We start from the raw sequence: 72,089 nt of genomic DNA on the forward strand, positions 1-72,089 counted from the left end.
ATTTATTTTTAAAGGCGGCCGAGACTAGAGATCGGTGGTGGACAGCAAATTCACATTTAAATGTAAGTATTATGTTTTCATTTACTCAAAAAGCTAGCAAAACCAGAGTTAAAGTTTCTTATAAACTTAACTCCTTCGTCACCATTGCGTGGCTACATTTATCAGGTAGTTTTTAGGCAAAACTTGTGGTAATAACGTTATTAGTTTAACGACCTATTTGTAATATTTGCACTTGTGTATTATAAAAAATATCACTCACCCAATAAAGCCCAAAACAATAAGAAAAGCAGTAGATAAGGCAATGGGGTTTCACTTTTATGTGTTTTTGTAGTGCTGTCATGCAAGCTATGTGGTTTTAACCAAATTTTAGTGTACAGAAATATGATTTCTTAAGTATTTTGTATGCGTGTCTTGATGTGTCATATTTTTCAGTGTTAACAATGCATTTAAGATTGCTCCTCTGTGTTAAGTACCCTTTTCTGCTTTTTTTTTTTAGAACAATTCAGGAAAAAATGGGTGTATATACAATATATATATATATATATATATGAAAAGTAATACACACATCTTTGCTAAAAATTTATTGTCCTGTTGTTGTTAACAAGCCATGGTTCATTTGCTCTGCCCTTAGGATTGCAAGTGTCCTGGGACAGGTGAGGGTGTGAGTGGGAAACCCACTGCTGAAACTTGGCCCTGGTTTGTCCTCATGGATGAGGTGTTGGGACAGAGGCATTGCACCAACCCCCCTGTCCTCATCGCCTCAATCCCTGAGGACAAACCAGTACTGAGTTCAGTAGTGGGTACCCACGGTGAGGAGGAGCCGGGGCAGCAGCACCATCCCCACCAGTAGCACCAGCAGGAGCGACAGCACCAGCACGAAGGCGGCGAGACAGGACGGGTTTTTGGACTTGATCGGAGAAGAAATGCAACTACAGAGGGAGGCAGAGGCGAGGAGAGCACAGGAAAGAAGGGAGAGGATGGACAGGCTGTTTTCTCTTCTTGAGAGAATGATTGAAAAATATATTTCCTACATATTCTTGTTTAACTTTTTTCACTTTTATTTTTTAAAATAAAAATTATGTACATTTATTTTTATGCAACTTTAATTGTGTAAATAAAAGAGAATGAATTGTTCTGGACATTGTTTATTTTTGTAATGACAGTAATACTTTCTGCATGAAACAAATTCTATACCTTTTTATTTTTTCAAATAAAATTGGTAAATGAAAGTCATTTGTTCTATAGGCTACATTAAAGTACTTTTTCCAACTATTTACAAAAATACATTAAACATATCAAAGTCAACATAAACATTTAATTTTACAATACATAAAATAAGAAAAAAATGATGTAGACTCTATTGAGCTGAGCTGCTGGACCGGGATGGGCTGCCCCTGGTAAGGCCTCCTGCTGGTGGGACATCATCTGGGATGGTCTCCAGAGTGTTTGAGTGCATATTTCCACTATCCACTAAGTTGTCTACCAACAGGTTTGCAGGGCTGATTCAATCGACGGCTTTCTGAAAAAAGTACTTTTAATAACTACTGCATTTATATTAGGCTACTACTGCATTACTGCGTAGGCTATGCTGCATTTTACTTCTGTATATTTTCAATATACAGTAATATCTGGTTGTTACATTATATACTTTTGTGTACATTATATACTTTTGTGTAGTTTAATCATATTGTGATGTGAGGGAAAAAAGTACTTCAGTAGGTTACTTGTTACTTCACATTTGTAAGTGAATACTTAACGAAATATGCAGTTCCGAAAATTAAAGTAACAAAATGTAGGCTTATTGTCACAATATTAACAAATTGTTACTAACTACAGCAGCGTCCCATATCAAAGGGTGGATCTGACGCGCTCGGACCCGTCTAGCTTACGAAGGATTGTTCTTGTCGCCTGGCAACTGTGACAGCTGCAGATGACGAGCGCGAGAAATACTGGACTTTTTATATTCAATTGGGTTTTGTATTCAAACAGGGCTAAACTGAAAATACATGATCCGGCAGCGCCGGGGCTAAAAAATCCTCACCATGTCCTCCAGTAAAATATAAACCATAAAAATGACAATAGCCAATTCTGGCTCCATTGCTGTTTACTCAGTTATCAAAATGAATGATCAGGATGGCAGCTGTCCTCTCGCACCGTTGCTTGGCGCCAGGAGCGGTGATCAGGAACACCTGGTTGCACAATTAGGAAATCCTAGGAAGGCTACATGGTGCGTCCTTCAGAGGACGCATAGGCTGCATCCTTGAAGTCTGCGTCCTTCAAAGGATGCAGCCTTCAACATTGGGACACAGCTTAAGTGTTAAGAATAGGACTTGCATTCTTCTTGGAGATTTCAACATTGATCTTTTGAAACATGAATCTTATTCCTCCATTGAGTTCTTAACCTGTTAACTGTCACGGGCCCACCGGTGGGCCCAAATTCATTACATATTTAAAACAGTAAAATCATATACTAAACCTAAACTAATCTTGACATACTATATATCATTTGAAAGCTTACAATCTCTAGTTTTCATATTTGGTGACTGATTTTCAAAATAAATTACAGAGGAGCCGTAATTTATCAATTTGCAACAAGACAATTTTCATATTCCTAAGGCGTGTTCAGACCTTTATTTTGAAATAGCAATGAACATTTTTATGTGATTCTTAGAGGTTGAATTCATATCAAAATCTGCCAAACTTCCCATATTACTTCTGAATAGAATGTCTACTTCATAAATTGTATGAAAATTGTGGAAATAATGGTTCAGATGATCACTCAAACCACATATGGAAATAGAGGCGTCCTTATATGGGCAGTAATGGAGTCTAGTTGTCACCTAGTGAAAATGTTTGGTACTGCGCCCAAACAAAATCTTACTGAAAGCTCATTTTTTGAGATATCAACCTAAATTTTGAAACACAACTTGTTCAGATTTTTGACTTTGATTTTTTTGCAGTTTTAGAGTCACCCAGATTTTAAAAATATATATTTTATATAAAATATGAATAATTAATTTTTTTACATTTTACATTTCCATAAACTCAAACTGCTATAACTTTTTTTCTGTTTCACTTTCTTAATTTATTTCACTTCTACAAAAATCTGCCAAATGTCTTCTTTAAAACAAGACCAATTGTATATCTATACTCCAAAGCATTCTTTAATTACAACCATTTAAGTTCGAAATGTGCATTTTCATGTCTTCTCAAAAAAAGGGGGGTTTCTATCCACTTATTGATAAACCAACAAGGATAACATGTTCATCGGCAACCTTAATTGACTATACTAACTAATCATTTTGTAAATTCAATCACATCAGGTGTAATGCTCACTGATATTTCAGATCATCTCCCTGTATTTCTGCTTTTTACAAATTCTCAGCAAAAAAAAAGCCAACCTATAGTATGAAACATCGTAGACTTATTTCTAAATATGTTGAGTCTTTTGAAGGCTCACTGGCTGAGATATCATGGAATCATGTCTTCGGACATCAGGATGCCGAAACAGCTTATCAGACATTTATGAATATATTTTCAGCTTTGTTTAATAAATGTTTTCCATTGGTACAAAGTAGAAGTAAAAACAGGAATATTTCTAAGCCATGGTTTACACCTGCATTAAGAAAATCTTCCATTACTAAAAATAAGTTGTATAAAAAATCCCTCATTAGCCCCACACCGTTAAATACTGCGTACTATAAAAAATATAAAAACAAATTCAGCAAAGCTCTAAAAGATGCCAAGAAAAAATATTTTTCTGAAAAGTTAGGAAATTCATGTGAAAATATAAAAAAGGCCTGGAATGTTATAAATGAATTATAAAAAAAAAAAAAAAAAAAAACTTGAGGAATTCTATCTCAGTTATCCGATGGTATCGAGAATTATCAAAACTCCATCGATATAGCAAACGGTTTCAATGATTTCTTTGTGAATGTTGGTCCTTCACTGGCAAAAAAACATTGTGAATACAGGAAAATTTACTTCACAAATTTTTTATTTGCCTCATCCTTGCTTAAATTAATTTGATCCTCCAACTCCTAATGAAGTGCTTGAAATCATAATATAGATGAAGGACACAGCTCCAGGACATGATGAAATTATTACTCTATTATTGAGCCTGTAACTTATGTTCTCTCTTTGTCACTCAAAACAGGCGTTGTACCTCTCAAATTAGCTAAAGTAACTCCCTTGTTTAAGTCTGGGAATTCACATTTATTTAACAATTATCGACCTATTTCTGTTCTACCTTTGTTTTCTAAAATACTGGAAAAATTAGTTTATAAAAGGATATTAAAACACTTGACAGAAAATTTGATCTTATATGATCACCAGTATGGCTTCAGAGAGAACATGTCTACAGAAATGGCTCTTTTACAGTTTGTCGATAAAATCACAAAAAATCTGCATGAGAAAAATAACACTATTGGTATATTTTTAGACTTGTCGAAAGCATTCGACAAGAAAGAACAATTTGTTTATGTTAACAATCTGAGCTCAAGTAGGGGAAAACTTTTATGTGGGGTACCGCAGGGGTCCATTTTGGGACCTCTATTATTTCTAATTTATATCAATGATTTAAGAGTTGTTTGTAAAAATGTTATGCCACTCATGTTTGCAGACGATACATGTCTTCTATTATCTCATTCTAACATTGACACATTGATAAGAGAAGCAAATGAAGAATTACAAAATATTTCTAAATGGTTTAAAGTAAATCAACTCTCTCTTAAAATAGAAAAAACTAACTTTATGATTTTTTGCACAAAAAACAAAGGAGACTGTCAGGACATAGAGGTATCAATTGATGGTTTAAAAATTAGCCAAGTGAACCAAATAATATTTTTAGGTGTTATTGTCGACCAAAAACTAACCTGGAAATATCATATTCAACATGTTTGTAGAAAAATAATGAAATCTGTTGGTATACTGAGTAGAGTTCGCTCTTTAATTGATATTTCATGTTTGAAAACATTATATTACAGTTTAATCTATCCCCATATTCTGTACTGTAATATTGTTTGGGGTGCAACATGCCAAACATATCTAAATAAGATTTTATTAATACAAAAGAAAGTCTTAAGAATTATGAGTAATTCAAATAGATCGTCATCATCTGCTCCGCTTTTCATAAAATATAACATTTTGACAATATTTAATGTTAACATCTATTGCATAAATATCTTTATGTACAAGTATGTAAATATGATAAATATTATGCCCAGAGCTTTTAAGAACTTTTTCATGTATTCTTCGGATGTTCATGCCTACTCCACAAGGCACTGTAAAGATTTTTATCTTCCTTTTTGTAGAACTACAGCCAATCAATCTACACTGAAATACAGAGGGCCCTCCCCCTGGAATCATTTAGACCCCATTTTAAAGACTAAAACCACTCTAAACTCTTTCAAAAGAGAGCTGAAAATAATGTTAACATGTAAATAAGTTTATCTTGTTAATTTGTTATATTGAAATGATTGATGTATTGATTGTATTGTCTTGTTTGATCATGTAATTTTATGTCCATTAAATGTGATTTTGGGGAGGTGGTTTTATAAGACCTCATGGTCTTCTCACTCTCTCCCGCACAGTATTTTTGTTTTCTTCTTTTATGGATTTGTAAAGTTGTATTTTAAATGTTATATGTGCAAAATAAACTTTCAACTTTCAACTTTCAACCTCACCAAATGGGTGTGAACTGATAGGACCTTTAAGAGTGTCTGACTAGTTCAGATCTTGGTGAATATATATGATTCCATATAAATGGAAACCAATAGAAACAGATTAGGGTTAAAAGAGTCTATCATGTGGACAAAATGAACCTGTTCATGTGTGGTCAGGGTTATATCACTGATTTTAATGCTCTTAACAACACATCTGAAAGTTTTTTCAGATGTCCACTTGACCGGACAGTCTATGTTTTTGGTTTTAACTGAAGAGATACAGTAATAACACAGCAATACTGTGTGTATTGAACAAATCAATGAATAAAATGATATAAAATCATGTGAAAACTATAAAATACATACAAAAAATATATAATACAGCTACAATTATTGCAAAAGCAATTGAGTTTGTTCCTGTTCGACCAGCAGACGGAGAAGAACTTCATATACAGTGAGTTGAACGTTGCATGTCCGCTCAAGGTTTATTGATTGGTGAATGGATCCTCTTCCCGAAATCTCTATCATGTCTCGAGTAATCACTTAATCAGAGGAAAGACCTCAATGAAACAGCTTGTGAACAATGTCACGGAATGTTTTAGTTAGCTAGAAAAATTAACATTTTGCTAAATTATACCATATTATACATCATATTACATAATCATTATAATTTGTACTCTTCTTCGATATTAAAGGTGTTATTGGAATAAATCTGTAAAGTAATGTCTCTATATTAATGATCGTGAGCCAGCAGTGAGATTAAAGCGTGTGATGCTCTGTGGGTTGTAGGAAAAAGTCAAACATGAATACACTTCTTCAACCCTTTAGTGAACGAGACACACACACACAACTAAAGCTCTTCCTTTGACCCTTCCTCTTCTTGTGAGTCACAAATGTAAATATTATCAGTAAAATAATAATGTTTTCTGGTTGAGATTTGCACATGGCACTTGTTATTCTCTCACTGACAGAAGCTTTTACTTAGTATCGACCCAATCTGCTTATAAAGTCATTACGCCAGCACTGATGCAGTAAATTAAATCAGAATATTAGATCAAATGCTTTTCCTGAAACCTGATAATATATCGAGTGGATTGTAATGTATCTCAAGTGTTCACTGTAAACAGAATGAGAATATGAATGCACATTGACAATAAATATCACAATATAATCCAGTGTTTGAATGTATTCAATATCATTTTATATATAATATGGAAAAAAAAAATAGCAAAAAAGTAACTCACTTGATTAAAAATCATACATTTATAAAAAAAAAATGTATACATGACATGATGCATGAATTATTGTCACAAATATGTACACTTATTTGCAACATGGAGATAACATTTTAAGATTGAATCTTTATGCATTTTGAAAATATATATATATTTTAAAAATATATTTCAATCTTTGAAAAACTGTTTTTCATATATAGTTGAATACATTGCATTTGTGTATGGGGAATAACTTCCCAAACACTCAAATGTATTCTTATTTTTATTTTTTATTGCAAATGAAAGGATACAGACATAAAAAAAGAATAATAATAATAAAAAACAAGGGCGGACCAGACAGAAGTTGTCGGCGATTCTTCCTCCTGAAAGTCATGCAGTGTGAAACCTCCTGTCGCCGATGCATCGTGCAGTGTGAACACACCAGCAACTGAATGTTACCCTGGATAGTCATGCAGTGTGAAAAGAACAGTGACCCGACTACTCTGAAAATCGTGCAGTCTGAACTCGGCATAAGGTTACGATTGTAACCTCTTTCCAATCTAGGGCTGTAACGGAGATTTTCACGGTATGATAATCGTCTCAGAAAATATCACGGTTTCATATGGTGTTAAACAATCATTATGATTATAATCATCAGCTACAATGGCCCTTAAATGAATGAAAACAGATTAGGGTTTTTGGGATGAACATATGGTTTATTATAACAAACTTTTTTAATGAAAAAACAAAACAAAAAAACATAAATAAATAAGGCAAGTTATGAGTAAGATGAGTAGATTGTCTTCATCTTGCTCAGAGAGGATTTCACTGCTAATGTGCTCCAGTACCGGTGTGAGTGAGGACAGTGCGACCCGTTTCTCTGATGCCAGGGATCATCTCATAAGTTGATCCCCACCTTGTTACCACTATCATTGTTAACTTTCTGTATAAAACATATTTTGTGTCACTTATACACGACGCTGAACCTCTGGCCCTGTCTCTGATCCTCGAACCAGGTGAACACATCCCTCCATCTGGGAACCCCATGATCCGAGTCTAGCGCCTCAGCACGAGCCGGACCCGAACCACTGGGCCCAGATGCCTGTCCCTCGAGAAGAGGGCCCGACGAGAGCAGAGTTTTCTCAGAGGAAAACTCTCACATTCTGCACAATCAGGTCTCTCAAGAGCTCTTCGCCCACACAGTAAACGCACAAGTTGTGTGTGTCACCTGGTGTCAGAAACCTGAGACACGGACCCCCACACTTGAAACGCTTGCCACTTGCCATAATTCTTACCTTTTTCAGGTGATTGCAAATCAGACAAAACAGTCCCTGAAGACGAAAAGAGAATGATATGTACTCTAGGCGCCAATTTTATACTTCCGGGTCGAACTAGTAGTGACGTCATAGGCTATTGCCGGTCAAATTCGCTTGGCATGATTGTATAGTTTTTCAGACACCGGTTCACGGTTCCCCAAAAGCGGCATCGACGCAGTTCGAGTTCCCTATATAGGCTACTGGCTCCGATAATCATAGCATATAAATAATTATGACATAAACTGTAAATCAGTGTTTGGAAAACTCTGGGGGGTTTAATGATTTAACATCACCTAATACATTAACTCCCTTTCTCAGGATAGTGCATTTCAAAGACAATTGAGTAAATTCCAGATAAGCTTTACAGATCTTTATTGGAAAGGTATTTCATGCTTCAGTAATTGCACATGCACCTGTGGGACAATCCTTAAGACACAAACAGTTTACAGGCGCTAGACAACTAAAGGAAAATAATTCATTCAAATTAAGTTTTGAATAGACATTTTTAACTAAACACCTTTAAATTGACTGCAGCAACACTTTGTCAGAATCTCTAGTAAATCACTCATTTTGTTTAGTCGTCTGTTCAGAATCATGGGAAAATCGTGATTCTAAATTTATCCAGAATTTTTTTTTCTCTCTCTCTCTTTATTATTATTCTTATATTTATGGCGAGGAGTCACTTATCCACAGAATCACAGCAGTATCTATATGATAAAATGCATAGTCAAGGTTCCTCAACATCACTCGTTTACATATTTCTGAACAGCTGTCCCAAAGTCAAGCTTAGAAAAAAAAGAAAACTACAAAGGTACATGTATTAGTTCCTCATTTATTCCATCTGCACTTCTCATGCTCATTAGTTATGCAATGGCCGTATATTACTAGGTGAGTTTTGGTACAAAAAAACAAACCAAACCATTTTTTGAGGGAAAATTAAACAATTAAAAAAGAAGAATGTCACGACCCATTCATTCATACACATTGTGTTATTGAGAAATATTTATCAGTGCATGTTATTTCAGAGAAAACGAAGAGTCTGCTAATAAAACAGGAGGAGTTGCATCACAAATCTGACCCGTTGTACCTGCTGTACTTTATCATTTGTTGAATGGCTGAGCACAACACCATGAGTTATGTGGGCTGCACTTTATGTTACAGTATGTGTACTTACAGTGTACTTGCCAAGAAAGCGCTGAATAATATAAGCTAACTACATGGGTTCAGATTGGGTTTAGGGATTGGTTCAGGGTTAGTACCTAGTTTTTACCCAATTATTGTAACTACTACATAATATACAGGTATAAGTATAATAAGCATATAGGGTTACACTTTTTTTTAAGGTGTCATTGTTACAGTGTAATTATATATTTAACTCATCCTTCCCTTGGGTCATTTTGACAAGGAATTTTCTTTTTTTTTTGTTCATCAGAGGGGTCCAAGACCCCAAGACATTAGTCACAGTTGAACCATGAATACACAATTTTTTTTTAATGGATTCAAGGTTTTGTGGGTTTCCGAGGGTCAATTTGACTCCATTAAGAATGAATAGAAATCGAGGAATGCTTCAGTACACACAGAAAAAACTAAAAATGCTCAAAATTTTGCACACTGAATGAACTGACCGTAGGACCCAGAGGAACAGCTCATTTGCTCCATATAGAGCTATAAGGACATCTAGTGGCAAGAGGCATAAAATATCATCTTATATATATTTTTTTCCACAAGAGGTCGGCAAAGACACCCAATGTTAGATATTTTGAGCTGAATTAAAAGGGTTATGCATTAAATTGTGCTATTTTGAATTTAAGTTGAAAGAATGTGAGAAATGTGCTTAAATTACTAAATTAATATTATTATTTATTGATCAAATCTAGTAATTTAATCTTTCACTCGCGGGTCAAAATGACCCAGAGCCCCTAAATTATTTTTTTTGTTTTGTTTTGTTTGTTTTTTTGGTCCAGAAAGCTTATTTTATTTAATTTTCATAATATTTTTTCTATTTTTTAATGCATTTTTTGGGGGGAGATTTTTATTTTTTATTTACCTTTAAATTACTAGATTTGATCAGTAAATAATACATACAAAGTAATTTAGTAATTTAAGGGTAAATAATATAATCAATCTCCCAAAAACATTGCATTAAAAAATAGAAAAAATATTATCAAAATTAAATAAAATAAGCTTTCTGGACACAAAAAAAAAAAAAAAAAAAAGTATAATTTAAGGGCTTCAGGTCATTTTGACCCGCGAGTGAAAGATTTGTTACAGGACACGAGGGAAGGATGAGGGTTAAGAAATGAGTAATATTAATTAACAACATTAGGATTTGGTTGAGGGTTAGTTGCATGTGATTATGCATAATTTACTATTATTACTATGATAAGTACATGTTACATATGCAACAAGGACACTGTAAAATAAAGTGCTGCCATTACGTCTGTAAGTGGAAACCAGGGTAATATGACCTTAAATAACACGGGTGAAGCGTATGGTTTTCTCTCTGGCTAGGGCGTCGTGAAGGAGTTCAGCCATGGCAGGAAGCGGGACACTTTCTGTAGGACGTATCCGCTCCGGCAGTCGGCTCCCGGGGGCTGGCTGATGATGCCGGTGAGGAACAGCACCTCTCGGTACCGGGTGAGCACAGGACTGCCGGATCCAAACACACAATCCGCTTTAGATCGAGGCAGCGTACAGGCCATCTTATTGGTGACCTAGAGACAAAATAAAACAAGTCAGTCATTTACACTATAACAACTTTTATAAATTTCATCCCCCTGTACTGTACATTTCAGTCTTCTCTTACACAGTTAGCCCTTACAAATACAAGACTTTGTTCATAATTATTTTCCCAAACGTCCCTCACAATCCAGCCCTTTCTCTCTGCTTGCTGTTGATCTTTGTTCTAAAGGTCTAATCTCTGAGATATTCATTATAATTCTCTCTCTGACAGTTTTGTCCACCGGCTGTATTGATATAGCCAAGGAGAGCTGAAAACTCTTTATCTACTGTAGTAACTGATTGCATCATGTTATCTGGATTTTAAGTACTAAGATTATATAACGTTTTAAAATACTCGTAATCAGACTACAGTTACTTTTTTATTATTGATTACATGTTGTAATGTTTTGTCTGAAGCCCCTTGACTTCACCACTAGATGGCGTTATTTCAACCCAGATTAATTCTCTATTGTGTACATAAAGATATGGTGGAATGAATTCGGCTTGTCCCGTAGATGTTCTGCTTGTGCACGAGCAGATCCGTTTGCGCTCTGGAGACGCGTTCGGTCTTTCCACTATCAAATTCCGTCATGTAAATAGCGAATCTGCCTTGGCGCGAGCGCAACTGGCATTTAAAGGGAATGGGAGATGAGACTCTGATTGGTTTAACGCACGTAAATCACAAAACACACCCATTACTCATTAAGAAAATAGGGACAACCCTTTTAGACCATGCGCCGGGAGCACCGACCATTTTTCCAATTGTTAAACTAGCAAAAGTGGATTTGGACACACCCTAAGTGAACTTGTGGCGTGCGCTTTTAGACCATGCACTTAGATCGTTAAAATAGAGTCCCTAATGTCAAACCCTATTAAGTAGGGGTGTAACGATACACGTATTCGTACTGAACCGTTCGGTACAAGGCTTTCGGTTCGGTACGCAATACGCATTACAAACCGAACAATACGCTGGACCATTTTTCCTGCCGACCAAAATTTAGATAGCAGTCGCGCTGGCGCGAACACCAGAACGTTGCCCAACTTCAAATGGCTAACTCAATCATGCGCTAATCATTTGTGCTTCTGCTTTACTGACCGTTTATCAGTTTGGACCAATGTCAGTGCAGCGCGAGCCGATCTTGATCAAGCGACACTGTTACTACACAGCGCTAAGAGATCCAGTAAAGAAAGCTTTTGAGTTCGCCACAGAAATAATAACATCGCTGCGAGATCTAGTGAGAAGCATTCACATTTCTCTGTTATTAACCATAGATCTAAAGATTACCCCCATTTATAAAACTAAAAGTTTCTAGATGTAGGAAAAAATACACTTATTTAAAAATAAAAAAGACCATTGTAACCAGTAGGTGGCTGCCATTTCCACTCTCAAATATTAATTTTTTAATCGTTTTGCTTTTGAATTATTTCGACATTATGAATAAAATTGCTGCCCTCAAATGTGCCTTGCAAACTTAAAATAAAACTAAAATAAAATAAACCTGTTTATAACTACTACAAAAATACATTACATTTTTTTATAAGGAGCTGTTTTTGTTTTATATGCTGCTAAGAAGACACCCCAGAAGATGGGTCAAGTATAGCTCCATCATTGTTCAAAGTAAAAAAAAGATCATACTTTATGATGTTAGTTTTAATAAATAATAATAAATAAAAAAAAAAATCAAGGGAATTTCTCTGGCATTTCTTTCTTTTTGCTGTATCGAAAGCGTACCGAACCGTGTCACCACTGTATCGTATTGAACCGAACCGTGAATTTTGTGAACCGTTACACCCCTACAATTAAGGCCTTTTGTTCTTGTTCAGGCCTGATGTTGGTCTAAGGGTTGTCATTGTCAAGGATTTTTGGGTTGAATCCACTTGGATCGAATGTTTTTTGTTACCTTTTTGTGGACTGTGGTGGATAGATGTTTAAGAAGATCTCTTCTGTTTTGGATTGCCTCCCGAGGGGAGTTGTTTGAGTTAGCATGTGTGACACACTCATCTAAAGCGCTGCCTAAGACTGTTGCTCATGCTTTGTTTTTCTCTCTGAAGTAAAAAGCCAAAGGTAAAACTCAGTGGTCTCATTGTTTTCATATTCATATTCCTCTGCACTCAGTGGTGGAGTGGTCAGCATCAAGGACACACACACACACCGGAGACCGGAGTTTGATCCCCAGCTGGATCAGAACAACATGTTATTCTCACAATGGCAGTAAATTAATTATAATTCATTGATTCTCCCTACTTCTTATCTTTCAAATGTTCCTTTCTAGACAAGCTTCCTGCTTATACGGTCCTGTCTATCCGTTCAGAAGCTCTTCCAGGTCTGTGGGGTTTGTTTTGAGTCGTTTAACCGTGAATTACTGTCTCTGGGAGGCTTTTGTCTTTCAAAAACTTTAAAAAGCACAAATTCACATCATTTCATATTTTCATGCAATGCAGGGGCTCCGCAATATTTTATAGTTAGGTCAATAATAAAATTAAGTCAGTAATAATAATAAAAACAATTAATTTCACTGTTCTCTGATTTCAGTTAATGGTCACATGACATGCAGGTAAACAAATAAAATATCTATATTTTTAATCTTCTTTAGTAAGTGTGTTTTTTTTATTTTTATGATTTGATTAATAGCTTTTCATTAAACGTAATGTGATATTTAATACACCTCATGTTGTTGATAACAAAGAATAGAATATATTTTCTTTCTCATTGTATTTTTCTATTAATATTGTACAACATTATCCTATTCAATTCAGTGTGATAAACGAGTTAGGACAAAAGTAATCAAAAAGTAATCAAAAAGTAGTCAGATTACCTTAAATGTGTAATGTAATGGATTGCCGCGAATGTACTGCGAAAGTGTTGGGTAAGTTCCTCTAAAAAAATTATTAATTACTAGCCATTAATTACATCTTCAACTGTGTAATTAGGTTACTCTATTCACTTTTTCTAATCACTTATTACTAATTACTTCTTAAATCCCATATCAACCTCGACCAGTTGAACAAAACATAGACATAGACATGAAACCGCTCTTTTAATTCTTTAAATAAATAATATAAAATTGCATAAATTGTTCTTGAACTGACCAAAGTATTTAAAGGGAGAAAGTTGCATTAAAAACATACGTTTTAACATTAGAAGTTAAATTTTAATGTTAAATCCACTATTGTATATATTTTTTGTTTATTTGTTTATGTATTTGGATCCCCGTTAGCTATGCCCAAGAGCACAGCTAGTCTTCCTGGGGTCCACACAACACATACAAACATACATTATTTATTATCACATACACAAAAGACATTAAAATACTGTCAATAACAAATCAGGGTCCAACATCAAATAATGTCTATGGTCTAACACTTATAACAACTAACGTCTATGCATAACCTAATGTCTGTTATTCTGAATGACAATGGTAGAGAACTCCATGTTTTCATTGTCCTATATACTACTGTACGTTTGAGGACATTAGTGTTTGCCTTGAGGAGTGAAGATCTGCCTTCTGTTGCCTGTCTAGTGGCATATGTGTACGACTCTAAAATGCATTTTAATTGATTGTACGATCCAATGGAGTTTATACTGTAAAACCTTCCATGTTGCTAATGAAATTGCCTCAGTCAATATTTGTGCCATATGGACATTGTAGACAGGGATTAAAGTGAAAAAAATTCTTCTGACTGAAATTTTTTTTTTAGGCCAAGTCATATTCCTTTAACTTTTTAAATAGTCGAGACCAATAGCGTTTTAAGGGGAGACGTTTTAAACCGCTTTAATATTGCCAGTAGGCGTATTTTAAAAGCTATATTTTAATCTATGAAAACCAGGCATGGAACATACTAATATAATTAATAATTTGCATATATATATATATATATATATATGCAAATTATAACACGTTTACACAAAATTTGTTAACACACAAGTAAGTTACTTTTCCCCTTTACTTAACATAAATTGCAAGAATATGACTAATAGTAAAGACTAGTACTAATAAATACAGTGCTATGCATAAGTTTAGACACCCATGCTAAAGTTGACTAAAAAGAGGAATAAAAAATCATCTTTTGGAAATTGAACTTAAAGGTATAGCGGAGGATCTTTCCGAATTTTAGATAAGTCCCGCCCTCTCCACTTTTTGAAAAGTTTGATTGATTCACCAGAATGATTGACAATTAGGAGGACCAATAGTATAGGGTATCCACCCGGAAGTAAAAAGATCCTCCGCTATACCTTTAATGCCTTAATTTAAAAAATTAGGAAAAATCCAACCTTTAAGGACACCAATTTTCTTTGTGAATGAATAATGTATCGTAAATAAATAAATGTTCTTCACCCCTATGTTAAATTCCCATAGAGGCAGGCAGATTTTTATTTTTAAGTATTTTTTTTATTTATTTTTTAGGATACTATGAATCCTGATAAAGTTCCCTTGGCCTTTGGAATTAAAATAGCCCCACATCATCACATAGCCTTCACCATACCTAGAGATACTTTCCATAAGATCATCTCTCAATGCAAATCAAACTAGCTATTAGGCTAACTGAAATACAACCATGCCAATCTCTAGGTATGGTGAAGGCTATGTGATGATGTGGGGCTATTTTAATTCCAAAGGCCAAGGGAACTTTATCAGGATGCATAGTATCCTGGATCCATGAAGTAACTGGCCTTTAAAAATAAAAATCTGCCTGCCTCTATGGGAATTTAACATAGGGGTGTCCAAACTTATGCACCCTGTATTTTAAGGAAGAACATTTATTTATTTACGATACATTATTTATTCACAAAGAAAATTGGTGTCCTTTAAGGTTGGATTTTTCCTAATTTTTCAAATTAAGGCATTAAGTTCAGTTTCCAAAAGATGATTTTTTTATTCCTCTTTTTAGTCAACTTTAGTATGGGTGTCTAAACTTATGCATAGCACTGTAAACATTAGGCCTAGGCTAAAGCTATTAAATAGCAGTCCCAAACTAGTTTTTGTTAATACAATGTTGGTATGAGCCACTACAGTCATTTAAAAATATAAAAAATAACACAAAGAAAAATAGTGGCATTTTGGGGTTATATGGAAACGACAGTTACCATGGTGAATACACAATATTAACAATAACTGTTAATGAAACATGGAAATGGTGAATAGAATGAGAATCATACCTGCATTACTTTTATTTCGTGTAATTTACAACGTAACGGCGTTGCATGCTCGTAGTTCCCTTATCGAGTCGGTCTCTCGACATTACGTATGGGGAAATCCATTTTCCTCGAATTATGAAGTCTGATTTGAATAACTCTTTTGCTTGCAAATAGCCAATGGCGATCCCGCCTTCACCTGATTGGCTGACAACTCCCAATATAGGTGACGGCGGGCGCCAAAAACCTCAGAATCTTTTTCTTCACTCGAAGTCTGGTTTCACCGTTGATGTACGCATTAGAGCGGAATATAGTAAGGAATAATATCCCCTCTCGCGTTCCGGTGGATTATCATCATGTCTCTTTGCCGCATGTGTGGTGGACCCATCGAATTCCCAGACGCACACGAGCAGTGTGTGCAGTGCCTGGGTCGGGCCCACGCGGAGGCGGCATTCGGAGAATCGGGATGTCCTGCCTGTGAGGAGCTTCCCGTTAAGATCCTTCGTGCAAGGCTGGCCGTTACACGTAACGACGGTCTTGTTTCTCCTGCCTCTCCCCAGTCTGCCGCCCCCGAGCCGCGGACCGGGAGACGGCAGAGAACTCCATCTGTGGATTCTGTCGAGGCGCTGGCGTCGGCCCAACACCCACGCCATCCTCACGTGACAGAGCCCTTATCTTACTCTGAGGCCAGTTTCCGCCCTCCCGAAGAAGCGCGGGAGATGGTCTCGTTTGGATACGACAGTGACGACGCCATGTCTACCAGTGCCTCCGACCCGGGAGCGTGGTCTGAGTCTCCATCTGAAGGCGCCCCCGCCTCGTTGGACGCAGAGCTTATGGCCATTCTCACAGAGGCTGTGGCGGATTTGGAGCTGGAGTGGACAGCTCCCAAGGAGCTGCCGTCTAAGAGATGGATGGACGGTTCCTTCCTCGGCGCGGGCCGTCAGGCTGAAAGCCCGCGGAGACCCGCGCCCTTTTTCGCGGAGGTCCACGAGGAGCTCACCAGGTCATGGCGCTCCCCTTTTTCAGCCCGAGCCCATGCACAAAGTACCCAACTGCTCACGACAGTAGAAGGAGCGGAGAAATTGGGGTACGCGCGACTGCCTCCCGTTGAGGATGCCATCGCGGCCCATCTGGCGTCTGCTCCCGGCTGGAAGACCGCCCAGCTGCCTTCTAGGCCATGTCGGGCTACTGCCCACATCGCCGAGAAAGCGTACACCTCAGCTGGACATGCAGCATCTGCCCTCCACACGATGGCGATCTTGCAAGTTTTCCAAACAAGACTCCTAGGGTCCCTGGATGAGGGAAGCCCGGACCCGGAGCTGCTCAGGAAACTGCGCACGGCGGCGGATCTCTCTCTGGCGGCGTCTAAAAAGATCGCCCAGGGAATCGGCCGCAATATGGGCAGTCTGGTGGCCCTACATCGCCATCTGTGGCTGACGCTGTCAGGGATGCGCGACGCGGATAAAAGGCAGTTCCTGGACGCGCCGGTGAGCCCTACGGGTCTTTTCGGTGTTGCGGTGGAGTCACTATCTGACAAGTACGCCGAGACCGTCAAGCAATCTAAGATGATGCCTCATCTCCTGCCGAAACGGTCTCAAGCCCCCCCCCGCAGCGAGGTCCAGGTCTTCATCAGCACAGCGCCCGGCGGGACACACCAGGCGCGCGTCCCCGAGTGCGGCAGAGCGTCGCGAGCCGGAGCCTCCCTTCCGCCAGAGGCAGTTTAGAAAGCCCCGTTTTGGTGCGAAGCCGGCCTCTAGCAGCCAAGGGCGCCCGACGGGCAAGAAGGGGCAGCGTTCCTGATGTGCGTGTCGGGGGGAAGAGAGCACGGGACGTGTTCGTCGGACCCGTTGCAAAGAGGGCGTGTTCCCGCCCAGAGTTCGAAGTGAATGTCTTGATTTTGAAACCGCTGTGTTCTGTTTCAATAAACAAAGTGCATTACATGTCTCAGCAAAAGAGCTTTCTTCCTCCCTACACTATTACCCGCGTCATAAGCGAAACCTCTCCCCCAGGGGACGTTTCGCAGAGCGGAAGCTCGGGGGAACCCGAGGAGGTGGCTGTTTATGTCCCCGTGCGAAAAGCCGCGGACGAGTCACCTGTCATTCATGTAGCGGTCAATGCTTCCCCGGTGGCTGGCGCTCAGCCCCCGCCGCAGCATGCATTAAAACCCCCCTTATCGAGCCACCTGGGCGCGTGGTCGACGCTCCCGACGGCATCATATTGGGTGTTAAACACAATAAAACGCGGCTATACACTCCAATTCGCTCGCAGACCACCCCGCTTTGGCGGTGTGATTATGACAGAGGTGTCGGAACAGAGCGCCCCGCTACTTCGGGCAGAAATCTCTTCTCTCCTGGCCAAACAAGCAGTAGAGATAGTACCCGAAGAGCGGAGAAATTCCGGTTTCTACAGCCGTTATTTTCTAGTACCGAAGAAGGACGGAGGTATGCGCCCCATCTTAGATCTGAGATTACTGAACAAAGCGCTCGCGAAACGCGCGTTCAAAATGATAACTGTGAAGCAGATCCTCGCGCACATTCAGCCCGACGATTACTTCATTGCAGTGGATCTGAAGGATGCATACTTCCACATTCAGATAGCCCCGCATCACAGGCGCTTCCTCCGTTTTGCATTCGAAGGTGTGGCATACCAGTTCAAAGTGTTGCCGTTCGGGCTGGCTCTCGCCCCCCGTGTATTTACAATGTGCATGAATGCAGCGCTTGCTCCCCTGAAGCTCAGTGGAATGCGCATTCTGAACTATCTCGACGACTGGTTAGTCATCGCGCGGTCGGAGTGTGTTCTCGAGGAACACAAACGCAGACTCCTCGCCCACCTAACGGGTTTGGGACTGTCTGTGAACATGCAGAAGAGCGCCCTTCAACCGTGCCAGTCTATCACATTCCTCGGTATGGTGCTGGACTCGCGCGCTATGATCGCGAAGCTGTCAGAGTCGAGAATCCAGTCGATTCGCAATGCATTAGCCCTATTCGTTCAAGGCAGAGCCATTCCCCTAAAAACGTTTCAGAGGCTACTCGGTCTGATGGCAGCTGCAGCCTCCGTCTGCAGACTGGGCTTGTTGCACATGAGACCGCTTCAACACTGGTTACAGAGCCGAGTACAGCCGCGGGCGTGGAGAGCAGGAACGGAACGCCTTGTTATAACGCGTTCATGTCTGGAGACTCTAGCGCCTTGGTTCGATTCGACCATGTTAGAGCAGGGTACTGCTTTGGGCAGAGTGGTCAGACGAGTAGTGGTCACTACGGATGCGTCACTGTCAGGCTGGGGAGCCCTCTGCGATGGCAGACCGGCATTCGGTACGTGGACAGGGGACCAGACGCGCTGGCATATAAACTGCTTGGAGATGGAAGCGGTTCATCTAGCGCTGCGGGGTTTCCTCCCGTTTGTGAAAGACCGTCATGTTCTCATCAGAACGGACAACACGGCAGTGGTGGCGTACATCAATCGCCACGGAGGTTTACGTTCGCGATCCCTGCAGGGGCTAGCAAGACGGCTGCTATTATGGACGGACAGAGTTCTCCTGTCGATTCGAGCAGTGCACGTGCCGGGCAGTTTGAATTGCGGCGCGGACATGCTGTCCAGGGACGGCATTGTGCACGGAGAGTGGAGGCTTCACCCGCAGACGATAAACATGATCTGGAATCTGTTTGGCAAAGCGGAGATCGACCTCTTTGCATCGCAGGAGAACGCACACTGCCCGCTGTACTTCGCATTGACAACAGCCCCCCTAGAGGGAGACGCACTGTCGAGCCACTGGCCGAAGGGACAGAAGTATGCTTTCCCTCCGATCAAGTTAATGCTGCTGGTGCTGCAAAAGATCAGAGAGGAGAGATGTGCGTTAATTTTGGTAGCGCCCAAATGGCCCAACCAGCCGTGGTTCCCGGAGCTGGTGAACATGTCGCGGTTTCCCCCGTGGCGGATACCACCGAGAAGGGACCTCCTATCTCAGGCGAAGGGCACCATATGGCACCCCAACCCGGAGCTATGGGACCTGCATGTGTGGCAGGTCAGCGCGGAGTATCACAGCGAGTGCTGCAGACAATAGCAGAGTCTAGAGCCCCTTCGACGAGGCGCTTATACACTCTGAAGTGGAAAGTTTTTGCTAACTGGTGTGTTGTCAAAAAGGAGGACCCCAGGAATTGCGATATTTCCGTTATTCTGACCTTCCTACAGGAACGTCTGGATATTGGTAGTGCGCCATCTACACTGAAAGTCTACGTGGCCGCTATTGCCGTTTTTCGTGATACGCTAGATGGCCATTCAGTGGGGAAACACCCCTTGATAACAAGTTTTCTGCGAGGGGCTAGGCGGCTTAATCCCCCCCGCCTTCGTCAGATGCCGGTCTGGGACCTGTCGTTAGTACTTAGTGCACTGTCCGACCCACCTTTTGAACCAGCTGAGTCTAGCGACATTAAAGTGCTCTCATTTAAGACGGCGCTTCTGCTCGTGCTAGCCTGCGGGAAACGGGTGGGGGACTTACATGCCCTGTCAGTAAACAGCGCATGTATGCAGTTTGGACCGGACGATTGCATGGTCAGACTTTTACCCAAGCGAGGTTATTCGCCTAAGGTGCTCTCAACGCCGTTCAGAGCACAGGTGGTTACAATTCGAGCTTTTTCCGATGACGACAGTGATTCAGTGTCTCAGAAGTACGCTTTGTGCCCCGTGCGTGCCCTACGTGCTTATGTGAACAGAACTAGCCATTTTCGAACTTCAGAGCAGCTCTTCGTCTGCTACGCGGGTGCCAAGAAAGGCGGCGCGCTGTCGAAACAGAGGTTAGCGCACTGGATAGTGGAGGCTGTGCGACTGGCTTATGCTGCCCGGGGAGCCGCTTGCCCTATAGGGGTGCACGCCCACTCCACGAGGAGTTTGGCGTCATCGTGGGCATGGGCGAAGGGCATGTCTATTCAGGACATTTGTTTCGCAGCAGGCTGGTCCTCTCGCAACACGTTTGCGAGATTCTATAACTTGGATATTCCTTCGTTCGCACCACATGTACTGTCAGTGCAGGGAGAGGGAGCTGAGTTCTCATTGGATTAGACTACAGACACGCCCCGTCGGCGCGCGCTCTAGTCATGGTTTCGACCAGGTCGTGTAAGCAGTGCGAGCCATTTGCAATAGTTGCATTATGTTCACTATATCTATGTCCCCTTATTATGCCCGCATTTTTGCCGGCAGTGTATTCCTAAGCACCAATCACATTGCTGCAATCCCCCATTCACTTCAGTTCAGTGTTGCTTAACTAGGTGAGCGGGGCTACGTTGGTGCGGGCGCCGACTTGGCTCTGTGCCAGTAGGTGTTTCAACCAGGTCCGGTGCCTGAACCTGAGCTGTGTGAGGTAGGGATTATGCTTGTGCTCTACTTGAGCTCGTGCGAGCTGGGCCGTGCTTTTCCCACACAGCGGGGGTTTTATTGTTCCCCATACGTAATGTCGAGAGACCGACTCGATAAGGGAACGTCTCTGGTTACTCACGTAACCTTAGTTCCCTGAGAGGAGGGAACGAGACATTACGTAACATGCCGTGTGGGAAAGACTTCTGTCTCCTTACTCTCGTTCAGCTAAGATTCTGAGGTTTTTGGCGCCCGCCGTCACCTATATTGGGAGTTGTCAGCCAATCAGGTGAAGGCGGGATCGCCATTGGCTATTTGCAAGCAAAAGAGTTATTCAAATCAGACTTCATAATTCGAGGAAAATGGATTTCCCCATACGTAATGTCTCGTTCCCTCCTCTCAGGGAACTAAGGTTACGTGAGTAACCAGAGACGTTTCTTTTGCACTTGATCAGTGAAGCAATACAGCGCGCGCCGCTGAATTTGCGCGTGCAATTGAGTGTGCGCTACGAGAACAGGATAACGACTGACAGGACAAGAAAGTCCGTTTTTCTGAGGAGAAAAACTTTATTTCAGCGTACACTTATGTCACTGCCTGCCTGGTAGTTCCTATTGTGCTGGGTTTTCTGAAGTAGTCATGATTCGCCTCTCATAACATAACATGCTCTAAACACGCACGCAGTGTGGAAAAGGAGGAGCGGATGCGCGGGGAGCAAGGATCACAGCGCAAATTTGAACTATATCGATGTGATATGGTCTAATTCCATATCGCATTTAAAAAATATATCGATATATTTTTTATATCGATATCGCCCAGCCCTACCTGCATTATAAGTGTGTCACTGAAATATAGTTCTACCTCAGCGCTCAGCTGTAGCCTGACATGCACTTTCCGTGAGCGGTAATTGAAAACCCGGAGTGGACTATGAGCGGAGTGATTACAGAGTGCTTAGAGTGGAGAGAGGATCACATCCCCCTCAGCAGGGTGAATACACCTCGTCTTTCCTTAATTTAAGACCTATTCAAACTAAAATTAAGATATTTATTACACTATTTGAGAAATGAAAGCCTATTTACGGCCTTAAAATTATGAAAAGTGAATTTAAGACTTTAAGGACAGACTGGAACCCGCAATGACGGAAATCCGTCATGGACTTGCTGCAATTAACGGAAATCCGTCGTAGCGACGGAGAACTTTAATCCCTGCATTGTAGAGCAAGTCTTGTTCTGTACTAGCTGGAGTTTACTTAAATCTGTTTTGGTGACGTTAGCCCAAATTATCTGGCAATAGTCCAGCTGTGAAAGAAGAGAGTACCTAATACCAGTTTCATTATATCCAATGTAAAATATGTTCTGCATCGCCTTACTACAGCTAACACCTTACCCATTTTATTAACCGTGTTGTCAATATGTTTTGACCAAGACGAGGGTGATACCCAATAACTTTATTTATGTATAGTCTAAGCTCTGGTTCAAACCTTAAAGAATGATTTGAACCAAATACTATACTCTTTGGTTTAGATGTATTAAGTATCAGTTTATTTTCTTAAGTCCACTTTCCTATAGTATCAAACTCCTCTTTCAAGATGGCAGATGCTGGTGCAGACGCACATACTGTAATATCATCTGCATACACTGTTAATTTAGCACTAAAACAAGAGGCAAATCGTTAGCAAAACTGGACACATGAGTGGTCCTAGACAGCTCCCTTGAGGAACTCCACATTACACTCCTATTCTCTCTGAATAGCTTCCATTAAAAAATACTATTCGCGATCTATTTACTGAATAACTTTCCATCCAAGCAACTGCTGAAGGTCCACTCCAACGTTTCCAGAAGAAGCTTGTGATCAATAAGATCAAATGCTGCTGTAAAATCTAATAAGACTGCTCCACATATCATTTTATTATCCAAATCCCTCTACCAGTCATTCGTCATTTGCACTAAAGCTGTGCATGTGGAGTGTCTCTTTCTGTAAGCATGCTGACCATTTGTTGTCAGATTATTTTATTTGATCGAATACTGCCATCTCTAAGATCTTACTTAGCGCTGGTAACAAACGTACTGGATGGCTATTAGGGCCACTGAATGGTATTTTCCTATCTTTGGGCAATGCAATGATTTTTGCTTCTTTCCAAGCCTGTGGAAATGTTAGTCGTGTAAGGCTTTGCATTGGAGCCGCAACATAATCTCTGGCAATTCAGATGAATTTATCATCTATATTATCTATCCCTGATTGTTTATCTTTACATACAGACTTTATTAACTTAGTATCCGTTTCTACTTCTAACTCACTGAACTCAAAATGACAATGTTTAACCCTCATATCATTTTTTATGTTAAGAAATGGTCAAGTTATTGTCTGTTCCATATGATAATTCTTTCCTCAATTTATACACCTTGGTACCAAAATAATTATTCAAATAATTAGCAATTTCTTTGGGTTTTGTAATAAAAATACCATCACAGTCCATCGAAGTAGGTTGTGTAACAGTATGTCTCCCATTATACTATTTACTGTGTGTGCGCCAAAGCTTTTTCCCATCATTCATTTTCCTATTTAACTGTAGTACATAGTATTGTTTATTTTTCTTTTGATTAAGTTTTGTCATATAATTCCTCAGTTTACAATATTTCTGTCTATCTGTGTTCTTAGCCTCATCTATCTTATAAGTCATATAATCTTTTAATTCATTATCAATCCAGGATGCTCTACAATTCATAATCATCAATTTCTTAATGTGGGCGTGATTATCAATGACTGGCTGGAATTTTTTGAGAAATAATTTAAGTACTCGATCTGGTTCTTCATCAGAAATATCTGACCATACTGATATCGTGACGACCGTAACATGAGGCTTCTCCTGCTTACATTGTGATCTGAAAACCCTCGCTTTCAAATTAATCGTTTTAGGTACCATATTTATTTTAAAATATTTTATATATCCCTCCATAAGTACCACTTGAATGCTCCTCGACGAGAGGTGGTCCTTCTGTATCCAAAATTTGTCAAAAACCTTGGGACAAGGTTCACACTGACAGCTGTCATTGTAAGACAGTTAGCAACGCTGTTTGTTTGTCCGAGATAGCAACAGTAACTAAGGGGGCAGGGCTTACCAATAGGTCAATTGTACTAATGTATGATTATAAGAGAACAATTTGTGAAATGGGAAACCCTGCAACTCCATAAAACCCTGATGTATCCTGATAGTACAAACCTGTCCGGAGTGGCGCTGGGAACAAACCGGCAGCTTGTCGTAGGACAGGTGGTTTAGCATGAGGTTCCCCTGAAACCCGGTTTCCCCGGGGACTTCCCTCCAGCCGGTGACGACCCCCATGAAGTCTCCGGCCATGAGCACGCTATCGGAGAAGTCCCGCTCCGGGAGACACGCCGGGAGAACCAGCTTCTTGAAGACGATCCTTTCCCTCAGCTCCACCACGGCCAGGTCGTTGTCCGGCCGGCCCTCGGCGTACAGCGGGTGGATGTGCACCTCCTTCACGTGGAGCGTCTGCTCTCCGGCCTCAAACGAGCTCAGCCTCTTCCCTGCAGAGATTACAAAACTCACATTAAACCTGCGATCTGTACAGAATAGGTACTGCAGTCTAATTCAAAATATGGGAGATTGTTGTTTCTCCGCACATTTTTAAGTAAAATAACTGACTAGAAGTGTTTTTCTGAGACACGAGTGTGTGAACTTAGCATGTTTCCCCAATATATGCAGACATATTATGGTACTTTTATGCTTTAGTAGAGTGGAAAAGTTACATACAGCACCTTTAAAGGGGTGGTTGATTATGATTTGACTTTTCTAACTTTAGTTAGTGTGTAATGTTGCTGTTTGAGCATAAACAACATCTGCAAAGTTACAACACTCAAAGTTCAAAGCAAAGGGAGATATTTGCTTTTAAAGAAATCACTTTTTAAGGACTACAACAAACGGCTGGTAGAGACTACACCACATTCCTCCCGGGTTAGTGACATTACTAACCTAAATAACCTATACCTAAAATTTACATAAACCCCGCCCCCTGAACACGATTTAGATTATCAAGACAGAATATGCTAATCAATGACTAGAAGATAACTACACATCAGCTTCATAAATTCATCAACTAACCATTCAGAAATGTCCTGTTGCTTCTACATGTTGTCTCTTCTTCTTGAGTCTCTCCATCTTTGTCTGACTCCGGTTTGAACATAAAAGACTAAACGTTTTTGAAATGTGCATGTCTGAGTGAGTGCAAGCTGTTGAAGCTCCGCCCCCTGTGCCAGGAGCAGCAGCTCATTTGCATTTAAAGGAACATACACAAAACAGTGTGTTTTTGCTCAGCCTCAAAAAGTGACAATTTTAACATGATATATAAAAATATCTGTGGGGTATTTTGAGCTAAAACTTCACACACACACTCTGGGGACATCAGAGACTTACAGTGCTATGCATAAGTTTAGACACCCATACTAAAGTTGACTAAAAAGAGGAATAAAAAAATCATCTTTTGGAAACTGAACTTAATGCCTTAATTTAAAAAATTAGGAAAAATCCAACCTTTAAGGACACCAATTTTCTTTGTGAATGAATAATGTATCGTAAATAAATAAATGTTCTTCCTTAAAATACAGGGTGCATAAGTTTGGACACCCCTATGTTAAATTCCCATAGAGGCAGGCAGATTTTTATTTTTAAGTATTCTTTTTCATTTTTTTATTTAGGATACTATGCATCCTGATAAAGTTCCCTTGGCCTTTGGAATTAAAATAGCCCCACATTATCACATAGCCTTCACCATACCTAGAGATTGGCATGGTTTTATTTCAGTTAGCCTAATAGCTAGTTTGATTTGCATTGAGAGATGATCTTATGGAAAGTACCCCATGCCAATCTCTAGGTATGGTGAAAGCTATGTGATGATGTGGGGCTATTTTAATTCCAAAGGCCAAGGGAACTTTATCAGGATGCATAGTATCCTAAAAAAATAATAAAAAAAAATACTTAGAAATAAAAATCTGCCTGCCTCTATGGGAATTTAACATAGGGGTGTCCAAACTTATGCACCTTGTATTTTAAGGAAGAACATTTATTTATTTACGATACATTATTCATTCACAAAGAAAATTGGTGTCCTTAAAGGTTGGATTTTTCCTAATTTTTTAAATTAAGGCATTAAGTTCAATTTCCAAAGGATGATTTTTTATTCCTCTTTTTAGTCAACTTTAGCATGGGTGTCTAAACTTATGCATAGCACTGTATTTTACATCTTGTGAAAAGGGCATTATACCACCCCTTTAAGGCCTTGTAAGAATCACACACAGGTAAGATAATTTTTTTTTTACTTCATTGGAATGGTACTAAACTTGGTAAAGGTTTTGGCACTTGCTGTGTGAACACACACAAAAAAACATGGACATGTTTCAAACCGGTTCTGAATAAAATAGTCACACTTGTGCTCCTCGCGGTCAAAAAGAGAGCATTAGAAATGAATGTGAGATGAATTTCATCTAGTGGAAGCGTTTGGTACTGCAGCCAAACAACATCTCACTGAAAGCTCATTTTTTGAGATATCAAGCTCAAATTTGGAACTTGTTTAGATTGCTTTGATTTTCTTGCAGTTTTAGAGTAAAACTTTTTTTTTTTTGAAATATAAATTTTCAAGAATTGCACAATAAGGGCCTGCTCACATATCGCGTCTTTTGCGCGCGCAAGTTCGTTATTTCAAATGTAGCCGCGCGGTATGCGCGCTCATAATGGAAGCGACGCGGTGCGACGCGCTCATTTTTTTCCAAGCGTGTCCGCGCCGCATCGAGATAAAAACATCTCAACTTTTCAGAATGCCGCAAGCGCACCGCAAGTCACGTGACAAGAACCAAGCTTAGCAACGACAGACGCCTCCGGAGCGCAACCACCCGAGCGCTTTGGAAAAAGGAGAACGCGGCGCGCCTAGCGTTTTTGACGCGTTTTTATGCGTGATATGTGAGCGTGGCCTAACTATGTATTTTTCTCAGTAATCTCTGTATGGAGAATTTAGTGTTTTCAGGCATTTTCCAAAAGTTTCTCATCCACACTAAAACGTCAGAAAACGCCAGTATGGACGTATTTAAACGAAAACGCCGTTTTCAAATGTATCCGGATTAATCTAAACGTAGCCTTAGTGTGTTTGAATGGAAACTCACCCACGGCCACCTGGAAGTCGGTGTACTTCCTCACACACTGGGCTGAGGTGAGGACCAGGTTCTCCCTGAACACGACCCCACTGCAGAAACCAGTCGACCCCTGACGCAGCATCGCCTTCACAAACACACAGCATCTTATGAGTGACAACCGCGTGTAAATGTGTGCGTACAGAATATGGATGAATAATATAGTGATAAAGAGACTTTTCTGTAAAGGGCTCCTAACTCTGGAACATGTTGCCAAATGAGTTTAAAGCAGTACGTGAAATAAAGTCTTTTACATCGAAGGTAAAGTGGTGGTTTAAAATAAACCAGAACTGCATGCATATTTAAATATATAAAATAATTGTTTTAATTAGTTATTCATGCCAGGGTTGGAAGCATCCTTAAAATAGGTACAGCTCAAATGACCTGAAATAGGTAGGTATGTATTTGTACGTGTTTAAATGACATGCTGTATTAGTTTTATTCTGTGATTAGTAGTTTTCTTTTTAGAAAAGCCTTTCTAGGGATCCGAGACGCAAATTAGCTTAATATGCTATACTCTCAATGTGCAATATGTTCCAGTTTTCCACTAGAGGGAGCCACAGGGTAATTATTATTTTTTTTACTTCATTGGAATGGTACGAAACTTGGTAAAGGTCTTAGCACTTGCTGCGTGAACACACACACACACACACACACACACACATACAAAATAAAACATCATGGACATGATTCGAACAGGTTAAATGGTCCTGAATAAAATAGTCGCACTTGTGCTCCTCGTGGCCAAAAATGAGCGCATTGGAAATGAATGGGAGAATAATTTCCTCTAGTAGAAGCGTTTGGTACTGCCGCCAAACACACTCTCACTGAAAGCTCATTTTTTGAGATATCAAGCTCAAATTCGGAGCACAACTTGTTTAGATTTATGTCTTTGATTTTCTCAGTTTTAAGAGTAAAACGTGATTTTGAAAATATAGATTTCATATAAAAAATTTAAATAGTATTTTTGTGCATTTTTCATAACAACAAATGTAAAATTCTGTAACTTTTTTTAAGTTCACTTTTTTTCACTTCAACAATAATCTGCCAAGTGTCGTCTTTGAAAAGAGATCCAACTTAAGTCTGCTTTAAAGCATTCAAGATTTACCACAGTTTAAGTTGGAAATTAGATTTTCAGATCAATGCTCAAAACGTGAATAAATGGATTATAAATACAGCGTAAATATAATGTAGTACCATAAAATTCCCTAAAAATACAAAATATTGAATAAAAAAACATTATCAAACTAAAAAATAGTCATTTATTTAATTGAAATAAATAAAACATTCCGACACCCGAATAGCACCAGAGGGTTAATCCTAATTAACCTAATTTTTCAATAATTTGAATAACTTGAACACTGGACTGTGACGCTATTTTCTTCTGGAAACAAACTTTGTTGCATTATTTTCCTGTTATCTCTATAAAGCTGCTTTGAAACAATCTGTATTGTAAAAAGCACTAAATAAATAAAGGTGACTAATATTTTTATAACGGTTTCCATCCCTTTGAACAGATATAAATGCCTAGATCTAGTTCATTTGTGTAACTATGGTGTACTGACAGTATAGTTTTATATAATTAGTGTAAATAGAAATCTGTGAAATGCCTATAGATCATTAAATGTTTAATTAACTTAATTAAACCCAATAAAACATTTTTCTCAAGTTGCCGGACACAATTAAATATGATGCTGTCCATTTGAAAATGAAGAGACAATTTTATTTATTTTTAACTGTAATATATTATAAAATTTCGATAAAAGACATTTACCGTTATGGTATGAATAATAAAACAAACACTTATGCGTTAAACTTGCAGGCACATTTAGAAATAAATTATAAAAATGAGAACGGCCTTACGATAAATGCTTCAGATAAATAAAAGTCGAGCTGCAAATTATCTTCACATTCATTTGAAATTGTCCTGTGACATCCTATAACATGCGATTCATCTCAGTTTAAATGATGAATATGAGTCCATGCATGTTATAATCAAACCCTAATGTTCAGTGAAGATTCAATATGGATTTTTCTGTAAAAACCACATCATAATATACATTTCAGTTGGGTCTCTAATCCTCCACATGTGCAGCTTAGGGCTATATCTGATTTATTGTATTTATTTGTGCTATTGCTTGTAATTTTACTATTTGTTCTTATTTTATTACTGACTATTTGTTTTTAATAATGTTTTAAATCAATATTAGTTAGGTTAGTGTGTTTTTGCTGTAGTACAGAAATTTGAACAGAGGATTGTGATATTTCATGGGCAGTGTTGAGGGAAACACATGACTAAAACACTGAGGATGAAGAGTAGTGGAGGATGAAGAGTAGTCTCACTACTTAGTGTGTGATGAAGAGTGTGATGAAGAGTAGGGGAGGATGAAGAGTAGTGATGAAGAGTAGTGTGTTCACCTGCCAGGGACACTCCTCCGGGCCACAGGCGATTCCCTCATATTCTGACTGTATGTTGGCGGACTGACGTCTGTCCCACTGGCTCAAGCTGCTCAACTTTCCACACGGGAATGACACTGAAGACAGAAGTACACATTTACTCAGACCATCTGGTATTGCTTGTCATTTTTAGTGCATGGTTTTTTTGGAGTAAATATGGAGTGGAATTACTGAAATTACTTCCAGATGAAAAGGAATAAAAGCACATGGTCTCTTCACATGTGTGAGACAGGATACTCATGTGTAAGATGCTGTGAGCAGGAGCACTTCCGAGTCAAGAGTTGACTATTTCTACTAATACTCTAATGAGAGTTAGTTGACATGTAGTTGCAAAGTTACTTATAGTTAGTAGAATGTCTAAAGTGGACCCAGTTATTTCCGTGTTTTTAAAATAATACCAATGTCTAGGCATGTAGTAAATGAAAAATAAATACACAATGCTAATAAAACATGCTATATTGAAACTATATAAAGTTATGGCTATATATATATATTTCTATGCTATATGCCACTATCAGGAGTCGTCATCAGTTTTGTAAGCTGCTTGTGTGTGTTTGTGAGGTATAACCTGAGACTGAGACTCACCCGCTGGCTCGCACTTCTCCTTCTGCTTGAGTTTCCAGCCGTACGCACACGAGCACTCGTACGACTGATAGCCTGGCTTGCAAAACTGACTGCAGCCTTTGCTCTTATCGATCACACACACCGTCTGATCTGTAGATGAGACAACACTCCATGAGTTACGAGAGGATCCAGTCATGACAGCGAGAGAAAGACATCATTTAATAAAGACCAATCAGAAATATTACAGAAATAAAGTAGTCACATCTTAAGAGTTTTAAGGTAAAACTGTTTTGTGCAGTATTTTGTTAAAGAGGTCATGAAATGCATGTTCGTTTCTGGACGTTATAAACACAGCTTTTGTGTCTTTATCATCTTTTCCGCATATACTAATCATTTTCATTTTATGAATGAATGGCTTGCTCTAACAGTTGCTGGTCTTCGTCAACAACACGTGCTTTTGCTCCACCTGCTGGTGAGATTGACTAACAGCAGATGGATAGTATGCTCGATAATCTATTGGTTTTCCTGCAGTTCCGTTGAATTTACTGTCGAATTTGAACCACTGAATTTGTGGAAGCGAATTTGTGGAAGCGAAATAAAATGGACCGAAAATTGCCTGTTGAATATTATAGGTTGTATTTTTAAACAGTTTGAATATTTTGGAAGTGAAATATGAAAGGTGAATATGGATTATTGAATTTTTAATAATGAAAATGTGTTTGAAATGTTTTTAATTGAAATATTCACAGCTTAAACATTCAACCATGTTGAATTTCAGCCCATAAAAATGCAAGCCCTAAAAATACAATGCATTAAAATGCAAGCATGGTTAATGCAATGCCTATTATTTTTCAAGTAGTGCAATTCAACAGGCTTTTTGTTTCAAAAACATTTGAGACTATTTTACTTCCATAGAATTCAGTTAGATTGAAACAAAAGGTGTGCATGTAAACAATGAATGGCGACTGCAGAAAGCAAAAGCCGAATCCTGGACATTTTGGACGATCTCGACGGCCGGACATGTCCGGGAAAAAGAGGATGGTAACCACTACTACTCAGCTTTCTCCACAGAACAAGAACCCGTTAGCTTAGCTTCCAAAGAAAGATGGCTGACACTATGTGTACATTCTGTGAGTGAGATCCCCCTATGGCCGTTGAGAACATGCGGGACAGCTCCTACTACTGGCTGTAGTCTTTAGCCTCTGGCCAAAAAAAGCCTCTGATGACGCAAAATGATAATTTTTGCGTCATCAGTGGATTTTTTCCAGACAAAAAATACATAAATATCTCGTCTCAGTAATTCGAAAATACTACAGGTTTTCTACTGATACAAAGCTTAATGCTAAATCCTGAAGTATCCCTTTAACAAACAAGTATTCATTACATCAATGAGCTCATTGTATCTGCATTAAATTACTACATTTCTTAAAATTAATACATTTTTATCTAACTGTGATTTTATTATATGTACTTTTCTGAAATACATAACTTAGTTTCCTCTGATAACAGATCACTCTAAATTGTAATGTAGAAACATGCATTTTCTGTAAAGCTGCTTACATTGTGAAAAGCTTTATACAATAAACGTGAATTGAATTGTTAGTGTGGAGAGCTCTTACTGCATGACGTGCCGGCGCGATCTCTGGCATTTAAATTAAAATACTCCGTCATTTCTGGCCATACAGATAAGAGTAATGCAAACTGTAAAGGGTCTACTTTTATTTCTGTAAACTCACTATAACAACAAAACGTTGTGCTTTTGTAAAATAATGAAAACAATCAGGACGTGCTTTCTGTTGTCTCGGTTTCTGTGAACTGGAGCACGTATATTCACAATAATGAACCGAAACTCAGCGTATACTCGCCTCACAGACATGAGACATATATCTATAGAAAGCTTGACATGTCTACCTTTAAATGAACCGACTCAAATGAAAAAATAATATTCTCAGATCATGTAATCCATATGAATCACGCATATAGGCAAATAGGAAATTACATCCTGAAAATGCATCCTGAGAGTGTTTATTTGGTCCAGAAACACTATAAATTATATCTAAATGACACCTTAAATGATGTTGAAAATATGTCCACATTTGACCTAGTTTTTGACCTAGACACTTGACCACATTTGACCTAGACACGCAGAACACGTCAAAAACAAAGACGTCATAAAAACTTTCATTCTGGCTCCTCAGTGGACGTCTTTTCAACGTACGCTTTCTGTGACAAAGACGTTGAAAAGACGTATTTTCGACATCACTTTGTTTAGTGGGATGTATGTATGCACAATCTTCCGCTGATTAGGATTTCTAAAGGCAATTTTGTGTGCAGGTTCTGGCATACGTGGCGTACTTTTCATGACCCCTTTAATGTGTACTTCTAAAAAGAGCTCAACGTGCTCAAAAGCATCTCTTGAAAATATGCAGTACAGTGAACAATTATTTAGGTTAATGCAGAGATGCATTGTTTGTTTATTAGATTTTTGTGGAAAGCAGTCAGAAGCATGAAAGAAGTCTTCGTAAGACATCACGGGTTGAGTTACCGGTCTCGCAGTGGATTCCTGAAAAGCCTGATTTGCAAATGCAGTCATAACCGCCCACACTATCTGCACACATGGCTCCATTTTTGCACGGTTTGGGCGCACACTGGTCACCATCTAGTGTGCAAGACATCATGAGGGATAACACATATGATACACAGGAAACATTATATATATCTCCTTTAATGTATACAAACGGATACTGATTTTTGCATACTGACACCAGACTTCCTCACATGACCATCATTCATCTTTACACAAGTTTCTGTTTCTGTAGCGTTCACAACTTACCGATGTAGACAGACCAGAAGATATCCTTTAAAGAAACAAACACAATCCATTTAAGCCTGTATATAATTACCAGTGGAACTGTGAATATTAGCAATAATGCTAAACATGTAGAATAGGGGTGTGCGATTTTCACATAAAAACTATTTTCTGGGATTTTGCCTATAATGATGATTAAACTGTGTTGTCCTGGTGCCTTGGTTTGAACAGCTGATTCCTGAAGCTTCTCATATTCTTCTACTGATTTACTGGGTCACTGAATCACTGATCTGTTTAAAACATGGATTGTTTCAGTGATAAAGCACAGAACAGCTCTGCTGTGCTTGACTACAGCTTTTGTTTAACAGAATAAAGCAAAAGCAGAACATATTGACAATATTGGATCTAAAAACAGTAACTCAAAACAATCAATTATTGTTTATTATATATCACAATCATGCTGATATTGGTGTGATGTTGCTTGACAATATACAGTCAAACCAAAAATTGTCCAGACACCAGATATAATTTTCTATATTTTCAGGACACTATAGTTCATTTATGTAAGTGAGGAGAGCAAAATAAAGTAAACTGACATATTATTCCCAAAAATGTTCTTCATACAGAGACTACCAGTGACATTTATACAAATGATTCGGACACTTTGACCTGATCATGTTTTGCTGAAGTGTGTTTTCTTTAATTGCTAATGCTCTTTTTACACACAGACTGAACACAATGAAGCATTGCTTGGTAACTCGTTGAGCTAAACTGGTATTATCTAATAGTGTAGTTAAATTTAACAGCTGACAGATATTCAACATAATTCATGTGTGAGACAGTCTAACAGAAGGACGGACTAAACCAGTCAAATATCGAGTTCTGCTCATATTTTATTACCATTTTCTAAACTATAGTGAATAAACTGTGATAATGTGAGAAATGTCTGAATAAATTATGGTTTTATGTAATTTGATATTGGAAGGTGCGTTTCTGTTTGTTTTTTCAAAAGCGATTGAACACAATAACTATCAGTACTATGGCAGATGCTAGCGCACACCCCTACTGTAGACGAGTGATTGACAGACTCGGACTCACTGTGCGATAGTTATCCTGGAAGACTTCCCTGGCCTCCTCGTAATCGCAGACCTCCTCCAGACACTCCCTCTCCAGGCTGGCTGGGAGTCTGGTCTCTTCGTCACCCGCGTTGCTCCTCTTCTGGCGGGAGATCACACTCAGCGCATCCCACTTCTCCAAGAACAGAGGTGCTGAAATATACACAGGACAGATGAGAAAATTATATTTGGCAATTTGCAAACACATATGAAAATGATTTCATACAGTATGAATGGTAGACGCTGAGAAATAGATACAAATTATATTTATACTGGTCAACTGATATCATCAGGGCCAATATGTGGCCGATGTGTCTGAAGCAGGACTTTTATTTTGTCCGATTTATTAGGATTACAGAATCAAGAAGTTGTAATGTTTTTTTGTTTTTTTTGCACATTTTTTTATTTCATACATTTCTAATTCAGTAAATATTATGTAAAGTAAATATAAACTTAATTCTCTGCTTTTAGCATCTTTAGATTAAATACATGACATACAGTGGCCATCGGACACTCCGCTGTCTAAGATTAGTAGCTATATCAAAACAAATTAAATAAATAAATCATTATCGGTCGACTGAGCCTGGGTTCTCCCAAGGTTTTTTTTTCTCCATTAGGTCACCTGATGGAGTTTTAGGACACCATTAGGTCACTTGATGGAGTTTTAGGACACCATTAGGTCACTTGATGGAGTTTTAGGACACCATTAGGTCACTTGATGGAGTTTTAGGACACCATTAGGTCACCTGATGGAGTTTTAGGACACCATTAGGTCACCTGATGGAGTTTTAGGACACCATTAGGTCACCTGATGGAGTTTTTCGGTTCCTTGCCACTGTTGCCTTTGGCTTGCTCAGTTGGGGATATTTTGGGGATATTTAATTTTATTTTATCAATCAATAAATTCCACTTGAAACAAACCTTGTTGTATTATTTTAATGTAATACTGTGAAGCTGCTTTGATACAATCTGTATTGTGAAAAGCGCTATACAAATATACTTGACTTGACTTGACTTCATGATATTTCAACTGAAATATTCAACTATGGTGTCTGGTTTATGCAGGATCACCCGAGAGAAAGACAATAAAAGAGAAAATGCTGTTTATGGATCTTAAAACAACTAAATATATAATGAGTGAGTACGTCATGAATCTTTAAACCCGTGTTTGTATCCTGAATCACTACGGTAAGCCTATAATAATAACAACAAGTGTTTATACTGGGATTATTTTAGACTGGTTCTCAGTGCCAGTGTGACAATAAACACAGAGAAGGAGCTCTGGCTATAATGTTCTTCTGCAAGACACATGCAGTTCGGTTCATTAACTTCTAGAGCGCCAACAGTTACATAGAGTACATTTAAAAGTGAAATACTCTATTGGCCAACATTTGATGCGGTTTATCACACACGTCAGCAATGACCAGCAGGACACAGAAAACACGGGCCATCGTTATAAAATGACAGAATAATGCTAATGATAAAAGAAAACTCCAGGGTTATGAGCTTTGGAAGAACTGACTTTGAAATGAACTAGGCTATCCCTATTTCTTTACTGACTGTTTACATGTCTTTGATAATTGTGTGAGGACTTTTTCTTAGATTAGTTAACACATGATTATTTTTTGCTGGTATTGAGAATTGTAAAATTTCACAGGTCTCTCAAATTCTGCACTAAGTGCAAATAGTTTTTAGATGCTATTCAGTGCAAATCATGGCAGCTCAGTGTATTGTAGGTTGACTTTAGGCTTGACGTCGACTAGTCGCTGGTCATGGCCTATAGGGGGCGCAACAGGAGAAGAAAGCTCTTTTACGCTCGTTTCCATCAGTTAAAGTGACAAATAATTACATATTTCGAGAGCAATCCACAAGATATGTTTGATTATTCCATCTGGATGCTCAAAACTGGGAGAATGCACGTTTTACACAGCTCACTAATGCATTCATATGAATATAGTCGTTACTGTACTACTTTATCTGTATCTGATTTAGAACGAGAAATAATGACCCAAAGGCTTATTTGTAAAAAATAATGATATTAGTTCATTAATGACGTCATCAGCGACTAGTCGACGTCAACCCGACTTTCATCACATAAATGTAGACCTGAAGTCGTTCAGCTAGTGTATTGTAGAAGTTCAGCTATGGCATGTAGAGGGTCAAACCTTAGTAAAGCTTCTGATGTGAAGCAATAACTTGTTTTTAATGATTTATTGCTTGTTCAAAGAAAATGCATCAATATATAAATTGGGAATGTTTAGTCTACATGTCTTTTAAGTTGCAATGCTCATACTTAAATATTTAGGTTGATTTGATGGGAAGACCACATTAGGTGAACTTGATAAAACCAGTTTTACTCGATGAAAGAAAGAGTTTCCACTTGTTAGGGTTACAGTGATTAAGTAAGAGTCTTACTGTTATCAGTTCAAGTGAGAATTATTGTGTTTTTCCCACTGATGTTAGAGTTTAACTTAAAGACTGTGGCCTTTTCCCTGTAAACAAGCAGCGACTGCCGATGTTAGCTTGTTAGCTCTATGAATGCATGAACTGGCTACCCCATAACCATCAAAATGGCACCTAGAAGCATTAAAGTATTAACAATTTACTTTTAGAAAGCTCAGATGAGTTTTTCCACAGCCTATTACGGACGTGAGTTATATTACTACAGTAGTATTTGTGTAATGTTGCTTTGGCCAAAGATGTTCCTACATTAACTGGAACATTATATATATTTTCAAAGTGCTTTCAGTCATTTTGACAGCAGATATTGTATTTTCCTGCATTCCAGTAAACAATGCTGATAGAGTTTAGACGTGAAAGAGGAGATAAAATTACACTTTAAAGCCCTCGTGTGAAAACCAACCGGGAAAGAGACGTGAATGAGGATTTGGGGGAAAACAAGATTCTTAGTGCATTTATGGGATATCGTTCATTAAAGCGGGAGGTCAGACCACAATAGCACAGTTTCTGGGTCTTTTTCATATTGTTACAGCTGAAAAATAATCAGGAACAACGGAATAAAGACAACTTTGGCCACATATTCTTTTGACACCAATGTCACATTCAAATACCAAACCTTACATTATTTTTCCAACAGATAAAAATAGAGCAATTCACAGCTCATTCAATCCACACCGACGGATCAGAATTATGTGCATTATTATATTATAGAGTTATTTGCAGCCTTATTATTTTAAATGATTTGTTTCAGTCGATTCCCAAATCCAGAAATGCCCGCTATATTTTACTGTTTTTAAAAAATTGCTTGCACACAATTCCTGAAACCATGGCTCATTTTCTCAAAACTCTACATACAAAACCACAACACACACACACACACACAAGATGCAAAACATCACACATCTCTTGCAAAAGCAAACACTTCATTCAAAACTCTTCTAAAAAATTGTGTTTTTGTATTAACTCTACACACAAATCATCCATTAGTCATACACGCCTAACTACACACAGATGTGAAACATGTAATACATCTCGTGTCGTTTACTTGTTCAGTGTGCAGTGGAGTTACAGGAGTTCACACACACACACACACACACACACACACACACACACACGTATGTGTACAAATACACTGTATATACAGTATGTGTGCACAAATTAATGGTAAGAGTTATTGATATGAATCAACACTGGTGACTTGAGCTGAATAATGACACTATAGGCTTGTTACTATTGTGAAGCTGCTGTGAATCCGTGTGTGTTGTATAAAGCGCTACAGAAATAAAACTGACTTGACTTGTTTGCATATTCATTGATTTCTAAGTGATCAAATTAGGTTTATTTACCTAAGTGAACGCATTATGTGTAGGTGTTTTCCACATGATCATTGGGTGTAGGTCATCAATGAGTGTGGCATTTAAATATCAGTGTTTCACAAACGAAACACAAGAGCTGTTAGTTTTGAAAGATGTGTGTAATGTAGAGAACTGTATTATGTATGTACTATTATGTAAGATACCAGCCTCTGTGGCTCTACGTGGAGAAAGTGTAACAGTATTACATGGGCTTCATAACCCAATCTCATCACAGCCTTCAATCACACTGAGTTTTTTTTTGACAGTTATTACCAAAGAAATTGAACAAGTAACGTTAGTGCTGTAAACTGAACACTGTTGCACAAATCTGCAACTTCATTATAAAAGAGCTTTTTTTCTTTCTTTTTTTTTTAGCATATATCATTCCAAAAATGCATAAATATGAGCCCAGTGAAGCCTTTACATTGATATTAATATAAAAACACATTCTCATCTCGTGTTTTAGCTCTGCAGAGAAGCAGCACTTTCATGAAAACCCAATGACGCAGCAGTGATTTAAGAGTTCCCCTCAAATCTCTATCCCAAACACCGCCAAATTAGCAGACAGTCTCACTTTTGGCAGAGTTGTATAGCTAAATATATAAGGCACTCCTTTTGTTCAAATGTATCAGTACAATTTATCAAACAACAACAAAAAACAATGTGCAGCAGCGACATTTAGCGGGATAAACACGGCGTTGGCAACCCGAGCGGCGATATGATCACGTGCCCCCTGTTCCTTTTCTCATCGCTCTTCACGATGAGCCAATCGCCTTTCACGACGAGGCGTTGATGTAAACATTTTATACGGGCTCTAGGGAAGATTTTAACTGGTATGTTAGGATTTAGTCTTTGCTTAACGATGTATACGCTGAAGTGACCAAAATGTCTGAGATAAAGACAACAGGAATGCGGCCCATGGAGACACGAAGGCCAATGTTTTAATTGTTTTACAGACTCCAACAGCTTTACATGTAGTAAAATGTCCTTTTACCTGTTCTTGTATGCAACCCTGCCGTCACGAAGCCAAATAAAACTGCGAATGACAGAAATCTCCAGAGATGAGCCATGATATGCTGGTGGACGCCTGTGGGAAAGCAGGATTAATGAATAAACAGCGCTATATTCAGCAGTGGGCGTTTGTTTACTGTCGGACAGAACCGTTATTCCCAACACTGTCCTAAACGCTCAGTTTACAATTGGGATAAACGTTACATTAATAAACAGTGGTTAGCTTTAACCTCAAAATGCGATTTTCATTTAGCTTTTATTTATAATATTAACGTTAGATAATTCCTCACCCGCTCAGCTGGTGACGCAGATATAAACGTATATCAGTTACTGTCCGCGTGACCTCTGACCTTTGCTGTCCTGTCCACTGAGGTTATACAATCTTATATCAGACCGACATCAGAACATCATCTACTGTTGTTTTGCACAAGCGAGACCACTCCTGCGTTTGTGTGTGTAACCACACGAGGGTGCGAATGCACCAGCAATAACGTTAGTCGTTTTCCGTCAGAGTTGCTTGAATATAATAAATGAAAAGTTCATTTTCATCCATAATTTGGTGCTTTCATCTTTCATCGGTTTCACCGTCAGCGCAATTTTAATCTGAGATTTACAAACCGACATTAAAACTAAGTTACTACACTGTGCACTGTTACTACATTCAGATATATACAGACATAAAGAATACATGAAAAGAACATCTCAGCAATCACACTTGTAACTTCTATAACAAAATAAAATCTCCAGAGAAGTCATTCAACGCATGTGATATTTAGAAGGAAAAATATTGATTAATACCTTGATTTTAATCACTCATTACATATACATTGAAGCAGCAGTGGATCCCAATCCACCCCCTTCAGTCCCCCGTTTTAGACCAATGTGGGGTCCAAATTCAATACCACATCTGGTCAGTACATAAAGGCTGTTTCAAAATGTTAGGTTTCTGGCCCATGCTCCTCTGTCAGGTTAACATTTTTATAAAACAGACAATATCTTATTTTCCTTCAAGGACTTAACATGTACATAATATCCCACATAGCACATAGTATATTACTGATTTCCAGAACCTTCGGACATAGCTGTCTGTACATGTCTTACACAGCTGTTATTCATCTTGGCGAATTTGGTATTATCATCAATTTAACTGATAAAAAACAAGTACATATTTATTCTCTGGAAGCCGGGCTAAATAAGCAAGCACTGTTGCTGTATTCCTAGCATGGGCTAGACCCACAGTCACTACTCGGATCCTAAATACAGACAGTAGCTGCGTTTACATGGACACTTATAATCGGACTGACGGCTCAATCGGACTAAAAAAACCTCATGTAAACACCTTAATCGATCCGATTGAGCTCGATCCGAATGAAATTTCGATCCGATTGAAAGGGGTGGTTTATCCCTTTTGTAATCCGATCGAGAGAACATGTAAACACTCAGTAGGGGTTCAATCTTAAGCTGGCTGGCAGGAGCCGCCACTGGCATGTCATGTGACCTGTCAGTGGCTGGTTGGCATACAGTCTGATTCTGGCATTTCACGTGACCTGTCAGTGGCTGGTTGGCGTTTGCCAGTCTGATTCTGGCATTTCACGTGACCTGTCAGTGGCTGGTTGGCGTCTGCCAGTCTGATTCTGGAATTTCACGTGACCTGTCAGTGGCTGGTTGGCGTCTGCCAGTCTGATTCTGGCATTTCACGTGACCTGTCAGTGGCTGGTTGGCGTCTGCCAGTCTGATTCTGGATTTTCACGTGACCTGTCACTGGCTGGTTGGCATACAGTCTGATTCTGGCATTTCACGTGACCTGTCAGTGGCTGGTTGGCGTCTGCCAGTCTGATTCTGGCATTTCACGTGACCTGTCAGTGGCTGGTTGGCGTCTGCCAGTCTGATTCTGGCATTTCACGTGACCTGTCAGTGGCTGGTTGGCGTTTGCCAGTCTGATTCTGGCATATCACGTGACCTGTCAGTGGTTGGTTGGCGTCTGCCAGTCTGATTCTGGCATTTCACGTGACCTGTCAGTGGCTGGTTGGCGTCTGCCAGTCTGATTCTGGCATTTCACGTGACCTGTCAGTGGCTGGTTGGCATCTGCCAGTCTGATTCTGGCATTTCACGTGACCTGTCAGTGGCTGGTTGGCATCTGCCAGTCTGATTCTGGAATTTCACGTGACCTGTCAGTGGCTGGTTGACATACAGTCTGATTCTGGCATTTCACGTGACCTGTCAGTGGCTGGTTGGCGTCTGCCAGTCTGATTCTGGAATTTCACGTGACCTGTCAGTGGCTGGTTGGCGTCTGCCAGTCTGATTCTGGCATTTCACATGACCTGTCAGTGGCTGGTTGGCGTCTGCCAGTCTGATTCTGGCATTTCACGTGACCTGTCAGTGGCTGGTTGGCATCTGCCAGTCTGATTCTGGCATTTCACGTGACCTGTCAGTGGCTGGTTGGCATCTGCCAGTCTGATTCTGGAATTTCACGTGACCTGTCAGTGGCTGGTTGACATACAGTCTGATTCTGGCATTTCACGTGACCTGTCAGTGGCTGGTTGGCGTCTGCCAGTCTGATTCTGGAATTTCACGTGACCTGTCAGTGGCTGGTTGGCGTCTGCCAGTCTGATTCTGGCATTTCACGTGACCTGTCAGTGGCTGGTTGGCGTCTGCCAGTCTGATTCTGGCATTTCACGTGACCTGTCAGTGGCTGGTTGGCGTCTGCCAGTCTGATTCTGGATTTTCACGTGACCTGTCAGTGGCTGGTTGGCGTCTGCCAGTCTGATTCTGGCATTTCACGTGACCTGTCAGTGGCTGGTTGGCGTCTGCCAGTCTGATTCTGGCATTTCACGTGACCTGTCAGTGGCTGGTTGGCGTCTGCCAGTCTGATTCTGGATTTTCACGTGACCTGTCAGTGGCTGGATGGCGTCTGCCAGTCTGAATCTGGCATTTCACGTGACCTGTCAGTGGCTAGTTGGCGTCTGCCAGTCTGATTCTGGCATTTCACGTGACCTGTCAGTGGCTGGTTGGCGTCTGCCAGTCTGATTCGAGCATTTCACGTGACCTGTCAGTGGCTGGTTGGCGTCTGCCAGTCTGATTCTGGCATTTCACGTGACCATAAAAAGAAAACAATGTATTTCCTTACAGCGAGAGTGTCAGACAACGCGTTATACACGCAGTTCAGCCGCGGCTGACTGGATTGAGCGCCCAGCAAAGCGTCAGTAAGCAACCAGTCTGATCACGTCCATTTTAACTGGTTTAATTGGGATAAAATTCTCTAAAACATAACTAATACTAAATAATAGATGCATGAGATTCCATTCATAAAAAGAAAACAATGTATTTCCTTACAGCGAGAGTGTCAGACAACGCGTTATACACGCAGTTCAGCCGCGGCTGACTGGATTGAGCATCCGGTAAAGCGTCAGTAAGCAACCAGTCTGATCACATCCATTTTAACTGGTTTAATTGGGATAAAATTCCATAAAACATCACTAATTCTAAATTATAGATGCACGAGATTCCATTCATAAAAAGAAAACAATTTATTTCCTTACAGCGAGAGTGTCAGACAACGCGTTATACACGCAGTTCAGCCGCGGCTGACTGGATTGAGCATCCGGTAAAGCGTCAGTAAGCAACCAGTCTGATCACATCCATTTTAACTGGTTTAATTGGGATAAAATTCCATAAAACATCACTAATTCTAAATTATAGATGCACGAGATTCCATTCATAAAAAGAAAACAATTTATTTCCTTACAGCGAGAGTGTCAGACAACGCGTTATACACGCAGTTCAGCCGCGGCTGACTGGATTGAGCATCCGGTAAAGCGTCAGTAAGCAACCAGTCTGATCACGTCCATTTTAACTGGTTTAATTGGGATAAAATGTTCTAAAACATCACTAATACTAAATTATAGATGCACGAGATTCCATTCATAAAAATAAAACAATGTATTTCCTTACAGCGAGAGTGTCAGACAACGCGTTATACACGCAGTTCAGCCGCGGCTGACTGGATTGAGCATCCGGTAAAGCGTCGGTAAGCAACCAGTCTGATCACGTCCATTTTAACTGGTTTAATTGGTATAAAATGTTCTAAAACATCACTAATACTAAATTATAGATGCACGAGATTCCATTCATAAAAAGAAAACAATGTATTTCCTTACAGCGAGAGTGTCAGACAACGCGTTATACACGCAGTTCAGCCGCGGCTGACTGGATTGAGCATCCGGTAAAGCGTCAGTAAGCAACCAGTCTGATCACGTCCATTTTAACTGGTTTAATTGGGATAAAATTCTCTAAAACATTACTAATACTAAATAATAGATGAATGAGATTCCATTCATAAAAATAAAACAATGCATTACCTTACAGCGAGAGTTTCAGACAACGCGTTATACACGCAGTTCAGCTGACTGGACTGAGCGTCAGTAAGCAACCAGTCTGAATTCTCTAAAATGCCAATCATGCAAAAGAACATAATCATATCAACAGATGCATAATACACGAGCTAGAGAGGGAGGAACATACAAAACAGATAAACTGGCAAAAATCAATGTTTTCTGAAACTTGCAAAAGGCAGACTGCCAGACAATAGCCAACCACTGGCAGGTCACGTGATATACCAGAATCAGACTGGCAGCTGCCAGTCTGCCACTGACGGTCACGTGACATGCCAGTGGCGGCTCCTGCCAGCCATCTGAAGATTGAACCCCCACTCTAAACACTTGATCGGATTGAAAACCGAAACTAAAAGGACTGCGCATGTGCGATGACGTTAAATAGCGTAATGACGTATGACGCGCGGAACGAGCTGTTCTTCCTGTTGAATAAAGTGTCATATTAATAAGTTTCCCGTCATTCTAAAATCAGGACAACGTCCCACCAGTGCTTGTTTTGGATTCTCATCCACAGACGACTGGTTTTGGCTGCGGGGAGGGGCATTTTTACTGCATGATCAATAAGCAGCACGGCAAAACGGTTAATATGCTCTAAATTATGACCAGAGACGAATTAATATTACGTCTGCTGTTTAAAACAAATAAAGAACCAATAGATGAGAATATTTATGCGGGAAAGTCTGTATATTCGTGCAGTGTGCGCATGTCAAAACATCAGATCCGATTTGAAACTTGTGACATATAAACGCGCACATCAACCCGATTACTTTATTTATCATTCATGTAAACACCTTGTTCGGATTCATCAATCGGATTGATTTCATTCCGATTGTGTCCATGTAAACGTAGCTACTGTCTATAATCATAAATACCAGGATGCACTAGTTATTATAAAACTATAAACTTTATAATAAACTGAGAAAGATAGTTAATCCATTATTTTCACTACCCCCATTAAAGACCCAGGTTCAAAACACAATGGCTGTCAAACTGAAAATAAACAACACAAAATAAATAAATAATAATAATAATAATTAAGACCCATAATAATCCATCCAAGCACTTTAAGTCTCTACTGAAATCATCCTTCAGTTTACAGTCACATAGCATGTACCATTTTATCAATGCCTTATTATTTTTATCTGAAACTCACTTTCATACCATTTCAACTTAATTTGACTGAACAGGCATCCTTAAATAGTTCCATACATTCTATCAGAAATTTTATTTTCATAACATACATTTATCTATATATATATATTTTTTTTCTCATCTTTCCCTACATGCCAGTTATGGAGGACCAGGAGTGCCACTTAAAAATAAAATGAAGAATCAATTTATCAATTAAATAATGGTCCTCCATAGTTCCTTCTGCATCCTTTTCCTTTCTTTTCACTCTGCCTCATCTAACCAGTACATTATTGTTTTCTTACATCCCCACACACACACGTCTCACACAACAAACTTTTTATTTTTTCACACCCCTCTTCCACCGAGTCTCTCCCCGCTGTCAGCCTAGTGACACTTAAACTTCCCTCTTTACGGAAACCATGGTTTTCATAAAATTATAACTTTATTTTTTATTATAACTACTTCTCACAGTATTCCTCTATCAAATGGTTAGTGTGAAGATCCAAAAAATATTATCAGTATTGTCTCAGTCCCATTTATCTTTACTGTTTTTCACAAACCAAAATATTATGTTACTCGAATCTCAACCCTTAAGACAGCCATATAGCTGCTTTCTCCTTTAACCTTTATTTCCTAAATTGTAGTTTTCTTAGACATCTAATGTCATACATCCATTTAATGGATTGAGAAATAAAACTTTTTTAGAAGTAATATCCACTCCTGTGTGTCACTTTGTCTCAAGTCTATAATTTTTACGTTTACCATTATGATCCCACCTAGTTGTCTATTTAAATGTAGACCCACAGTTGAATTTAGACGAGTTTTTACCCCATAATGGATGGCAATCTCCAACTTCACAATTCCAATTTACATAAATACTTCAGAGTAATTCAGATCAACATCATAACTGACTAAATTCATCATAATTACCAATGGCAGACAGAGCTGGAAAACCAATCCAATTAAAGCTCGTCCCATGTTCTGTGTCGTCTTTTCATCAGATTGACTCAGCCGTTTCACTTAACCCATCTGTAATGATAAAACACTCATTCCAGAGGTTAATGACACAACCTCGTGCACACTGGCAACCGCTCTTCCCCATGACAGAATCTGTGACCGTTTTCTTCAACAGACTCAGTTGTTTTCTGGAGCTTAAGGAAGGTGCGTTGAAGAGTCACCAGAGCGTTAACACAGGGAGACAGGTTAAAAACAGCAGTATTTAATCACTTAAATCTTTTAAAAATCTTCAAATCAGCAAAATCGCAATACTGAGAATATACTCAATGAATTTAGTTATCACAACGTCCATTCAGTGTTACAGCCGGAGCCATCGGCCCTGTATGGTGGAGTCAAAGAAGTTACTGGCCCTGAATTAAACTAGTCAAGAACTTCACTTCTATTGTTTAAGGTTTCTTTAAAGTCATTCAGTTTTACTTTTAAAACATTTACAAATTTCGCTTTAAATGTATGAAATCTGGACTGCCTGTAGCATGATTTCTTTTAACATCTCCATATGGTTTTCAACTGAAACACTGTGCTTTACTATAAATAGCTTATCATCACTTATGACACCGGCTCAGATAACAGCTTTTAGCTGACACTGAATGAGAGAGAGACTCTGAGGCATTCAGGACTGGTACACTGCATTTTCATAAACGTGTAACATCAAACTTTATCTAACATCTTTTAACTCTCAACTTAAGGCATCTTTGCCAGAAATTACATGCATTTTCAAATAAACATAATTTTATATATTTTTGCAACTCACATTTGTTGGAGTCATTCATTTTATATTCTGTATCAATTCACTTATACAAATTAATATTATAAAAAAATATTATTAAGGACTTCACTCTTTTGACCAGTTTTTTTTATTTATTTTTTTATCTCTTGTTCTTTCTCAGATGGAAACTTTAATATCGTCATATTAAACACTGACCTACTTTCAAACCCACATTAACACCAGAAATTTCTGTCACTTTATTATTATTATTATTATTTTACACCTTCTGAGTGGGCATTTACAATTACGGGCTAAATGGCCCTGCTGACCATAATTAAAACCCTCTCTGTCATCTGGTGGGTTCGTGTGTCAGCCTCAACTACAGCAACACACACCTTGCCTATAGTTTGATCACTGAGCTTGCCAACTTAATGCACACCCTTGAAGCAGTGTGTCCCAATCAGGAATGTAAACAGAGCCACTGTTAACCAGTTCCCTGTATTCTCTTACAGTCCACCAGAGGCGGATTCAATCACAATAGCCGAATCATAATCTTCATCATTATCATTGGCAGAAAATTCATTTTCATAAGCTGCACAGAAAATCACTCAACATATTCTAAGGGGTTTTCACATAGTTTCTGTTTAACTTTAGTCACACCTTTCCAAGGAAATGATGCCCAACCCATAATTTCCTTTACTTGCTTTTTGTAATCATTGTAAGCAATACGAGGCTAAAATTTAGAATTTTTCAGTTTCTTTCTTTGTTTGTAGCCAGTCAAGTTATGTTTATATTTCCAAACAAAATCAAAACCCTGACTACCATTTACTTAATAATTTCTGCTGCTTACAGCGTTTGCTCTCTTCTGTCTCACTGTTTGTTCCAGGACTGTTCAGTTTACTTAATCTGTCTGCCATATCTTAGTCACGGTTAAAACTCACCTGAAGTTATTGCAGAAATATAGGCGGCGATCTTTGAACAACCCAGCTTGGCTTCTGCGTGATGAAACTGCGAAGTAGACTCCGACATGACAGTTACATATACTGGTCCACGCCAATTTGGGACACAACTTTTTTATTTTTCTCTCGGGATTGTGAATTCCTGATTCACTAAATTCAGGGATCCCCTATCTGAGATGGAAGAGATGGAGCAGGTTTGCAGCGCACTGGACCTACAATCCATGGTCTACCCTCTATCTCAATCTCTATCTCAATCAACCCTCTGCTGGGGTACCTCTTCCGCTCTCCTTTTCAATATCTTCCTTTCAGACAGCCCTAACCAAATAATAAAATCTTTCTATAATAAAGAAACTCTTAGTGAATATAGATCTATTCACTAACAATACTCTCTTGCCACAGATTCTGAATTTAGATTTTTAAGATTTGGAGTGATCTCCCCTAACAGATCTCACTCCAAACTTTTGATAAAACTTGAGGGCCCTGCTTTCATGATTCAGGTACGTTCTTTCACTCATTACACTGTTTTATGTGGAAGTATCACAAACATAAATACTTGGTACAAGTTTGGCTGTGTTCATGACAATTATAACGCTTTGGGGACTTAAGGTTAGGTTAGGTTTGTGAAAAGACAACGCCAGACCATTTTTCCATGATTGTTTCAAGACCCGGGACAGCCCAGTCATATATAAATTAAGCCCATCACCTATGACGGGTGGGTTTAGGTATGTTGAAAGAATCTGGTCCTATTCCCCTGTGAGGGTTAGGTTTTAATGCTAGTGCAGAAGCAGGGGTAGCCCAATTGCATCCTAATTACGTCTCCCTCCGCCCTTGGTATCTTGTTCTCAGAAAATAGTTGTTTTTTCCAAGAATTGTGGTGTGACGGGTAGTTTCGCGTTCCTCAAAAACAGGCAACTGAAAATGAGGAAGTAAAACTGTTCATAATTAATACCAGGGGCGGAGCTAGACTCTCAGTACAGTGGGGCTTGTACTCAGTACAGCTTCATCATGGGGCCCTCTGCTACCAAGTCATTTTAAAATTAAAACCGTTAAAAAATACGTAAAATATCTGATGAATGCATATGTAATAATGTGTCACTTGTTGAGCCAAGAAAAAATGTTTAACAAAATTACGAAAATAAGGATAAATTATGTTTGACAGGGAACGCATCTCAAGGTCGCATGCACAGACTCATGTTGCAGTTGGAGCAGTCATCACCAAACAACAGGCAAATAAAATATTAAGCTAATTAAAGTTAGAAAAGTTCAGTGAGTGATTTTCTTTTTCTTTTTTTCTTTGATCAACATTAATGGCAGCAGTGAGTATGGCCTCGTTTACACTGCAGGTCTTGATGCCCAATTCTGATTTGTTGCCTATATCCGATTTTTTTGACTGTCTGTTTACACGTTCTTTAAATTGTGACCCATGTCTGATTCATGTGTTTACACTTGCCATAGGCTAGGCTACTATCTGAAACATACCGCGCATGCTTAAAGGGTTAAATTCTCTTGCACAAATGGACAAACACAAAATATGTTCTCTTACGAGAGGTCTCTCGTATTGCGTAAGGTTAGCTTACGCATCGGGAAAGTCTTCTTTCTTCGAGATCTGAAGCCAAAAAATTATCCTTAATTTTGTATACATTGTCAACGCAGTGCAGCAGCCGACAGACCTAGGCAGGCTGTATAAGCGTGCTCATTGGCTGCTCGGCGGCAACTGCTTAAGCCTATCGGTGAGCGCTCTGAACGCGGCAACCAATGAGGGCGCTTCGCGCCCTCCACACCCTTCTAACCGTCAGAATGGGTGTGGCCAGCGTGTATATATTCAGCGCTCATAGGCTAAAATTCTGATTTTCTTGTCTTCAGCGACGCTCTTCGCATCGCTGGATCTTGAGAGCCGCCGCCGTTGAAACCAGCGACCAGCAAGCTTAGGACAGCGCCTGAGGAAGCCGGCCGTCTTCGCCGCCTGCAGCCATCCGTGCCTGCTACGCTATCCGGCGACATATCCTTTACATTATTACTGTTTCTGTGTGTACTCTAAAAGAGCACGAGGCGTTTTTGTAATAACGCCTCGTTTTTGCGGCTCGTGCCGCTCCCCGCTCAGCAACGGAGACCGCCACCTCTCTGCGCTCTCCGCCTGGGCCGCGGGCACGCCGCCACCGCACTCTCCGAGTGCGAAGAGCTTTCAATGTCGACCCTGCGGGCTCGACTTGAAGCTTTCGACCAAGCTGTCGCTCCGCCTGTCCCTGCCGGGCCGCGCAATAAGAAGCGCCGCTCGCAGCGACCACCGGAGACTGTTGTGACTGAGGAGCTCGCCGGAACCTCTCCCTCGAGCTCTCTCTCGCCCTCTCCCTCCCGGCCGCTCAACCGCCGGCTCTGCCCGCGCCGCCGCCGCGTCAGGAGATGAGGCGAATGTGATAGATACCCGTACTCTCCCTCTGTTCGAGCCGTGCAATACGCCGCTCACAAGGGATGGCAGAAGCGGACGGTCTCGGAGCGAGTTTCCTCTCCCTCTGTTCGAGCCGCGCAAACTGAGCCGCTCACGAGGGATGGCAGAAGCGGACGGTCTCGGAGCGAGTTTCCTCTCCCTCTGTTCGAGCCGTGCAATACGCCGCTCACGAGGGATGGCAGGAGCGGACGGTCACGGAGCGAGTTTCCTCTCCCTCTGTTCGAGCCGCGCAAACTGCGCCGCTCACAAGGGATGGCAGGAGCGGACGGTCTGAGCTCTCTTTACGTTACAAGAAAGCTACTCCGTCCTCGCGCGTCACCGGTGAAAGGGGAACAGAGTGTTTTCGTCCCGCCGTGGCCTGGACTATAACCTCCATTCTCACACATTTCTCAGTCCCCTCTTAAGTTCAGGCGACTGGAATTGTTACTATTGCAGTATACGAGCCTGTTATAAATACACGCTCGCCTGCAAGCAAACGCTGTCACAAGACATGATACTAATGTATTCTCCCCTGTGGCTCAGTGGCGGAATCCTAGACTGTCAAGCTAGAGACCGGGGTTCGGTCCCCGCTCTCGCGGCAGTTAAAGTTTATGCTGTTCGCTTCTCCGAGCTCGCGGCCAGTTTTTCTTACATACAAAAAACAAGCCCGCTCTCTCCCTCGTTGGGCCGCGCAGATTGCGCCGTTCAAGGGATGACAAAGCGGACGGTCACGAGCAGCGTTCAGCGTCCACGCCTCACTCACCGGCGAAAAGAGAAGAGAGTGTGTTAGTCTCGCTACGGCTGGACAACCGCCAATCCTCACACATTTCTCAGTCCCCTCTTAAGTTCAGGCGACTGGAAATATTACTATTGCAGTAAACGAGCCTGTTTTAAACACACGCTCGCCTGCAAACAAACGCCGACGCGACACATGAGGTCGCTTTTTATATGCTCGCGCTAACTGAAAGCTTATGTGTTTCCCCTGTGGCTCAGTGGCAGAATCATACGCTTTCATGCGAGAGATCCGCGTTTGATCCCAGCTCTCGGGGAAAATAAAATTTATGCTGCTTGCTTCTCCGAGCTCGCGGCCAGTCTTTCTTACTTACAGAAAGCGAACCCGCCTCTCGCACCACACCTTCTCAGGGTGCTCGAGTATTTTTGAGCGTCTAAACACGAGAGAAGAAAAGACGGTTAAATCCCGCAGCCCTGCGGCTGGACCACCGTCGAAGCTTAACGCTCTGTCAGTCCCCGTTGCCACGGCTACTGCAGCTGTTTACCCCGCAGTCAACGAGCCGGTATCTACCCGCTCGCCTGCGCGCATCCGCCGTTCTCACGGCAACCCAGAAAAATTTCAAAAGAGCATAATGTCTGGTTGCACGGCTGACGCCGTATGTGTTTCTAGTACAGTGAATGTGCCCACGTTTCTGTGTTCACCCCTGTACACAAGCACTATACATCCCGTGTCTCTCACAGAGCCCACTCTCATGAAGCAGGCAAAAGCCGCTTTAGTGTTAAAAGTAGGTCACGTGTCCACTTCTCCGTGCCCACACCTACTCACTGCCCTCTCTGTCACACGGCCTCGCACGACCGGTCATGTTTTAAATGTGAGTCCTGTGCCCGCCCTCGAGCGCTCACACATACTAACTACATTTTCGCGCCTCACACTATATGTTCCCCGTCCAAAGCCACCGGGACACTGTGTGTAAAACGGCCAGCTATCGCTACGTGCGATCCGCCGTATCTAACCACCAAGAGCGCGCGCGCCGCGCCCGCGCCGCGCTCGCCCCTGAATGTAACTCCTGTGCCCGCCCTCGAGCGCTCACACATACTAACGAACATTTTCGCCCCCGACGCCGCCATCGCGCGTCGCGCCTCACACTTTATGTTCCCCGTCTAAAGCCACCGGGACACTGTGTGTAAAACGGCCAGCTATCGCTGCGTGCGATCCGCCGTATCTAAGCACCAAGAGCGCGCGCGCCGCGCCCGCCCCTCCGTTTCGAGCTCTCGAGCCCGCGATGTGCGGCGATCGGAGCCCGGAGGCCATTCTGCCCCTGGCTGCACACGCAAAAGCGTGGGAAACTATTCCAGGCGCATCAGAACGGGTGCTAAGCACAGTAAAACAGGGCTATACTCTGCTGTTCGCTCGCCGCCCTCCGCGCTTTCAAGCGCGTATCGAGACCAGAGTGAATGGGGAAGTAGCACATCTACTTCGAGCAGAAATAGCTACACTTCTGTGCAAAAGGGCTATAGAACCGGTTTCCCCTTCCATGAGCGAGTCGGGCTTTTACAGCCGTTATTTCCTCGTTCCCAAGAAGGACGGAGCTCTCAGACCAATTTTGGATCTGAGACGTTTGAACGAGGCTCTTATGAGAAGACCATTCAAAATGCTCACCACCAGACAACCAGACATGGGCTTCCGGCGGTATCCGCATCAGAGTGACTCAGAGCTGCGTTTCAGCTCTGAAGCCCTGGTTAGCGGCCGACTGGTACCAGCGGGGAGTGACAATGGGAGCTATCTCACACCGCAAAGTTATCTCGACGGACGCTTCCACCTCAGGCTGGGGCGCTCTGTTCGAGGGCAAACCGGCTTTTGGCCTGTGGTCAGACCGGGAAAAATGCCTCCACATAAACTGTTTGGAGATGATAGCGGTCGAGAACGCGCTCAGGCGCTTCCTCCCATTCATACGGGATCACCATGTGCTAGTCCGCTCGGACAACACGTCCGTGGTATCCTATGTGAACCGACAGGGCGGTGTCAGATCCAGGAATCTGTGCAGGCTGACAGAACGCCTTCTCGTGTGGGCTTACCGCTCGCTGCGCTCGCTGAGAGCCGCGCACGTGCCGGGCCACCTGAATGTCGGTCCAGACAGACTGTCCAGGGACAACATTCCCCCGGGAGAATGGTCTCTGCACCCCCAGACAGTCCAGTTTCTCTGGCGCCTATTCGGCAGAGCGGAAATCGACCTCTTTGCGTCGAAAGACAATGCTCAATGCCCGAAGTACTCGAAGAGCGAGGACGCGCTGTCCCAGACATGGCCCAGCCTCCCGCTGTATGCTTTTCCTCCGATCTCCCTGTTGCCACAGGTCATTTCGAGGATCAGAGAAACGCACCACTCAGTGCTGTGGGAAAACCAAACTTGGTACCCAGAGCTAGTGAGGCTGTCGCACTCACCCCCATGGCCAATCCCGGTGAGAAAGGATCTCCTCTCCCAAGCCGGTGGATCGATCTGGCATCCCCATCCAGAGTGCTGGTCGCTGCATGCATGGGTGATCAACGGATACCCGTTGACCTGTCAGAAGGGGTCGTGAACACGATCACACAGTCGAGAGCCCCCTCCACGAGACGGCTCTACGCGTCTAAATGGTCGGTGTTTTCTAAATGGTGCGCTACTAAAAACTTGGATCCGCGCGCATGCGGGGTCCCGCGGGTGCTCTCCTTCTTACAAGAGCTGTTGGAAAAGGGCAGATCCCCTTCCACGCTCAAAGTATATGTGGCCGCTATTGCAGCGTTCGCTGAGACGACGCGCGGCCGGGCAATGGGAAGGAATGAGCTCATTATCCGCTTCCTCAGAGGAGCTAGACGGATGAATCCCCCGCGGCCCCCCTCGGTTCCCTCGTGGGATCTGTCCTTGGTCCTAGCGGCCCTAGAGGCTTTTCCGTTTGAACCGCTTGAATCCGCGGATCTAAAGTATCTGTCGCTTAAAACCGTTTTTCTGATAGCTCTGTCTTCAGTCAAACGAGTGGGTGATTTGCACGCGCTATCTGTTAGCCCTGCATGTCTTGAGTTCGGGCCGAATGACTCGAAAGTCATTCTCAGACCGAGACACGGTTACATCCCCAAAGCGATTGGAACCCCGTTTAGGGCACAAGTTATGTCCCTCTCGGCTCTGCCAGCATCCGACAGTGGAGACAGTGATAACCTCCTATTCCCTGTCCGGGCGCTGAGAGTTTACATCACGCGCTCCGCCGCTTTCAGGCGTTCAGAGCAGCTCTTTGTTTCCTTCGGCGGACGCACCAAGGGTCTTGCCGCCTCGAAACAGAGCTTGTCCAGGTGGATAGTGGACGCGATAGCAGCAGCTTATGCCTCCAGACACCTGCAGTGCCCTCTGGGCTTCAGAGCCCACTCCACTAGAGGCATGGCCTCGTCGTAGGCCTGGTCCAGCGAAATTTCTAATCACGGTATTTGTATGGCGGCGGGCTGGGCCTCCCCATCAACATTCGTGAGGTTTTATAACCTGGAAGTTCCTGCCCTACGGGCAAAAATACTGTCAGCATAAGTGACATGTATGCTCTGCCCATTTCTCGTGTGCAGACTACGTTCATATGCTGGCGCTATTCTGGTACTATACTCAGGGTGAAGTGTTTGACTCAGACCGGCTGATCCGCTCTGTTTCCTATTTCCCGTTACGCGCTGTTGTCGGTGCTGGCCCGCGCTGCTGGCCACCCGTATTATTCTCTGTTGCGCGGGAATTTTTCCCTTCATGTGAGACCGACTATGTCGTTTTTCTCCTACCCTTATGAGTGCTTATGTACTGTATGGGCTCGCTCTGCCGGCCCTACTATTTGTACTGTTATATGTTTATAGACCGGCCGCGCCGCTCTATTTCATATGCTGCATGAAGTGCCTGTACTGCGCTGGCCCGTCTCTCCGACCGGCCACATTTCCCAGCAGAGTGTTTTCCCCGGTTTCCTGGGATTCATGGGCTGGATGCTCGGCGCACACGGCGTTGACAAAGGGTTCCCGATGCGTAAGCTAACCTTACGCAATACGAGAGACCTCTCGTAAGAGAACGTACTCGGTTACTAATGTAACCTCGGTTCTCTCTAGAAGAGGGAACGAGTATTGCGTAACCTGCCGTGTCGCGCCACGAGCTTTTGCGCTTCAGACTGCGAAAACCAGAATTTTAGCCTATGAGCGCTGAATATATACACGCTGGCCACACCCATTCTGACGGTTAGAAGGGTGTGGAGGGCGCGAAGCGCCCTCATTGGTTGCCGCGTTCAGAGCGCTCACCGATAGGCTTAAGCAGTTGCCGCCGAGCAGCCAATGAGCACGCTTATACAGCCTGCCTAGGTCTGTCGGCTGCTGCACTGCGTTGACAATGTATACAAAATTAAGGATAATTTTTTGGCTTCAGATCTCGAAGAAAGAAGACTTTCCCGATGCGTAAGCTAACCTTACGCAATACTCGTTCCCTCTTCTAGAGAGAATCGAGGTTACATTAGTAACCGAGTACGTTTCATGCTCTGCGATATGCAAAGTTGCCAAACACCACTTTTGAATAAGAAACAATGTCTATAAAACTCGTTAAAACTCCACGAATCACAAGCGTATCGGTGAGAACACTCGTTAAAACAACATACACACACCTGAACTTGACTGCACATCACATGACATTATTGATACTGCTTTCATTCGTAATGCAACGGACGATCTACGGCACATAAATTGTAGGCTACTTACACAACACTGACAGTGGAGTTGCGCTCAGGAGTAGAGCAGCTGTGGCCAATTTTCTTTTTCTTTTTTGAGCGGCTGTGGACAAATTCTTTCTATGCACACACAATATTACATCACAATCTGCACGTATGTTTTAAAAATATAATTGAACATGTAAATAGTCCTAACACTTTTTAAATTTAAATAGCCCACTTAAAGTGTTTATTACAAATAAATTACTAATTGCTTAAAATGAATAAATGTAAATGAACAAAAATTTTCGTTAAATTTACAATCATGTAAAAAAAAGTGAAAACACTTCCCGTGCCCCTCTCCACATGGACACACAACGTTTCGTCGGGCCATCCGTCCCTTTGCAGATGTGCGTCTGGGTTTCTCTCGTCATTAAACCACGGAGACGTTGCCTAATGCCTCAGAAAATCCGATCTGCCTGTTTACATGACAGTCGCATTGGCACATATCCGATTTATTTCCACATATGAATGAGGCCTGAAACCGATCTGGAAATATCCGAATGCATGCGTTTTTTTCCTGTTTACACTGTCATAGAACACATCCGATCTGTGTCACATGTGAGCAAAAAATCGGAATTGGGTCACATTTCACTGGCAGTGTAAACGGGGCCTAAATGCTGTCAGTGCACTGATTCAATAGACATAGGCTTACTGTTTTTCTTTCTCAACCATTTAAGACAAAACCGACTGTTTAAGGGGATATTTGAACTTGAAAAAAGATTGAATTTCCGTGGTTGAAACAACAATTCTTCTAATGTTTATTCATGTTTATTTGATGCTATAAATTAACTAGAAGGATAATTGTGAGATATAATTGTGTATGTGTCCGTGCACTATATGAGAGGCAGCTCTTTTCGTGCTTTGTGAGTGCGCAGCACAGAAAACAGCAGGCATGCAGACGTGTTCTCTCGCGTTTTGCGCTTAAAGAATGCTATCAAGAAGAACACCTAGTGCGGCCACACCCAAGCATCCACGCTATCTCCGCTACTGCTCATTACACCATAATTACATCTCAATTCTTTGTAAAAATGATTGTTTTGTCACATACTCCACACCCTTTAAAACTATGAGAGGACTTTTATGGTGTGTTTAAGGTCAAAACACCAGCTAAAGTGAATCATTTTAGTTTTAGAATTCCTAACAAGCAGGCCTACATGTAAAAACTAAAAATGTGTAATCAAGAAATATCCAGAGAACATTTAGAAAGTAAACGAAGAGTGCTTGAAGAGCACATTTAGCGGCAAAAGAACGGCCATATGGACTAACATGATTGTTAAACCATGTTTAACAATGTTAAACATGTTGAGGACTGGCCTAAAAAGTGGTATTGTCCATCCTTTCAAGCTCATGACTCATGGTTTCAGAGTAGTTGGCAACGAGTATTTCACATTTATATGACAAGGGATACCTTATGATACTGTGGACTATTTATGAGAAAGTTTACTAATTGGTGTTTACTAGGGCTGGGTATTGGCACAAATTTCACGATTCGATTTCGATTCACAAGCTTGCAATCCGATTCGATTCGATTCAATATTGATTATTTTGGATATCAGGTACAATACATGGCAAATCTTCTCAAGGAAAACAAATCTCTTCACTAATGCTGTAAACTATGGGAGTCAGTTGTAGCCTATAGGCTTCATTAGCCTACTATAATATTGAAGGTAAAAATTAACTGATTTGTATACAAACACTTAAATTACACTTATTTTTATAATAATAAAGTTATATGAAATATAAACATTTAAATGGTGGCTTTCATAAAAACCTGCCAGATTTATTCTAACATGCATTAAAAATTGAAGAACATTAAAAATGATAATGAATATGTAATATGGTGCATATATTTAGCAAAATGCTCCTCTCCAGAGTTAATTTTTCTCGCTCACTGACGAGTTTATGGTCACTGGATATGGTTTTTCTGAGGTAAATGTGACGTTACATGACATTGTTTACAAGCTGATTTACTGACGTCTTTCCACAGTTGAAACACTGATTGAGCGACTCCATGTCACATGATACGGATCTCAATAAGTTAAAGTCCCTGTAAAGTCACAATTAAGTATGTGTTCTGAGTTTGTCACACCACAGAAAAATGTGTTATTAGCCACCCAGCCAAATTTTAATGATAAAAAAAGCCGGCAAGTACATAAAATAAGCGATCAAAATCTTGAAAAAATGAGCAGTAGTCTCTGCTCTCCGCAGGCTGCGCTGAAACCACGCCCACTCACAGGAAAGCTCGCTGCCATCGACTTGTTCGAGCCTGGACTACCTACTATAATTATAACATAAGAACACAAGGCAACTTACACTCATTGGTGGGCACGCACTGCCGATGATGGCACCAGTTGTAGGCGCGACGGGAGGATGAAGGCCGAGGCGGGAGATAGTCGGTTCGGCCACATTCACCAGTAACAGCGGATTTAGTGAATGAATCCCAGTTGTCTCCGACGAAAGTTTATAAAACTATCCCGTGTAAAATGATCACTACAGAGGCAGGTTTTGGCGGTGATCCTCAGCTCTCCATCATGTGGCTCTTCACAAAATTAATCCACCTCTTGTTGATATGATAGTTTTTTAGGAAATTTAAATAAGGACACCGATCTGTTTTGTACGTGATCGCATCCAGGTAATACGCATTTCCGTGACGAAGGCATAGCTAGCTAGCAAACTGTAGGATGTAATAACTAATAGTACTGACAGTAACTCAGTCGCGATTGAGTTGCAAACTGATGTGAATGGGCTCCAGTGCGTCATCAAGTAGGGGCGTGTCCAGGAGCTCAGGGGCTCCAGTGCGTCATCAAGTAGGGGCGTGTCCAGGAGCTCAGGGGCTCCAGTGCGTCATCAAGTAGGGGCGTGTCCAGGAGCTCAGGGGCTCCAGTGCGTCATCAAGTAGGGGCGTGTCCAGGAGCTCAGGGGCTCCAGTGCGTCATCAAGTAGGGGCGTGTCCAGGAGCTCAGGGGCTCCAGTGCGTCATCGAGCCCCCGTTTTAGCCCGGCCCAAAAAATCCGGAACACAGCAACGGTGAAAAACTGTTTAACGGTCTAACTCCACAATTCAGTACTTCACAGTGCACAGTCTTTGTAATATGATTTAGCAATACATTTCTAACATTTATAATGTGTTTAGAATTTTTTTTTAGAACTGCCTTTACAGGGACTTTAAGTACTATATCATTTAACACACTTTCAGATGCTCATTCATGTTTATTTCACGCTGTAACTGGTGTTATTAATGCGGAAGAGAAGATCATGTGCTTCTCTAGAGCTGAGATGTGTCAGAGCGATCTCACGCCACAGCGCCAAAACGGTATTTATGTTTTTGAATTTCGTAAGAAAATTGACATCATTTGTTTACTTTGTTTCATATCAGTAGTAATAAAGCACAACGATTATTGTGATTTATTGGATGGGATGCGCGCTACAATGTTACATTCATTCATCAACTGAAAACAGGATGACTAATCGACTCTTGGGATTTAAGATTCGATATCGGTTCGTAAAAATGAGAATCGATTAAAATCGAGAAAGATATTTTTTACCCAGCCCTATCCATCCACCTCCAAGTGTAGCATATCAAGATACTGATCAGACAGCATGATTATTGCACAGGTGTGCCTTATGCTGCATTCACACCAAACGCGAATAGAGCGTCAAATTCGCATCTATCGTGTCTAGTTGGACGCTTGAACATTTTGAATTCATTCGTGCGTCCTATTCGCTTTGGACACTTGAATGAATTCAAAATGTTCAAGCGTATAAAGCAAGCGTTTGAAGCAAAATTGACGCGCGTCTGAGGCGAAATCCGCTTCTTGTGGGAGGGACAAGTGCTTGACGGTTGTCTGTTTGCAAGATGGCTGATGTTAATCGAGCATTCATTGAGAAAGTCACAGATCACCCTCACCCACCTAATATGTAATTTATTTTTGTTTTGATGATAAATGGTGCCAGCCTCTAAAAGTAATTAACCTATCTTGTGAATTTCTTTTCTCACACAACACCGTCCAGACACGAACTATGTTCTTGTACACTAAAGTATGTTGGGTTGTCTTTACATTAGAATAATATTGTTTCACATAATCTAGATTTAGGTATGGAATAAATAGCATTCAATACAAAATGAATATCTATGTCTCAAATTGAAATCGTTTTTATGGGATAAAAGATTTGCTTTGTTGTGCATTAGGACCACACCAGGCATTTAGTCATATTACAAAATAATTTACTGAGGCCAAACATATAAAATAAGTTATTGAGGCCAAACATATAAAATAACATTATAAACTGAAAAGTGGGCCTGCCCCCGTTTATCACGTGACTTCACCACATGACAGCAGCAAGCAGACTCCTGATTGGTTAACGCCAATAGTGAATAGACACCAAAGTTCAGATTTTTCAACTCAGGCGTCAGACGTGAATTTGCGTCAAACGCTCGAATGCACAAAAAGCACCAAATAAAATCACTCACGCTTATCGCGCCAGAAGCTCAATTCGCCTCATTCGCATGAACTGGAATGTTGGTCCTCTTCAATGGCTGTGCGAAGTTGAACATGCTCAATGGGTGACTGGATATATCCCTCCCTTGGGGTGTGTTGGGTAGTTTTGCATTCCTCAAAAACAGGCAACTGAAAATGAGGAAGTAAAACTGTTTACACCATAATTACATCTCAATTCTTTGTAAAAATGATTGTTTTGTCACATACTCCACACCCTTTAAAACTATGAGAGGATTTTTATGGTGTGTTTAAGGTCAAAACACCAGCTAAAGTGAATCATTTTAGTTTTAGAATTCCTAACAAGCAGGCCTACATGTAAAAACTAAAAATGTGTAATCAAGAAATATCCAGAGAACATTTAGAAAGTAAACGAAGAGTGCTTGAAGAGCACATTTAGCTGCAAAAGAACGGCCATATGGCCTAACATGATTGTTAAACCATGTTTAACAATGTTAAACGAAAGTATTGGATATAAAAATTTTAAAAGTGGTATTGTCCATCCTTTCAAGCTCATGACTCATGGATTCAGAGTATTATTAATATTAAAGAGGTGTGTGAACTCGCAAGTACGATGTCAAGGACTGTAATTTGCTCTGGCCCCCTTCCTGTTCGCAGGAGTGATGAGATAGTTAGTAGATTGTGTCCGCTTAACGGTTGGCTGTCTAAGTGGTGTCCGCAAAATAATATAGAATTCATAGACAATTGGAAAAGTTTTTGGGGCAAACCTGACCTGTTGAAAAGAGATGGTATTCATCCCTCCTGGGATGGTTCTGCTCTTCTCTCTAGTAATATGGCTCATAGTCTTAGAGCTCAAACATGACAATCTGGGGCTCAGGTCAGGAAGCAGACAGACTGGCTAAACCGACCGTCTGCTAGCGGCCTCGCGTCACCCAGGTCAGATAAATCCCATTACATAGAGCCTCTTTCACCTAGCTATCATCATATAGAGACTGTGTCTGTTCCCCGAACTTGGAAATCCAAAAAACATTTAAACCCATCTAAGGTTAAAAATTTAATTGATGTTCAACAAATAAAAAACAGCTATAATACAGATGAGCAAATGCTAAAGCTTGGGTTGCTGAATATACGTTCGCTTACTTCAAAAGCATTCGTTGTTAATGATATGATTTCAGATAATAACCTAGATGTGCTGTGTTTGACAGAAACCTGGCTAAAACCAAACTATTACATTACTTTAAATGAGTCCACCCCGCAAGATTACTGTTATAAACATGAGCCTCATCTGAAACGCAAAGTGGGAGGAGTTGCTGTAATCTATAGTAATATTTTCAAAACCACTAAGAAATCAAGTTTTAAATATAATTCTTTTGAAGCATTGGTGCTTAATGTAAAAATATATAGTATAAATGATAAATCACGTTTGAGATTTATGCTGGCTACTGTATACAGGCCACCAGGGCACCATACAGACTTTATCAAAGAATTTGCGGACTTTCTATCAGAATTAATATTGACTGCAGTGCAGATAAAGTACTAATTGTTGATGATTTTAATATACACATCGATAATGACAAAGATGCATTGGGTATGGCATTTAAAGACATTCTTGAAAGAAATGATATCTGAGGATTTCCAGTCCGGATTTAGACCGTACCATAGTACCGAGACGGCTCTCATTAGAGTCACAAATGATTTGCTCTTATCATCCGATCGTGGTTGTGTCTCTCTATTAGTGTTACTCGATCTTAGTGCTGCATTTGACACCATCGACCACAACGTTCTTTTAAATAGACTCGAACATTATGTTGGCATAAGTGAAATTGCACTAGCATGGTTTAAATCATACTTATCTGACCGTTATCAGTTTGTAGCAGTAAATGATGAGATGTCTCATCGATCACAAGTTCAGTATGGCGTACCACAAGGCTCAGTACTAGGACCGCTGCTGTTCACTCTGTACATGCTACCCTTAGGAGATATCATTAGGAAACATGGAATTAGCTTTCACTGTTATGCTGACGATACTCAGCTCTATATTTCTTCAAAACCTAACAAAACTTATCAATTCACAAAATTAACGGAATGCATAGCGGATATAAAAAATTGGATGACTTGTAATTTCCTACTTCTAAATTCTGAAAAAACAGAGTTTCTAATTATTGGACAAAAAACTTCCTCACGTAATAACCTAGAATACTGTCTAACACTTGATGGCTGCTCTGTTAAGTCTTCGTCGTCGGTTAGGAACCTGGGTGTGCTCTTTGATACCAATCTTTCATTTGAAAGTCACGTGTCTAGTATCTGTAAAACTGCATTTTTCCATCTTAAAAATATATCTAAATTACGTCATATGCTCTCATTGACAAATGCGGAACAATTAGTTCATGCGTTCATGACCTCAAGGCTAGATTATTGTAATGCCCTACTGGGTGGTTGCCCTGCACGCTTAATAAACAAACTACAGCTGGTCCAAAACGCAGCAGCTCGAGTTCTTACCAGAACCAGGAAGTATGACCATATTAGCCCAGTTCTGTCAAAACTGCATTGGCTCCCTATTAAACATCGCATCAATTTTAAAATATTGCTGATTACTTACAAAGCACTAAATGGTTTAGCTCCGCAGTACTTGAGCGAGCTCTTAACGCATTATAGTCCTTCACGTCTATTGTGATCACAAAATTCCGGCCAGTTGATTATACCTAGAATATCAAAATCAACTGCTGGCGGTAGATCCTTCTCCTATTTAGCACCAAAACTTTGGAACAGTCTTCCTACCATTGTCCGGGAAGCAGACACACTCTGTCAGTTCAAAGCTAGATTAAAGACACATCTCTTTGACCTAGCGTTCACATAATACATTATAGACTTCTTTAATTCAATGTTATGCTGCATAGATTAGGTCAGCCGGAACCGGGAACACTTCCCATAAATCCTGATGTACTCGTTACATCATAAGAAGAATGGCATCTACGCTAATTTTAGTGTCTTTGTTTATCCCGAGGTCTTCCCGCAGCCTACCGGATCCAGGCCGTATCCAGATCTGACGAAGGACCTTCACCTGGACCCGATGACAACGCAGTGCTGAAGTGCCAACTAGTCTCTCCCTATGGAGGATCGTCGAAAATTCCTACCCCGAAGCGACAAAATAAAATAAAATTCTTTATCAAAATTTATAAGGAAAGACCAGTACTTTGTTTAGGCTTGGCTTGAAGGGAATTCCAAACCTGCGTACATATATTCAAACGCACATAACTATAGAACAAATTCTTAATGTGCATGTGAACGCCATCAGCGTTTCTCACAGGATCGCGTTTAAAGTCTGTGTAGAGAGAATGGTCTCGTCTTAGTGGCCCCTAATTTAATAACAAATGATTGTTGCGACGGAAGCAAATCAATTAAAACTAACTGCTATAAAGCCAAAATAATCTGTTACCTTAAATTATACGCTTATCTCTGTAAAGCTGCTTTGAAACAATCTCCATTGTTAAACGCGCTATATAAATGAAGATGATTTGACTTGACAGAGTAGTTGGCCACGAGTATTTCACGTTTATGACAAGGGATTCCTTATGATCTGCTGTGGACTATTTATGAGAAAGTTTACTAATTGGGTTTTACATTGTAATAAATTGTAGATGGTTCTAAGAGTACATTCACTGAACAAAATTATAAAGCAACATTCTGTTGCTCTGGATCGACAGCATGTTCCAGGTCCTGACAATATACAGCAAGTTCGATATACAGCCATTGAAGAGGAGTGGACTAACATTCCACAGGCCACAATATCAACCTGATCAACTGCTTGCACTGCGTGAGGCAAATGGTGGTCACACCAGATACTGACTGGTTTTCGGAAACCAGTGCTGGTTGTTTTGTGCTGGTCTCAATAAGATCTCAAGAAGATAACCACTCTACAGATAAGGCGTTGTCGGGAAAATTCGTTTTGCGTTCCTACCCCGAAGTGACAAAATAAAATAAAATTCTTTATCAAAATTTATGAGGAAAGACAAGTACTTTGTTTAGGCTTGGCTTGTAGGGAATTCCAAACCTGCGCACATATATTCAAACACACATAACTATAGAACCAAATTTGAGCAAATTTGGTGGGGCCGAGGGGCCACTGCTGCAAATATTTGGGTGGCTCCTCCCCTAACAGATCTCACTCCAAACTTTTGATAAAACTTGAGAGCCCTGCTTTCATGATTCAGGTACGTTCTTTCACTCATACACTGTTTTTTTTTTTGGAAGTATCACAAACATAAATACTTGGTGCAGGTTTGGCTGTGTTCATGTAAACAAAAACATCCAAGAAAACAGCTCTGATCTTGTCATTTCAGACGTACTTCGATATGTTTACAAGAATAGTAATAATAAAAAAAACCTCCACTCGGGTTTGATTTGGGTACTGACGCTTGCAGTGTGAAACCAGCATTAGGGTTGGGGGAAAATAAATCCATGAACCATCCGAAGACAATTCAGGTTGTGCACTGTCCATCGTCCAACTGGCCGTTCTCCAAACATTTACATAAAAATGGACCAGGAAAGCCAGCACTTGGACGAAGAAAGCATAGACTGTAAAAAATATGGACAAAGCGTCTGTGACGTCACCCATAGACTTTCTGAAGAACGGGTTTGAAGCCGTTTATGGGGGTATGGGCAGCGCCATCTTGGAAAATCTTGAGAAAACCTAACCCCGCCCACCTTCTGGCCAATCCATATATGGGTAAAGGACGCAGCGCGCGTCACTCAGCTCGATCTGCTACCCCGGTTATCTCTGTGTATATTTTAGGCAACGAAATATGTTATAAAACACCATACTAACTCTTTTCGTTTTCATTTAAAGAAATCTTAAACATTATAGCCACACAAATGTGGTTCAGGCAATGCGTATTGATTATATTCACTGCATATAACGTTTGCCTATTTATAACAAAACGAAATATAAAACACAAACCTGCCTCTTTTCGTTTTAAATATAATATAAAAATATTAAACATTTTAATATGGTCCAGGCAATATGTGCATTTGTACTAAAAAACAGATTTTGCAGTAAACAACATTACAGATCATATTCGTTGTATTAAAATTTAAAATGACAAAACTCAACCCAGTCTCTTTTTGTTTAATTTCAGTTTTATCAGTATTAGCCATTATAAAAGTATAAGTAAAAGGTACAAGAACCTATACAAATAAAGCAAACAATTCAGTCAAACACACAAAGCCAGCGCTCTAATCTAACCATACAACGGTAAAGTTAAATAGCTTATAAAGTTATGAAACTTCCCCTCAGCCAAAACGATTGGCCAGGGAACAAATGATAGATTCACGAGACCAAAAATTGCCCATTAGATATACACAAGACGAATTATATCTCATGTTTAACCACTACAGAGACACCAGAGTCAGCGGCAAACGTCAGAACGACAAGCCGAGGAAAGGCTGTTCCAGGCGGGGTACATGAGCGCCGAGCGCCCCGGTCATCGCTGGATCTCACAACCTAGATAAAATTTTCATAAATCTTTATAAATAAACCACAGATTTGAGCTTTAAACTACATTCTCGCCTGAAAAACTCTTAAAACTACATTTCATGATACAGAAACAGTAGTATTATATTTCAACTGTGTTAAAAAATGGCGCTTCTTATGTTGTCAATCAAGCTGTCAATCAAAGTTAACCACGCCCTTATTTGTCATACATTTTATATCTAAATACGATCTAAACTAACGAGTTAGAAAAAAATTCACCCCCCTCACAGTTGTCAGGCACTCGGAACCTATCGAAAAATACAATAAAAGTCCATGGGACCAACCTGTAAAAACATGAATTTATGCTGTGAAAACGGACATTTTAACATGGTGGTCTATGGACATTTGCTCCCTTTTGGGACCGGCCCCTAGCGGATTTTCGATGTATTGCAGTTTTTCGCACTTCCGGGTAGGCTTCATTTTTCAGATTAGAATGTTGCCCCTTGGAAGAAAGCCAACAATCTGATACAATCTGTACTGTAAAAAGTGCTATATAAATAAAGGAGACTCGACTACAGAACCACAGCCAAGAAAATATGACCAATGGAAGCGAAGGAGCAGCTCATTATAATAACCACAGCCAATTATGCGTGATGTAAACAAGTGTTAGAAAGTGATTGTGCAATTTTACGGTTCTAGGGAAAGAGGACGGCACTTCCTCATACCCTTATGAATATGTAAATGAATGTGTATAAGAGCAGCAGGACTAGTTGAAATCCAACACCATCGTAGAAGTTGCAGCAGAGGAATTCTCCAGTGGTGTACTGTCAGTCGATCACTGTTGCTACAGTAAGTCAGTTTTTAAACTTAAAACTAAGGTATGTTATGTTTTTCCTATACTATACAAGCACAGTGAAAATTATGGTAATGTAAGACTTTATTTTCAGTTTGGAATAAACCTGCTATAATGTGTTTATCCTACATGGAAGTACAAGTTGATAGAATTTAATAGTCTTTTTTTCTTCCTAGGCCATGAATTTTGGAGACCTCATTAAATACCCTCATATTGCGTACACACACTATGCTATGTACACTGGAAAGAATGAAAAGGGACAAGATACGGTTGTCGAGTTTACAGGTACAGTGATCCTCTGTAGAAACTTCAATTCATGGTTTCCTATCTCTGACTAGCCTCTGTCTTACTAAAAGTGCTTCTTAAATACTTTTTAAAAACTTTACAAGAACACTGATACACTCATTTTGCACTTCTGTTAACGTCTAGGTTTCAGCTACTGCTTTATGCAGTAAAGGATTAAAAAACAGTTATAGTCAATATTTAACAGACCCAGAATGGGGGGGGGAGGGTAATTTATCTTATTTTCAGCAACTATAGAGCTTTCAAAAGCATTGTTTTACATGTGAATCGCATGCATAATTGTATTCATGTTAATTATCGAATGTCAACTTGTTATTTTAACTGCAACGGTGATCAGTATTCTTTCATCACCTAAACATTCCTGTCTCAAAGCACTTTAACCCATGTCCCCATGGTAAGACAAAGACACGATGTAAATGCACTGCACCTCTGCAATATATAAAACTGCATTATGAAGAATCAAACAATAGTACCTAGCAACATATTTTGAACATGAGTACATATTCAGTATGCAGTAACATGCATTTTATTAAGGATTTAAAATGCATTTAAACAATTCGACATGTGTTTCACAGGCTGTTGTGTAATACTTTTTAAACATTCTGGTATAACTGTATACAGTATACTGTGCAGCGTGTGCTTGTCTGTTGTATATTTTGTTTATTATCCAGACATGGTCAGGTGACCTGTAAGTTATATCACATTATTATTTTTTACATACAATTACCCAGTTGGGGTTTTACTGGATCAATCTAGGAATGGGGGAAACAGTTTGGCTTTGACAGTTTAATATTTCCTTTAGGTGAAAGTGGATCACAGAGTAAAAAAAATGCCACTGTGAAGCAAAGTCTGTTCGACAAAAAAGGCGTAGTCGACAATTCATTGGATACGATTACGGGACTTACACCAAAATCTGAAAAGGAGATGAAAGCAGCTATTGAACAGCTTTTCCGTGATGGCTCCGGAAAATACGGAGTACTCGACAACAACTGTGAGCACCTGGTCACAAAAATTCGCTACGGGAAACCCATATCACTCCAGGTAAATTTAAATCATATTCTATATAACTCTGATTACAAACAGATCCTTCTTTGTAGAACCTGATGCAGGCCTGAAATCACCACAATACTGAATAATAAGGGACCCTGCACATGAAACTGCCTTGTATTGGTCTTTTCTCTTTTGCAGGCAGATACTGTTCTCAAAACCGAACCAAACTTTAACAACGAAATGTCAGAAAACATGGGTGCATCTTTCTTTCCGAGATAATTTCTTCAATCTGCATTAGCCCTCCACTGCACTCACATGCTATTTTAATTTTTAGTGGATGTTTTTTTCTCAATCATAATACAGTTGATTTGTCTTGATTGTACAACACTATTTTCAATTTAACAAGAAATATTTAACCTTCAGAACAGGTTTTTGATGTGACGTGATGTTTTGTTGTTTTAAAGCAGCCAGTGGCTTAATAAAAAATATACTTCTTTTAAACTACCGATTGGCTACTTCCTTACACGCCGGCTCAGAGCACATCTCATCAGGCAGATGTGAACCTCTCGCCATGGATGTATGCCGCTCCAGAGCGGAATAAACAAGTTACTTTCCCTTTGCCTAAACTAAATGTACACCATTACAGGTTGTTATATATATTTATTTACAAATCAAGGGATAACAATACAAATGTCCATGTTTTTTTGTTTTGTTTTTTTTTACAGAGAAGGAATGCAATCCTTCAAATTGCCCTGAAGCCAAACACAACAATCTCTTTCGATAGTTATCACTTTTAGATAGTGTCTTAAAAGTACATATTATATAATAAATATATAGCATTAATTAATTAACGCCGACAATTATTTTATCTGGCATTAACGCAGTTTAATATTATTATTATTATATTAAAAGTTCGTTGCACACTTGCTCTGAATACACATACAGACAAACCATGGATCACAGGAGGGGTGGGATGTTGGGATGGGCGTCCTCGCGCGCGTCTCAAAATATTAGAGCATTTAGGGTGGGCCTAAAGGAGGTCGCACACCGAATGAGAAGCGTAGCGGCGCGTCTTGTACAACTGTATCGCACACCGGACGCGCACATTCTCAGCTTATGGCCAGCAATATTGTTATGTTTAAGGACATTATGAAATTAAGATAATGTCTGTACTATGTTATGATTGTACTGTACAATTAAATACAATCGTTGCTGAGTCTGCAGTCTGAACACTTTACCTCAGAGCGTCCGTTAACTGAATGAATTGAGAATCTCACTGGAAAATCCGATAACAGGAATTTTCATCCACGCAGCTGATTTCTGTAAATTAATGTAAAAACGAAATGTATCTTGGAGCGCAGGTTGAAGTCAGTAGGCTACATTAACGACAATTTGAGACAAATATAATGTAAATTTAATATAAAACTACATGGCGAATTTTGAACAGGGTCCTGAGCCGTAGCTGGGCGCCGCCGGTGTGTGTAGCCGACACTGTATGAAAATCGAATTTTAAAGACGTGGACGCTGCGCTTCTCGTCCGGTGTGCGACCCCCTTAACTAACATGGACATTTTCATATTAAATCTCTTCCAGACGGCGGAGTTGATAGAACCAAAGTTCATTTTAACCACTACAAAGTTGACTTCAAAGACTAAAACGTCCCCTGGCCTGCACAGTGAATCTACGTTTGGCATACGTTTAGTACTGTAGATGGCCTCTTGGACATGACACAGCACTGCAGTATTGGACTGGCAGAATGAAAGGTTTTCCTTATAGCTCATGGGAGACAATTTGTTGCTGTACATAGCTAGTGACATGATACCGATATAAAATTGGTTTGACATTGGACTTTTGACATTTTGTCAGAGATTCAGGTTCGAAACACTTCAAAAGATCAACAACGATTCAGCATAACAATTTGCTTTGTAAAGTCTTTACACACCACTGAAAACATATTTATGTATATTATATTGGATTCCTCTCAATAGATCCTCCTAAATATTACACACTGCACCTTTAATTATACGTTGGTTGTAGGCCCAACTTAGTGAAAATGTGAATTTGGCTAGTAAGCAAAAACAAAACATTTTACAGTTACTACTTACTGTTCATGTAGGGAGATTAGGGCAGACCAGAGGAAGAAGCTTTGGTGGAAGAAGAGGCAGCATCTAGGGGGCGGACGGACAGACGATGTAGGGACGGACGGACTGAAAGGCAGACAGACAGACATAATGCACAGTACATATACAATTTCATAAGATTGTGGAAAGAGTCAAGCAAGAGTCTGAGAGATGGTAGATGGACAGGAGGTGGGATAGTTTTGGTGTGTTTGGATTTGTTAAAATAATCAGTTCATATGTATTAAATATGCAACTTCGCTGCCTAATTACTGCATAAAAGTGACCAGCTGGATATAAATATATAATATACATATAATTTCTTCTCTTCCTTTGAAACAAAATAACTGATTTCTTGTTGCAATCGCTGCATCAATGGGAAGAAAATTTCAATAGTAAAAGTTTCAAATGCCCAACCAGGGGGGAACACTAATCACCATAATGGTGACTAAAACATTTTAGAAAAATCAACATCAATTTATGAAGTCAGCGTATGTGATGTTATCTCAAATTTTTCAGTTGTATTAAAATTTCAACATTTAAGATGACCTTGGGAAATGAGTGAATGCAAACAGAGAAAAATACCTGCAGAAGTGGAGAAAATGAGTGAAAGGTCCATTAAGATTTTCCCCACCTCAAAAACCACACTCAAACCAATCAATTAATCTGAACTTGGGTTTTCTGAGTAAACAAAGCATAGTATGTGAATAGTGCAGATCACTAGATTTTTACAATTAAGTTAAGACATTAAGTAAAGTTTAAAGTAAATTTGACCTGCATTGGGTGGATGAACTTTAAACCCTGGTGTCCTGATATAAACTGGTTGTGAGAGATTTTTCTGGTGTAAAGTCATTATGTATCACACAAGAGCATGACCTGTACCAGGTGGTATTTTTATCTTTACCCAACTGATTATTACATAATTAAGTACACTTTTTTACTTTGTTAATTATTTTGTACTAGGTGAATATGTACCTAATAGTACAATTTGAGAAGGAAAGTAAAACTGGCCTCGGTGGCAAAGGAGTGGTTTTCAGATGGCCTTGATTGGTGGCCGCCGTATAGTGACAAGCTCCAGATTTTGAGAAGTGTTAAAAAAAAGTTGCCCCCAAACCATCAAAGGGCTGGAAACAATTTGCTGCACGTGTGCTCTACGAATCAGGAAGTTTTCTATGAAGAAGTATGCAATTAAGAACTACACCATCTGGTGTTGCTTTATTTATTTGTTCTGATATTGTCAAATACTATCACTACATTATATTATACCTAGTTTATGTTATAGTCGAATAGTTAACAGGCTAAATCTTGCTTACAAATTCAATTGACAAAATAAGAGAAAAGTGGGAAAGGTCATGTGTAACATCAGACCAAACACAGACAGAGAACAAGACGTTACACCTGTACTATACGACAACGAAGGAAGTAAGCACATATTTCTTTGTTGAATATGAAATAATCCTCATTTTAGTCTGAGTTTTAACTGTATCACACACAAAATCTAATGGAACTGTGTCATGTCTTTATGCTTGAGGGGAATGTTGCATAACATTATGCATGAAAACCATAATGGTTAATTTACATAGACCAAAACGTCTCAGGTCACCATCGCCCTCATCAACATCATCAGAGGAAGAAGACCTTCTGGTAACTTTACCAAAACACAACCTTATGAAATTAAAACATTACGAAAAGATAAAGCTAGCATGTTTGTCACCACAAGTCTGGCGATGTTTAGTCTTAGATGTGACTTTGATATGATTTTTGATGTGAAGTTTCTTGGAGGGGGTCGATTAAGTCTCTCTTTTTTTTTTTTTTTAAGGGGGTGCACAGACCACTCAAACATTTTATTGAAATCAATTGAATTTGTGGAAAAAAAAAATATTTTAAAAAGTGCCATTTAATGACTAGGCCACTAGATGACCTCAGAGCTCTAACATAAGCAAATGATTGGGAATAAACTGAACCAAAAATGTTTATTGAAGCCAATTTGCTTCTTTATGCCCGCAGGTATTTGGACATTAAACATAATTTATATATATTTATACTACAGGGCCGTTGAATGCTTGAATCTGATTGGTTGACGAACTTTCTAAGGTGTGCACACTGATCTATATAGAATGACATTATATAGATCAGTGGGTGTGCATTATTTTCAGGGAAACGCACAGCTAAAGTAGTTCCAGGCAGGTCTTGACCGCATTACAGTTCTATATCACTTCGCGTAGTCAACCGTAATAACGGAAAATAGGATACAATTCATAACAAGAAAAAACATTTAGCCCCATGCGCTTGATCTGCAATTTTCAATGTTTAGCTTCACAATCAATGGAAACATGCAGTTTAATTTGAATAAATAAAGTATATAGTCCTATCTATAATCAATAGAAAATTAATCTGAATATAGGCTAAATAAATGGATAATCCTGCAGCACAGATT

General features: G+C 40.3%; 1 protein-coding gene across 1 annotated transcript; it reads right to left on the reverse strand.

Moving 5' to 3' along the window:
• Window positions 1-8,548: 8,548 nt before the first annotated feature.
• Window positions 8,549-39,832, reverse strand: proza (protein Z, vitamin K-dependent plasma glycoprotein a). Its single transcript, XM_081366360.1, has 10 exons — window positions 39,651-39,832; window positions 39,344-39,436; window positions 34,518-34,687; window positions 33,444-33,468; window positions 33,156-33,269; window positions 30,632-30,760; window positions 30,008-30,123; window positions 27,563-27,677; window positions 24,612-24,937; window positions 8,549-10,907 (listed from the first exon to the last, which is right to left on the reverse strand). Exons 2-10 carry the CDS (start codon window positions 39,417-39,419, stop codon window positions 10,701-10,703), a joined length of 1,278 nt encoding a protein of 425 aa, XP_081222486.1. The 5' UTR covers window positions 39,420-39,436; window positions 39,651-39,832; the 3' UTR covers window positions 8,549-10,700.
• Between the last annotated feature and the right edge of the window lie 32,257 nt (window positions 39,833-72,089).

Source organism: Scardinius erythrophthalmus, assembly GCF_964197995.2.
Source record: "Scardinius erythrophthalmus genome assembly, chromosome: 1".
Classification (NCBI taxonomy): domain Eukaryota; kingdom Metazoa; phylum Chordata; class Actinopteri; order Cypriniformes; family Leuciscidae; genus Scardinius; species Scardinius erythrophthalmus.

Bases quoted from the DNA above. Each gene is read 5' to 3' on its own strand.
- proza (XM_081366360.1), bottom strand. From the start codon at position 39,419: ATGGCTCATCTCTGGAGATTTCTGTCATTCGCAGTTTTATTTGGCTTC. The intron at 33,469-34,517 runs GTGAGTCCGAGT...GTTTCTTTAAAG, and splicing joins TCCAGGATAACTATCGCACA to GATATCTTCTGGTCTGTCTA. The intron at 27,678-30,007 runs GTGAACACACTA...GTGTTTGTGAAG, and splicing joins CGGAGGAGTGTCCCTGGCAG to GCGATGCTGCGTCAGGGGTC.